The 71,155-nt window shown below is 45.8% G+C and overlaps 1 protein-coding gene and 2 long non-coding RNA genes across 9 annotated transcripts; 1 reads left to right on the forward strand and 2 right to left on the reverse strand.

The window, feature by feature from the left end:
- Positions 1-18,696: 18,696 nt before the first annotated feature.
- LOC136014901 (U6 snRNA-associated Sm-like protein LSm5) lies at positions 18,697-23,639 on the reverse strand. Of its 6 annotated transcripts, none has more exons than XM_065680048.1 (5): positions 23,396-23,639; positions 21,720-21,812; positions 21,473-21,500; positions 20,778-20,850; positions 18,697-18,990 (listed from the first exon to the last, which is right to left on the reverse strand). In XM_065680048.1, exons 1-5 carry the CDS (start codon positions 23,496-23,498, stop codon positions 18,958-18,960), a joined length of 330 nt encoding a protein of 109 aa, XP_065536120.1. In that variant the 5' UTR covers positions 23,499-23,639; the 3' UTR covers positions 18,697-18,957. The 6 variants fall into 6 exon arrangements, 1 of the variants encoding a protein (XP_065536120.1); XR_010612933.1 differs by lacking the exons at positions 21,473-21,500; positions 23,396-23,639 and adding exons at positions 21,937-21,977; positions 22,307-22,321 and having other exon boundaries at positions 18,884-18,990; positions 21,724-21,812; XR_010612929.1 differs by lacking the exons at positions 21,473-21,500; positions 23,396-23,639 and adding an exon at positions 22,435-22,584 and having other exon boundaries at positions 18,884-18,990; positions 21,724-21,812.
- A 2,345-nt stretch (positions 23,640-25,984) lies between these two features.
- LOC136014902 (uncharacterized) lies at positions 25,985-35,527 on the forward strand. 2 transcript variants are annotated; one of them, XR_010612934.1, is made up of 3 exons: positions 25,985-27,019; positions 32,010-32,105; positions 32,712-35,527. It is a non-coding gene; the product is annotated as an uncharacterized LOC136014902 (long non-coding RNA). The 2 variants fall into 2 exon arrangements; XR_010612935.1 differs by having other exon boundaries at positions 26,100-26,150.
- On the reverse strand, positions 35,268-36,953 carry LOC136014903 (uncharacterized). Its single transcript, XR_010612936.1, has 2 exons — positions 36,336-36,953; positions 35,268-35,495 (listed from the first exon to the last, which is right to left on the reverse strand). It is a non-coding gene; the product is annotated as an uncharacterized LOC136014903 (long non-coding RNA).
- Between the last annotated feature and the right edge of the window lie 34,202 nt (positions 36,954-71,155).

Genomic DNA, 71,155 nt, shown 5'->3' on the forward strand with positions numbered 1-71,155 from the left:
TACCCCAGTTGCAGACGGTCCTGGGGCAACAACAAGAGCAATGCAAGTAAGCATCTTGTGCTGTTTGAGGTGTTCTTTTGAAGACAGTGACTGCTCTGAATCATTGGCACTAAACATTTGGTGTGTTTTATTTTTGAACACAGCTCAGTGAAACAAAACAAACTGCTGAAGTAAAAAAAAACCAACCTAAAAGATAACAACAAAATCACATGCGCATTTCTTTCATATTGCTACCCATTGTTTCCAAATGTCAAGTGTAAACACCTCCAGTTTTGTTGTTAGGTGTATCTGGACAGCCAAAAAAGGTACTCCAATCTTTTAGATGCTGTCCGCACAATCTGAGCACAAGATGTATCTCAGTTACACACACAGACTTGGTTAATGTTGCTTCAGTCAGTATTTGTCCTTCTCCAGATCATCACAAGGTGGAAAGTTCTGTTTGTAATACAGTACCCATCACATTTAGAGTGCAGACATGTCAACACTTTAGACCTTTACCAAACTAGAAGCTACATAGCAAGGTGAGCAGGCTGGCAGACACTGCAGCAGTACAACATAACCCTGCTGGTAGTTTTGCCAGAATGATTGATTACTAACTCTTAAAAATACAAAACCCACCCCAAACCATAAAAAGCTGTGTATTTCATAGAGTCATCAAGCGGTTTGGATTGGAAGGGAACTTAAACCTCATCCAGCTCCAACCCTGCCACAGGCAGGGACACCTTCCACCAGGTGGTTCAAGCCCCTGTGTCCAACCCGGCCTTGAACACTGCCAGGGATGGGGCAGCCACAGCTTCCCTGGGCACCCTGTGCCAGCGCCTCAGTACCCTCACAAGGAAGAGCTTCTGCCTGAAGTCTGATGAAGACTGTAACTCACCACTGCCGTTGTTTCTGTGGTAACAAGATAAAACAGCATTAATAGTGTAATTTAATGGCTAAATTAAATCAGTACTCCAGCTAACAAGCCTGACATGTCCCCATTCGCCAGACATTGTGGTGTAACAAAGGTCTGTTCAAATTTGAGTTACCTCCTGACACACAGCCTTTCCCTGGAAAGGCTGGAGCTAAACCTGTGGATGCTGGTTGAGCTCTATCAGTATTTCTTTTAGGATACAGAGAAGGTGAAATATGGTCTTCTAAGAAAGCTGGCCATAAGCACCAGGAATTTCCACTGCAACTATAACTTTATTTTTCAAACCCTTCAAGGCATTTTGTTCTGAAATTTTGGCCAACAACTTTAATGCCCTACTTTAAAGATTAAAACAAGATATTTTAGTCTTTTACGATAACAGATTACACACCTGCAGATCAACAAAGAACTCTTACTAGCACTAACACAGAAAACCAAAGCAGTGCCATACGTCAGATTTATTGCTTATCTCGTACTGGCAATGCTTACGTGTTTCAAAGTATGCCTTGAATTCTATTACCCTTCACCACGTCAGTTCAAATGGGACAGATCCCTTGGCTCATGCAAAATGAGCATCTCAACAGCTTTGCTTCTCTTCTAGGTCACTGGAACAGCCCAAAAGGGAAACCAGGATCCAGATGATGCTTACATGAAAGACACAGGAGAACAACATATGCTGAAGCACACAATTGTATCCAGAAATTAGGAAAATCTTAGGAGGGCACCAAACTGAGAGAGGATTCAGCTGTAGGTTGCATTAACAATGATATAACAGCTGCAGTTGCTTGTTGCAGCTATATGTATTCATGCTTAAGAGTTAATAATAACTATCAAGTTCCCTTCAAGACCTGCCGCAATAAGACGAGCGCTTAATTATAGCTCAGAACAATAACCTTTAGTCATGCCTTGTGTTGTAAAAATCCCAGTGTCAGGCTTTCATGCAATTACGCCCTTGATAAGCAAATGTGAGTCACAACTGTTAGCAGCAGCTACAAAAAGGCAGGTTCCTCTCTGCGGTGGCAAGGGCATGCAGACCAAAAAGACCTCCAGAATGCAGGGGAAGAAACAGAAATGGACAAGAAAATGCAAACACAGAAGCGTGCCTGTAACTTCCCCCATAGAGTTTTACAAATCACACTTGGACACTTCAAGGAAACACGTGAATCCAAAGCAGAAAGAAAACCTTCATCCTCAACCTGCCACTTCCAAACACATAAGAAAAATTTCTTTTTTATAAGAAAGCCCACGCAGCACCAGGCGATGGTGGTGGCACGCAGTGCTCATGGCAGCCAGTCACCACCTTCCTCAGCAGCAAAAAGAGAGGTTTCTCTGAGCCACAACACAAGAGCTACTGTAGTAAGACAGCCCAAAGGTACCTTCAGCTTGGTACATCACCTGCAACAGTGGCCAAGCCCTCGCAAAACGGGTAATAGCAGCAGAGGTGTACAGCTATAATTTTCTCAGAATAGCTTCCCAACAAGGGCCTGCAGGAACAGGACAAGGGGAATGGCTTTAACCTGCCAGAGGGGAGACTGAGATGAGCTCTTAGGCAGAAGCTCTTCCCTGTGAGGGTGCTGAAGCGCTGGCACAGGGTGCCCAGAGAAGCTGTGGCTGCCCCATCCCTGGCAGTGCTCGAGGCTAGGTAGAATGGGGCTTGGAGCAACCTCCTCTAGTGGAAGGTGTCCCTGCCCGTGGCAGGGGTTGGAACCGGATGAGCTTTAAGGTCCCTTACAACCCAAACCAGCCTGTAAGTCTGACTTGTCACAAGCAGAAGGAGATGAGACTGGAAATAGAAAACCTTTCTTCTAGAACAACCCCACCTCCCCATTTGCCTCAGTTTTGGCGTGTGGCAAGGAAAAGCCTGGTTTATCTAAAGGTTAATTTTTAAAAGGACAAAACTTTAAACTGAAGAGGTATTAATGACATGCAGCAGTGCAGAATTATGCGATAAAGGCACAAAATTTTAACAAGGGAGAAAAAACTTGCTAGCTCAACATGAAGCCAAGTGGCACAAAGGCACTGCAATTCCATCTTGAAATGTACAGTCCTATGCATGGTTCTTTTCCCCCCTCATAGCCCCACCTTCAAGCTCCAAATACCCTATTTCCATGGAGTCTCTTCAGACAGCTACAGACACTTACAATGCAGGCCCCATACATGCAGCCTAGAGAATAATACAGATCGTTCGTGAGCTGAGGCCATGTCAGATTTTAAGGGGGTGCATGACACACACTCATGCTTGGTGAATCACCAGCTAAAATGCCAACGTGATGGCAGGAGCAGCTACTAGAGAGTTAAGGGTTGAGTCAATTATTTTTCTGAAATGCAAAATGCATGAAATTGGGGTCTGCCACAACACAAGACTCGAGTTCTTTTTCTTGATCTACCTGAAATTAACTATGTTCCCATATTTCAGCCTAGAGGAAAACAAGGCTTATAGGCTCTCCAACTTCTTCCTCATTTCTTAACTCCATCAGATATATCTGAATCTAAAGGGGTGAAAGTGGGCAAAGATGCAGAGCTAATGCAAGTTTTGTGAAGAGGTTTGGAGGAATAAGTAATGAAACCTCCTCTCCACCGTGGGAAGGATTGCAGCATTCACTTAGCAGCCATCAGCCTCTACATTCAAGTCCCAAACTGGCAGGAGATGAGAGCACACGGGTTCATAGAACAGCTCACATTAGGGATACCTGCCTCCCTCTGCTCAGCTGCCAGGGCTGCGCCCTGCCTGTGAGCCCACAGAGATGTGAGCTGGGTGCCCTTTGCCTCAGCCAGGTGACAAGCTTTGTGTCAGGAGCTGACATTTCATCCGTGCTGAAGGCCGACAGAGCAGGACCAGCAGATACATGACACCGAAGCCTGTCCCTGGTAGAAGGACAGGAAGAGTAGCAGTGCTCAGCAGCTGAAGAACAAGTGTGGGGGAGGAAGACTAACAGGGAGAGAAGAAAGTGAACTCTTTCTGCTCCACCAGCAGCCCACTTTAACTACAGATCTCTAGAGAAGCGCTAAAACACATGTAGTAGATACAGGCTTTCAAGCAGCAAAGCCAGGTCCACAATGCAGGGTGGATAGTCCTTCACATTCTTGCTCCATCTGTTGTTTTTCTCCCTCCTGAAGAGCATAAACCACATGTTCAACCCTCAGGCTAATCTTTTCACATACCACCCTTGAGGCTCAGCAGCAAACCTACAATTGTGCTATTCAGTAGAAAGAAATCCTCTTGACCACACCATTTCCCTGGACTGTAGATCTCTGTACCACTCACACCTCACAGGCAGCAGCTTTTAAACACTCACAAGCTGTGCAAAGGAAGCTGTTCACATGGATTAACTTCTCATTTACACTGAAGACTATTTAAGTCATGATTTCTAGCCTTTGGCCGTTTGAGAGGATTCCTTTGTCAGGTATGAATGATTTGGAAGACAACAAACACAGTGTCTCAGACCAAGCAGTTTAAACGCATTTATTTAAAACATTATTGCTGATAAAGCGGGGTTTTATTTCAGAAACACCTGATTTTTAGCTAGCTGTGAGCCTTCCCTCATCTACCATAGAACAAGTTTCAGAGTGAAAAGTTAATAAATTCCAACTTCGGAGATGGAATCAAAAGTGGTAAAACCCAGTCGAGATCAGTAAGTTTTTAGGCCTGGGTAGCTTATGGTGTCCTTTTTCAGAGCCATGAAGGTCGCACTCCAAGCCCCAGTTCCCCTTTCTAGACAACCATTCCTCATTTCCCATAGGCCCAGATACACTCACTGTGATGCCATGAGGAGGCAGGAGGACTCACTGAGGCAGTTCTCTGGTATTTAGTGGCACAACGGATACCCCATCTCTGGCAGCGTTCAAGGCCAGGCTGGACAGGGCTTGGAGCAACCTGGCTAGTGGAAGGCGTCCCTGCCTGTGGCAGGGTGTTGGAACAGGCTGAGTTTTAAGGTCCCAACGCAGTCTGTGATTTGATGATTTGATGATTTTTTAAAGTCACAAACCACTCACACAAACAAGTGGGACTAGATAACAAACAGGATTTTTAAAAAGGCATCTTCTGATACTTCAATCTGACTCAGTTTCTATAACAGCAGGTCCTAAACTATGATCTAGGTACGCTGCCTATTTGTTGTCCTGCAACTTCTCATCTCTGTCTGTGCTATTACTGTATTTCTCATGGCTGTTTTAAATTCAAGGTAACACTGATCTCAAATACTAAGAATGAACCATCATTTCCTCTAACAAAGAGCTGTGAGCTACTATCTAGATGCTTGTTATACTCATGAGATCAGAAACTCATAATCCCTAAGGCTGCTACACGGGTTAAATAAGAAATCTTGGCTGATAAACTGTCTATATTGCAGCTCCTTTATGCATTTATGTACATAAATATAAAGACAAAACAACTCTGTGTCCTGCACATCGTTTTAGACAGAGAAGACACAGATACACACAAGTAGGCAATTAAGATGCTTGGAAGATTTTGAAGAACTGACAGAAAGACAAATAACCAAAGAGGAGCGAAGATGTATCACAAAGATAGTTCTGCCATTGGATGTTTTCTTGCTGCTTTCCGACAGATGTTCATATCATAAAATAACACTGTTGTACTTTGTCTTCTGAGCTTCCCATTCTTTGTGAACTGTGACAAATCTGTGCAAAACTGAAATACCATCCTAATCTTATGTTGCAATATTAAAAGAAAATGCCATCATGTAACATTCCGATTCAACAACACTGGTAGTATTAGTCAATGTCTTTCCTTTAAAGGCAAGAAATATATCAACGTGGCAGCTCTCTTCTGCACGTTCAGAACTTCAGCGCATATTTCTCCAAATATTTACAGTATCCAAATTTGAGTAATATCAATTTCAGTACACACAGGCTAGAGAAATTCACTACCTAAGTATGTGAGTACTAACTATGCATGTACATCATATAATGTCTATGCAGTATGAGCAGAGCACAGGAATTCAGCTACTTCTTTACACTTTGTCGTGGTTTAAACAAAAGTCACACAGCCTGTCCACTCACTCCCCACCCTCCCCCGCCTTCTTTCCCTCCCGCTACTCCCAGAGGGATGGAGAGGAGAATCAAAAAGAATGCAACTCCCACGGGTTGACATAAGAACAGTTTAGTAACTAAGGTGTAACACAAATCACTACTGCTACCACCAATAATAATAATGATAAAGGAAATAACAAGGGAAGAGAATACAACACCTCAACACCAGCCGACCGATAACTCGCTCCACCCCACCCAACCGAGCACCGACCGATACCTCCTCCAACCCTGCAGTGCACTAGCCCTTAAGGGTAACTCTCCGTTACATCCCGGGCACGATGTGCGGTGGTATGGAATACCTCTTTGGTCAGTTTGGGTCAGGTGTCCTGTCTCTGCTTCCTCCCGGCTTCCCCTCCTCCCTGGCAGAGCATGAGGCTCACAAAGTCCTTGGTCAGACTAAAACATTTGAGCGGTAACTAAAAACATCGGCGTTATCAGTGCTGTTCCCAGGCCAAAAGTCAAAAACACAGCACTGCACCAGCTACCAAGAAGGAGAAAAACGACTGCTACCGCTGAACCCAGGACATTATCCACCCCTTATTCCATACCATTCACGTCATGCTCAAATCCCACATTTTCAATATACCATCACTCTTGTCTCAGTGCACTCTTGGTGCATGGACCAGTCCCTATAAAGCTGCTGAGTCCATCTGGTCCATGATGTCAGGCTCCATCTCTTGTAACAGTCGCTCAGAGCAGGAGAGGCTGTGTGCAGTGTTCACACTCGTCGATAACCTGGGTAATAGTGTCCATTGCTAAGTCCACCCCTTGATCATGAGTCCATCTCTGTGTTGCATCTCTGCCCTGATGGCCTGAGGTGTCATGGCCCACCAGGCTCAAAATAATTCAATGTCCCCTTCAGCAGTTTCTGCAGCTTGTCGCTGGGGACTCCATACAGCTGTCTTCCATCTCCGACGCTTCCAAAAGCACTGGAGGGCCCCAGTGGACTAGATACTCACTCATACTGTCCCACACACACTGCCACTCATGGCTGTCCAGCCTTGGGGAAAATCTCCTGGTCCTCCTATATCATCGTCTAACTCTAGACAAGACCCAAACCTGACTCTGCTTAACTTCTGAGATCAGACAAAATGGTCATGGGTAGTGTGTGCCAACACGCTGATCCCCATCACAATCAGCAGGCAGGTCCCAAGGGTACCCAGAGGCCATTCAAACCCTTCAGAACTCTCAAATGATGCTGCTATACTTGTCACTGGGGCTGGTGTAGCTGCTGTGCTTGCCAGCTCTCCCACTGCCAGCTTCTCTTTTCCTGGGTGCAGATCTTCCTCCTCTGCCTTGCTGGGAAATGCTGCCTGGGCTCCTGCATCCTCCTGGGGCTCGGCGGGCGGCTTCCGGGGGATGCTCTCGGCTGCTGCGGAGCTCGGCTCGGCCGAGGGACTCACCTCCTCGGCCGCCTCCCCCTGCTGCTCAGCAGCCGCCTCCTTCCCGGCCTCTGGCCCCGCTCCCGCCTGGTCCCCGGGGCCGCTCTCCCGGGCCGCTTCGGCTGCCGCCGGCTCCCGGGGCCGTTCCCCCTCGGCTCCCCGCAGCCTCACGAAGACGGAGGCGAGGACAAGGGCCAGGACGGTGAAGAGCAGCGGGACGGCCGGGTACAAGTCCACGGCCACGTCCATCTCTCCCTGCTGCTGGAGCCCACCCGTATTACAAGTCATTGCCATAGAGTGAAACAAGAACCTTAGCCCAAGCCCCACACTTGATAAGCACTATCACAGCAAATACCGGCTCTAAGTAATGTACTACATTCTGAAACTGTGAGATCAAGAGAAACAACTTTGAGAGCCAATAAATCAGCATTGTGACAACTATTAATCCGATCATCTCTGTCGTTATCTCAACCCTTCGTGCCCCATGTTGGGAGCCAAAAAGAACTGTCGTGGTTTAAACAAAAGTCACACAGCTCGTCCACTCATTCCCCCCGCCCCTTCTTTCCCTCCCGCTACTCCTGGAGGGACAGAGAGGAGAATCGAAAAGAATGCAACTCCCACGGGTTGACATAAGAACAGTTTAGTAACTAAGGTGTAACACAAATCACTACTGCTACCACCAATAATAATAATGATAAAGGAAATAACAAGGGAAGAGAATACAACACCTCAACACCAGCCGACTGATAACTCGCTCCACCCCACCCAACCGAGCACCGACCGATACCTCCTCCAACCCTGCAGTCCCAGCCCTTCCAGGTAACTCTCCGTTACATCCCGGGCATGACGTGCCGTGGTATGGAATACCTCTTTGGTCAGTTTGGGTCAGGTGTCCTGTCTCTGCTTCCTCCCGGCTTCCCCTCCTCCCTGGCAGAGCATGAGGCTCACAAAGTCCTTGGTCAGACTAAAACATTTGAGCGGTAACTAAAAACATCGGCGTTATCAGTGCTGTTCCCAGGCCAAAAGTCAAAAACACAGCACTGCACCAGCTACCAAGAAGGAGAAAAATGACTGCTACCGCTGAACTCAGGACACACTTGTACAGCCATAATGTACTTTTGGTTCATCCCTAATCATGACTACAACAACCAACACTCAGACTGACTGATTTAGCAACTGCTTGGCACAAACCTGTTTCATGGCACACTGGAGTGCAGACTGAGTAACAGTTCCCCTTGCCTTAAAACCCACTAACATTTCCACTTCAAGATTGCCTTGATACTTGATTTTGATATAATCTTCGTGGGGAATGAGGTGGGGAAAGCAGCAATGCAAGAGAGGGTTAATTAAACCAACACACTCATCCACTTGGTCAGTTGGGACTATTGCCATAATGAAATGCTTTTATATGCAGCAGCCTAAGAAACACATGCCAATTATTTGAACTAAAGTGGATAGACTCATGGCACCATCCCATCCTCTGGGATACTCCAGCATGTCAGAAAAGGAAAGAGAAAGATAAACAAAAATCAGCAGCAAGAAGAGTGCTGTTTCTTCTTTGTTCAGCAGATAAAGAAATAGAGAAGACTAAGAAATAGGTTTAAGTTAAAACAGCTCTTCCCCAAGAGCTTCACATGTACAGCTCTGATCTATAACAATATAGCTTTTATGCTCGACCCCACTCTTAAGTGCAGAGGACAACCAAAGTTTCTGAGAACAATAACTTGCTTTCAGCTAAATGTTTAACATGAGACAGAAAACATTGTTATGGGTAGAAGAAATGGCATTCTCGTAAAATTGCTTCTCCACATTTTGTTCTGTAGGGAAAATTCAATGAATTTGTTTTCTTTTCTTTAGGTTAGCATAGGTCCTACAGCTAGCACATAAGGGAGAGAAGCTTAAATTATATACTGCTATTATCTATAGGAGTAATTCCCTTTTAATCTCAATGGGAAGCAACTTCTCCCCAAGGTAGTTAAATCTTTGCAAGAGGAAACTATTAGCTTTGAATTTGATGTGTAAATTTTAACTCTTTATAAGCCTTAACCATATTGATGGCTTCAGCAGGAAACAGTAAAGGATTTCCCTTTTCAAGCTGCCCCCTGTTGTTTGCATAAATTGCTAATTTAACCTTGGAGCAAGTACATGTTCTGTCAGTACACACCTCAGAAAAGGTCTGTTGACTCAGTGTGACAAATCACTTCCCTTTTTACACAATCTGAAACTTCAGGAATAAGCACAGTGAATTTGTTATGTGAAAGCTCGACTTCAGTTTAATATTAATTCCTTTGTGTTCAATAATAGATTACTCCTCACATGTTTCATTTAGCTAAGTCTCATTGAAAATACACATCTTCACTTATGAAGAGAGCAGGTAATTTGGCAGTATCATGGACTACTGTTACAGGTACCTCCTGGCAAAATTCTCCTGTCATAGTTTCAGGGTAAATTATAAACCATGCCAGATGTCATTAGGTTCTTGTGTTGTTATGAAACACTAATTTCGATTTATTCAACATACTGCATTACGGCATACACACAGCTTAGCATTCACAAGAACTTTGAACAGAGGATAAAGAAACACACTGGTAAAAGCAGTTGGTTACAGCTAAGCTTGCACCTGTAAGGTAAACTCTGGCTTTGGTCCAACAAAGTGCGCAAGCTGTAGCTTAATTTGCATCGTACTTTGTGTTCAACATCCAGCTACTACTGGATCACCTAGAAGCTGAAATTTCCTTTTCACGAGGTGTAAGCACATTTCTTTTGACTGAGCCAGAACTTACAATCTTATGACAGTTTTAATGCTTTATGGGGGAGGAAACAGTACATGATCCACCACAGAATCTTCCAGGACAAATTGCTCATTCAATATTTATTCACAGAGCACCTTTCACTGCTTTGCATCGTAGTTGAGTGTTCTAAACTAGTGTTGAGTGTACTAAAACCAGATGTGCTGTTTCAAGAAAACATGATGCCACTTGAACTCAGTAGTTTTTTCTGCTCGTAAACATTAATTGTGCCCTTAAAAGCTTCAGCAGACCTACAAATTCAAACCTGTGACATGTTACTTAGTCCTATCATTTCTGATATCCAGGACAAATGAAAATAAAACTTTCAGCTCAATAGCTGTCAATGAGAAAGATCTGAGTTAATCTAGACCATTCATCTAGAGATGGAATAATACTACATTAAGTAAGTAGCCTTTATTAAGAGGTTAAAATTAACTTCTTGGCATCTTTTAAGTTTCTAAGCATGAAATCATTAGTGCAGCTTACAAGATGTGGAAGAGAAATATTTTGGTACCATAACCAAAGTAGTCTTTCCCTCTGTGAACTGGAACACAAGCTGTACTGTTACACTGACACTTCAAAACCCACTCTGTTTCTCCTCTTTTCTCATCCCACATTTCCTTTTAGCTATTTCAAGAAATTCTTTCATTGTCTATCTCATGAAAAAGAGAAATAGATTATTATGGAAGAGCTTATAACATAAAAAGTCAATGCACTAGATTGTGATACAAAAGTTATCTCAGATACACTTATATTTGAGCTTCTGATGAATTATTGAGTTGTTTATAATTTCTAGGATTTCCCTCAGTAGTAAAACATTGGCAATGTGCATAAGCATGTAAAACTATTCATGAGGTACATTCATCCTGTATGCAGTTAAATGAAGCTTTTAAGTCACAAAAAGATTTGGCTGTGAGACAGTATGTTTAAACTACATGAAATAGTAACCAAAACCACAAGACCACGTCTGTCATACTTTGTTCCACTTCAGAGCAATCTCAGCTTGCAAGGCAGATCAGTTTTCTAACAGAGAAAACTAGGGCTTAAACTTTTCATTTAGAAGGCCACAAAAAGAATCACAAAGAGACAAAGTATCTTTCGTACTTACTGACAGCTGTTTTAGCTCACAAAGTGCTATGAAAATTACTTTCTCTAAAACAGCGCTCCTTTCATTAATCTTTTATTTTTCTCCTGAAAACAATCTTATATCTTAATCCTTAAAATTATTTTTCAAGTTTTGGTTTTTTTTTTTTTTTTCTAATGAGTATCAACACGGGAACATTCTAAATTGCTTAAGCAAATTAAGTATTTGCTACAACCGCACTTGATCAACATCCCATTTTTTTCCCAACAAGTGAACAAGTACAACCAAGTTTCTTTCAAGAGTCATACAGAAGGAGAAAGTATAGAATCACAGAACTCCAGACTGGTTTGGGTTGTAAGGGACCTTAAAGCTCATCTGGTTCCAACCCCTGCCACGGGCAGGGACACCTTCCACTAGAGCAGGTTGCTCCAACCCCATTCTACGGGGCCTTGAACATTGCCAGGGATGGGGCAGCCACAGCTTCTCTGGGCACCCTGTGCCAGCGCCTTAGCACCCTCACAGGGAAGAGCTTCTGCCTAAGAGCTCATCTCAGTCTCTCCTCCGGCAGGTTAAAGCCATTCCCCTTGTCCTGTCCCTACAGGCCCTTGCCCAAAGCCCCTCTCCAGATTTCTTGTAGGTCCCCTTTATATATAGATTCTGCTCTGTATGGTAGCAAGTAAGCGAAGAATCTGCTACCGATTTGAAAACTATATAGGCTCTGCTGTGCCAATTTTGAAATGGAGAAGAAAAACATCCCTTATTGCTTTAATATTCATGTCCACATTTTCTAAGTGGACCCATTGCTTTGAGAGACCAACTAGAATTACCTGGAACAAACCTTATTTTAGTACAGTATCTGTTTGTTAGCTGATAAAAAAAGTCACTATGTCTTGATTAATGATACTAGATGATTCCATCAACATATTTCTGTCTCACGGGTTCCAACTCTATTTTCCAGTTACGCATTCCTATCCAATTCCTATCTCTGATTTAGAGGTGAGCAAGGCACAATTTCTCAATGTCTACTGATCACATGTGGAAGTCAATAAATCTCTTTTCCATAGGTACAAGCAGTTTGCAAAGATGAGACAGTTTGCTCTGGTCGTCAACTGATCCTGAACAAGGAGGAAAATACAAAAGGATCAATAGAGAAGACCTTTGGTATTAGGGAACCCAGACCAACTGGTGCAGCTTCCTTCCCTATTGATCCAAAAAGAATGCTGTTTGACTGTCACTCATAATCCACATATTATCTACTACTCTTTCTAGCCAAAGGGCTAAGACTGTGCCATCAGCAACTCTATAACATACCCCAAAACAAAAATCAGATACTACAGCTCGAAGTCTAAGGAAACAGCATCAAAGGCAACATGGAAGGCCTGGTAAATGACAGTTGTAAGTCATTAATAATTTATCATGGCTCTGTTTCAAATACTGGCATTTTGCATAACTTGGATCATGCCTATTTGAGATCATACATCACCTATCATACAAGTGTGACTTTGTTAACTTTGAAATAAAAACTGCTAGACAATGTGCAACTCTTAAGTCGCCCAAGCAAGGGAAGTACAGTATGATTCCACAGGCGGTCTGAAATTGGAAGCCTGACTGATTTCTGACTTTGAAAACCGCTCTCCAAATCACTTACCATGTGTCATTAAGATCCAGCAGCAGTTCTCTCTTCAGTCAACTGAAGCCCACAGAGCTGCACTGCAAGCTTAAAGACCAGTATGCCAGCTTCATGTCCCGTGTCTGTCACCTAGCTTTTACGTACCGTTTCTCACTAATTAAAAGGTACAGTGATTCCTCACCACGTCACACTTGAGTTAATACATCCACACATCTTCTTTTGCACCATTATATTTGCATGGATTGCTCTTGAGCTCTCCAGTTGACATACTGCCTTTCAAGAAGGGTATAGTATAACCCAGTGAGTGCCTACAGGAAGTCCCAAGTGGGTGCCCAATGATCTACAAAAGTCTGACTTCAAAGTATGAACTGAAAACCAGCTGCTTAAGCTGGAAAGAGACATGCTGAAGAGAAACAGTAATGTTTAAACATCTAAAAGGTAGCTATAAAGGAAAACTTCTGGGTACATCCACTGCACACAGGACATACAGCAATGGGGTTTAAACTACCATCTGAATCATTCAGGATTCCTAGCAATCTTTGCAACAGTAGCAACAGCTACAGGAAGTTTTAAAGAATAAATTAGACATGCATTTGTCAAGAAAGATACAGAAAGTTGATCATTCACCTTTAGAACGAGAACACTAGACTACCTTCAAAGGTTCTTCTTTTACCATTGCTGCCCTTCTGTGTACGTCTATGGCCAGCAAACACAAGCATCATCCTCAGCTGTACACCTACAATTATGCATGCATATGCACATCTACCTATGCAAATCTGTTTCTTTGTTACAGACAGTTAAAGGAGATTAGTCATAGGTAAGCCAATTTACATAGATAGCATCTGAAAGTTAAACACCTCAGTTCCTTGCAAAGCATTAGCCCAACAGATCACTGTTAGCAGTACGTAAACCCTTACTCCAAAACTGTATTCTCTTAAATCTTATGAAAATTTGTGCTAATATAAAGCCCAACTCATCTATTTGCTGACATTCTCCTCTTATTAAAGGTACTTATTAGACAGCAAAACAACTGATTTGGAGCACATACCATGACAAGTCAAATAGCCAACTTTGGTAGCAGTTACGTATTACTTCTCAATAAATGTTACCGTTTAGTAGGTATATAGGTAGATACATGCTTATAAATGCATAAGCACTGGAAGAAGTAATCTGTAACTGGTAGATTAAGGGCTCTGCAATAGCAAGCCACCTAGATCCATGTGCACAGTACAGAAACATTCTTCTGATTAAAACAATACAAGCAGCAGTACGAAAAGGTATTTGGAATGTCTTACTTGCAATCCACTGATATAATGTTTACAGCAGCAGTCAGAACACTGGCAAACTACCTTTTCTGTTCCACAGAGCCTTGAAACCAATATGCATCATCTGTTGACAGTTGCCATTAACAAAAAGCATTATGATCAACAAAAGTGTGTAGTGCACCAAAAGTGACATTTTTGAATGTATCACATACAAGATTCTCATTCTCAGTATCTATAAGGTTATACAATTGTGAAGTAACTGCTGAAAACACAAGTCCTGGAGTCTGTCTTGGATTGTATTAGGTTTTAAAGTGTGTTTTACTGCATTTTCCCCCAAACTGTTTCAGAAATAAAAGAATCTTGGTAAAGTAATTCTCACACACTGCAGGAACACAGTGTTTCTCCTACTGGGAGCGGAGTACAAAAACACTCTTATCTCTATGTCTGAGTGACCGAGGTCACAGGAGAATCTGTACTTTTCCACTGATTAAAAGGTGCTTTGTGCCTGTGCATACAGTTGCCTGGTAACTTGCTCTGAGCTACTGCATATTAATCACAGAGACATGCAGGAACACAAAGCTGGCCAATTTGGTTTATCACCCAGAATAGGTCACAGCAACACTAAGGTTTTTTGCAATTCAAGAAGTTTAACACTGAATTCACTGCAATTTAGGTATGTGCTTATATGGTTTGATGAACGGTACTTTTATGAATAAAAAGGAAGCAATAGAAGTAATTTGTACAATAAAAGTTATCTATATGTGATTTTAGAGCATACAAAAGGCATTGCCTACAAAGCAAATATCAATTATTACCAATATTTACCTTTTCATAGGACAACATGTAATGTCTCAGACTCCGCAAGCATAACCTGACAGACTTCCAATTTGGAAGTCTTACAGAGGCTCTAATAGTGCACCCAAACTGGAGGTGTTTCCGTATTTGGGACAGACTCGTTATCTTCCGTAAATACATCTCTTTTCAAACACAGGATAAAACTAATCTATAGATTTCCTCTTGTAAACAGCAAACTGCTACAATTACACAGTTCACTCATATTTAGAATATTAAATTGTGCAGATCAGAGAATCACAGAACCCCAAACTGGTCTGGGTTGGAACAGACCTTAAAGCTCATCCTGTATCATGCTGAAATGCAAACAGCTATTTTGATAACAACACGTATTTATTCACTAAATTTGTCATATACCCCATTGTACAGTTAGTAATGTCGAAGAGTAGCTGCCATGCAACACATGCAGCTTACAGCACTTTATGCTTTGAGACAACCATGACCCATCAGCTCATGGCCATGAAGTCAGACAACTTACACATTTCAACTGGACGCCAAAAAGTTCTGAGGTGGGCTGCTGACTGTGTTCAATAGTCACAACTGATGTAGGAGCAACCTGCCCTCATGGAAGGTGTCCCTGCCCATAGCAGAGGGTAGGAAATGGATGAACTTTAAGGTTCCTTCCAACCCAAACCAGTCTATGATGTGAGCATAGGTAGGAGCAAACTTCACTCATTTGCCTTTAACTGACACTCCAAGTATTTCAAAATAACTCTTAAATAGGTTGCTGGTTTGATTACCCTTCGTACAAAACCCTCCTTCAAATGCAGGTTTGTTCTCTTCAGATTTAATGCACGAGCAGAAGCCAAACCTGCATAATCACTGAAACCAGTGCAGAGTTTCAATAAACTTCAGCAGGGTCAGAAATTGGCCTCAAGGATCTTCCATACAGCAAATGCTTCCTTCTTCAAAACTTTCCTAAGCAAACGTTAGTGATGCTGCACCACAAACACTCACTCCCAGTCACACACGTTCCTCCCGAGACCGGTACACAGCTTAGGATTTTAACCATCACCATCCTGTGTCCTTGATACAGGTTCTCCCCTTTTCAAAGCCTGCTGATAGGGAAAAGCTGCAAGTGCTACACAACCGGGCAGACTCTGCTTCTTGCCAAAAAGATCAGGCTTTATTAAAAAATATGCCTATTGCTTATCTTTAGGGATCTGTAAATCTATGAACGGGTATGATGGCTTGTTAGCATCAATATTTAAACACAGGTATGAAAAATGTCCTTCAGCTGAATGCCAAAGTCAATTAATTAATTGCTGGGCAACTCCCAAGGATAAAACGCTTATTAAAAGCCAACAGCAAGCCAGAAATCTCTTTCCATTTCATGTGGTAAAAAACCCAATACATAATAAATCCTGAAAAAGGGTCTAGATACTGAACAGGGAAAGCCTATATTGTTACAGCGCAAGCATACAGCTTCACAACTTCAAACAGCTGTCAACTATGGCTGCAAGTAAGCTGAAGTAGTAGGCAGAGAGGAACCATGTCCATACTAAGCCAGTCAGCCATGTAGCAAAACTAAAGATCACTGCAACCAGTGCCATCTTAAAGAAGAAAAAAGCCCCAAACCATACAAAACGCAAAAACTGAGAGGAACCATCACTTTGCATGGCATAAGCAGGAAGCTATTTTAACGTGATGACTTTCCTGCTCTAAACTTTAAGCATAACTTTTACATCTTTTTAAAGCCTAGGGTTATTATGTTAAATGACCTACTTGTAGTGGCACCCTAAGTGGCCACCAGTGTCCACAACTTCTACAGGACAGTGCAATATGATTAAGCACTAGATTTCTAGGCAAGGGGAAAAAAAAACCACACCAGCAGTGACTCATTCCATTGAAAAGCTTATTACTTGCACTTCCAAAGCAACAGGCTACAGGGATACTGAATGCAAAGCAAGTCAGATCCACCTGGAATACTTTGTATTCTCAGCTGATAGTTTATAAACTCTCTCTTTTCATATTCTAAAGGATTAACAGCATTTGGATGCACAGAAACTGTCTCTAGAGTGATGTCTGCAGACGTCCGAGTCACAAATTAAAATGTCTTCCTAAAATGTAGCAGACTCAGCACTTCCTCTAAGTGGGAGAAAAAAGCCCCTAACCAGAAAAGGAGGGTGAGACAATACCCAGCTTTTTTCCTAGACATAACAAAATCCTGAGGGAACAAGATGCTCACACTATCAGAATAAAAACCCAGAGACACAGAATAGTTCACCTTTCTCCCTGTAAAGTTGGTTTTGAGTCAAGATCTGCTCTTTTCCCTGGCCAAGCATGAAACCCCTCTTCAGTTTAAGACTGTTTTCAAAATCCGGAATGAAGCCAAAATCAAGTGCACACACTGAACATGTATAGAATCTTACTGGTAACAGAAAAACAGCACAACACATACTATTACATCAGCTAGAACACTTCAAGTGTTCTGGCAAAAAGACTCAGCTTATTGCTAGGAAATAAAGCATTTGGAGCTCAACTCAACAGATGACATTCCAACCAAATGCAAGTTCAAAGAAAAAAAGAGTATTTTTTTAATTGTATTAAATAAAAAAAGCTGGAGAAGGAAATGGGGACAGAAATGAAAACCCATTCAGGGAGTCAATGGCATAGCTTGTCACCATGCAGTCTGAACATGACAATTGCAGATATTCAGAACAAGCGAGTCCAAATATCACATTCCCTGGGAGAGAGGAGGGAGTCTCTTTCCCTTTTCACAGGCTAAAGTAAGAAGTTTTCAATGTATTTCAAGGCAAGACCCAGCTAGCAGAAGGCAGATTTTCTGACAGCTAAAGCAAGGGAAAAGGATCTTCCTTGCAGTCTCTTGCTCCTGAGCCCCCTTCTTCAACTCCTCTTGCGGTGGCAGGAAGGCAAAGCATGTCCTGTCTCTGTGAGTCTGTGCCCTCCTTGTCTACAGTAACAGCAGGCACCTGTGATTCCTTCTCCAAAGACATTTATACATCGAGGTCAGTTGAATACTGCATTATGAAAGCATAAGCTGCAGTGGACATCATTTAGAATCCGTTATTTTTTTGCCCATCATGACAAAGCAGAAACGGCAATTCCTTACTTTATAGACATTCTCTTAAAGTAGCAGTTGCCCCAAACATCTGTCAAGTTTTTATATCCCAGGAGAACAGATGCAGCCAAAAGAATGTTCATTCTAAAATGACTACTCTGAACTTCACAAGCAGGCGGAGGTAGCTCCCAATTTAAACATACACACAGCAGCTCCCAGTTTAATTAAGGATACACAGCACCACTTAGTGGTGAAAGCAGTCACCACTGACATGGATGGCAAGTACCACCAGCTTTTTTCTTCACTCCCCCCAAAACATGAACCAAGTCTGCTCTGTCTCTCCTCACTAGCCAAATACTATTACAGTGTCTTTACTACAAGAAAGTGTATCTACCAAGCAAAAGATGTCCAAGAGGGCTGAACCTCAAGGCCAGTAGAGTGAAAGGCTGCTGAGTCTCAAACAGATGCATCCACTTTGAAGAGCTTTTCAGCATTCTCCAGCACTGTACCAGTTTCTGGTGACACAGCCTCAAGCAGCTTAGTACATGCCTGTACTCCAAAGAACAGCAATCTGTTGGCTAACACCTTGTGTTTTACATAGGCTTGGGTCTTAAACAAATGCAAGAGATGTAGAAAATCTGAACACCGATTTTCCACTCCATCAACCAGTTACAAAAACTAACTTGCGCACTTAAGTAACAAAACACAGTAACTAATAAAAAGAAAGCCTTTTAATCGGGACAGATTAGTGCATCTTTACAAAAAAGTAATGATTTCAACTTATGAAGTCAGTATCATCATTAGCAGTGCACCTTTCCTGAAAAGGAAATCCCTGTCTGTTATCAAATATCAACTGCAAGAGTGCATAAACAAAATAAATAACCAACAAACACACCCGTATCCCAAAAGCTCTATTTATATTATATTCGATATATATATATATATATGTCTTCATAGATGACAACTGTATCGATTTATACGTCGGGTCCTTCTCCTCCAGGAACCAGCTATAAAAGAATAAGACAATTGCATGTTAGTGCCATAGACTGAAGTTTTACAAAGTCATATGTGACAGTTCTTGCTTCAGAAGATTTTAGCAGATGGCGACTTCATGGTAGACCACAAAAGTGGTGTTTAGATTTTAAATTACCTTCTTCTGGCAACAGAAGTCAGTTACTACCAGAGAAGCACATGCCATAAAGAATCTCTAAAATACAAGGAAAGTTTAACAAGACACAAAGGAGTTCCTAGATAAGAAACGTTTTGTGTTTTGTCTTTGTTATTCACCTCAAGGAGATTTTTTTTGTCTAGAAACACTACAGCTTGTTTTCAGAAAGACATAGAACATGCTCCCTTTCACGTAGGATTTCTCCAATTGATCATTCTTCTGCAGACCATCGCTACACTGGGAAGTTGGTTTCCCCTTTCTGACCTCTTTTGCTAAGCACAGCCCAAAAACTAATAGAGCCTGAACCCTTCTACAGGCAGCAGGGTAAGTCAGCACAGCATTTTCCTGTGAAGAAAGTACCTTCTTTAAGTAAAGAACTGAACATCAGAAAAAGAAATGCAAAAGGAAAAATATGACTAAGGGGAAAATGAAGAGGATAATTTCTTTCGCTGACACATTCTTAATAGTTAGCTGACCACTTCTAAAGACAAAGAGCTCTGCTGCTTTTGGGACCAAAGTAAGAAAAAGTCTAAAGCATAGTTTTCCTGATGTGGGAAGATGTACCCCCAAAAGAGACACGAGATCTAATACAGAAACATATCCACGTCTTGCTGAACATCTACACTCTAAGAATCCCCCGCTTCTGTTTTGACGGCAGCATCCCACCAGCTGAACTGGATGGTAGTAGTTTTAGCCCATACAAGAAGTCAGAACACGCACTGTTCTTCAAGGATGCAGAACAATAACCAAAGCAGGAAAAGGCTTAGAAATGAAGTCAAGGTGGCAGTTGCCGAGACACACAGTGAGGAGGTGCAAGGCAGGTAGGACAGCAAAATGGAGATTATTCCTCATTCACACAGAGCCAACTTGAGTCTAAGTCAGTCTTCCTCTTCTCTCCCCACAAAATTAGGAATGCCCTTATGTAGCAATTCCAGACTTCAGTGCAGACAAGCAAAAAACTCTGGGTCTGCTTCTGTAGTATTTAGGAAGTTGCAGAATCCAGCTTAAGGATGCATAATCATAGTATCTAATTGTTTCAGTACTGATCGACATACATCAGCACATGATAAACAAAACCTGTAGTGCTTTCCATCTGGCATCACCCAACAGGCCTCCAGGTATTTTTTCAGAGCACATAAAGGTACATACAGCTCTTTGAGCATCAGGTGGACAATCACCAAATGACTCAACAAGCTTGTAAGCATCCAAAGTGCTGCAAACACATTTATATATACAATAATGGATAAAATCTATTCCACCTACATACTCAGGCAGGCAAACACTCACAGGAGTTTAAAGCCACTGTATGAACCAGCCTCCAGAGTGGGTAACAAAACCAGTGATTCCATTGCACATCTCAAGACTGGAAAAACAGTCACCTAAGTAAAAGCAGGGTCATGCTCTTTTTGTTATTATTCTTTTTAAGCTGTAACATGAGCCAAGTAAGGCAATAACACCACTTTTCCAGCACCACTCATAGATAAATATGCCCTGGAAGGTATCTGAAAGTACCTTATGCAATGGAATTCTCTGGAAAGCTCAGCTTAAAGTAATTTAACTTGATTGCTGACAGATTTACAGGTATAGAAAATAAATGCATGCAGCCTTTTAACCATAATGACTTACCATTGTTATGTTATTTCCATTTAACAAAATCTGGTCTAGTTTTGTGATTCTTCTGCCCTCAGGTGCAATCTCGCTGAAGCAGCATTAGAAAAAGAACATGAGAACATGTAACCAGGGACAATGATTCAAGCTTTGATTACAGAACTGACAAACATCTCTGCATTAAGATGACAATTGCTGGAACTAACAAAGACATCAGCCACACTGCAGTGTAACTGACCACCTGCATAAAGAAAGCTACCTGGCAACCATAAAGTTCCATTGTACTTTTCTGCTCAGTACATAAAGGCACGGATTCACCCTGTAAATCTTGGCAATTTCTTGAATAGCACCTACACTCAAAATAGGTTTCAAATACAAACACGGCACAGCAAAGTAATAAATACTCATCTCTGAGTCTGCAGCTTTTAAAATCTTTGCTTAGACCTTAAGGAAATGTAAAGGCAAACAAACTACTGGGAAGTTCTACACAAAACCCATGCAAAATTAAGGCTAAAAAAAGGAACCTGATTACAAGCATGTATCATGCAACACCTACTCTACGACACGGCTGTCCTGAATAGATCACCACCTATAGTTTAACTCCAAGATATAAACTACTCAGCTGGCAAGTATTCAAAAAATGTAAACCCGCTTTGCTTCTAGATTTTATACAATATTTTCCCCTCAGGAAACCAAATAGAAATAATGCTTACAATTCTGTAACATCTTCTAACACCATATCTAAATACCCGGATTCAAAGAAAATAAGGCCCAGAGTCTTAAAATCAAAACAAAGTTATTTTCATTTTTACTGAACTGTGATTCTATCTGTAAAACAAAAATACCAGAGTCATACAAGTGACCCATACGAAAAGTTTCTATCCCGTGAACTCAAACCTCTCCTCTCAAATACAATAAATCAATTGAGCTGAAGCATAAAACATTCCCATCAAAGGATACTGACAAAGTCATCAAATCCTAGAAGCGTTACAACTTCTTTGTCACTCTTCATCACAATACGAATGCAGGAGCCTATGCGTTTATCCACAAGCTCTGTAAATAAAAAAAACAAACAATAAAGTTGAAAGGTACAAGAGACTGTTTCATAGAACAGCGCATTCTTTTGAACAAAACGCCTGACATTGTGTGCAGTGGAAATGTATTTTTAAAGGTGCACCTGTACTGCTAGCACACGACCACGTTTCCGAGGCTGGAACTCTGCAGGAAGACGTTCCCTTCAGTGAGAACGCTTTAATGTCATTGAATCATAGCTTGGGTTGTAAGGGCTCTTAAAGCTCCCCCGGCTCCAACCCCCTGCCACGGGCAAGGACACCTTCCACTAAACCAGCCCCGTCCAGCCTGGCCTCAAGCACTGCCAGGGTGCGCAGTTCATTACCGCACGCCGGCCGAGCACCAGCACTCGCCCCAGCCGCTCTCTGCTCCGCACCCACAGACACCCACCGGGACCCTCGTTTACTGCAGGCGCCTCCCGGCCTCGTCCACCCCATTCAAGCTTCCCGCCAAGCGGCAGCGCCGCTCACACCAACCACAAGTGCCCGCAAATACGCTCTCCCTCTTCTCCCTCCCGTCCCGTCCCGTCCCGTCCCGTTCCATGCCATCCCTCCCCTCCCCTCCCCTCCCCTCCCCTCCCGTCCCGTCCCGTCCCGCTGCAGACCGGAATCACCGCCAAACACCGAGGGACAGCAGCTGAGACGGATCCCTGGTCGCGGTGGCCGCCATGTTGCACCCAGGCCTGACCAATCGCTGCCACCTCCCGCTTCAGATGGGACGGGCGGTGCGGCAGACCCGATGAGCGGATCGCAGAGCAGTCGCTGCGCCGTTTTCCCCTGAGTAAATACAGTAACCCACCCTTCAGATAGCTCTTCTTTTCGCGGGGAGTGGCAGGTAGAAGGGCTTTAATCGCTGTACGCCACAGCTATCTTTCTTTCCCCACCCAGATTTGCTCATTAATTCACAAGTGGGCTGCAGCAAGAAGGATTCTTGGAAGTCCTTTTGCATATAGACATGGCTTGGAGCAAAAATCACTGGCTGTTCAAACACAGTTGGCTTGCTTCATACTGCAGCACTGAGCAACCTGCTCTAGTGGAAGGTGCCCCTGCCCATGGCAGGGGATTGGAACTGGGTGACCTTCAAGGTCCCTTCGAGCCCAAACCAGTCTATAGTCAGATAAAGCTCTTATTTCAACATCTAGAGTCATTGCACATTTTGTGACGGGCTGCTTCTGGAAGAATCAAGCCCAAATAAATTCCATCCTCTGCCTTAGAGGGCATGAACCTTTGGAGGATGTAGAGCTGCTGGCTGCAGGGGGGCTAGCTCAGTTCTTGTGTGGCTAGTTCCCAGGTAACTCTGAACGTTCACAAAGTCAAATCCAACCTCTGGCATCAGCAGATGCCACATGGCTCCACACAGGATCACTTCACGGACCAGAGCAATGTGAGGACAGACTTGCCTCATAACGAGAGTGCAAGGCTGTGCCTCTCCCTGGAGCAAAGCGTGTAGAAAGTGCTAGCTGGGGTAGTTGTAATGACAACGTAAGTTGGCACAGTCAGAGTGTGGGGACAGGCACAGAACCACAGGAGAAATGCAAAGAGTGAGCTTAATTTCTTTTATCTCACCAAACAGAGGATCTCCTAGCAGAAGCCGGGCAGAGGCACAGGCATCATGGAGCTTGATCCATGCTGGAGGATCACCGACACTGCTGTTTTCCCGGTTAATCATGGATTCATGCAGGCTTCATTTACCACTGTGCTTTGATCTTCTCCATAACAGGGCAGGAATTTCAAGTGTATCCAGTCGGATGCCTCCATGTATATCACAGGCCTATGCTACCTAAACACAGATACTCTGCTTGTCAAGCACGCAAAGACAAACAACAATTAGTATGTGAAAAAAGGGCAGACTTCGCTGGACTGCGAACATCCAGATCCTGATACTAAGCCTAAGGTGCCAGGACAGAAAGCTGGTGCTGGGCATCAGCTATACATGGTGCCCTCCACAAGTGACACCAACATAGCAATCCCCCCTTGCTTAGCCATGTAAACCTCTATCTGCATACGACCTCGCAGGCAGCACTCTCAGATACTCCAAGAAGGTCCTAAGTGCAAATCCTCAGACCCTGCTCTTAAACCAAATGTATGAGGAAAAACCAAATAGCTGGGCATGTTCTACATTGGGTGCCCTCTGGACCAGTGCATCCAATATAGAATCATAGAATAGTTAGGGTTGGAAAGGACCTTAAGATCACTCAGTTCCAACCACATGACATGGGCCAGAATGCCTCACACTATACCGTGTCATTCAAGGCTCTGTCCAGCCTGGCCTTGAACACTGACAGTGTTGGAGCATTTACCACTTCTCTGGGCACCCTGTGCCAGGGCCTCACCACCCTCACAGTAAAGAACTTCTTCCTTATATCTAACCTGAACGTCCCCTGTTTAAGTTTAAACCCATTACTCTTTGTCCTATCACTACAGTCCCTGACGAAGAGTCCCTCTCCAGCATCATTGTAGGCCCCCTTCAGACACTGGAAGCTGCTCTTAGGTCTCCACACAGCTTCTCTTATCCAGGCTGAACAGCCCCAGCTTTCTCAGCCTGTCTTCAAACGGGAGGCGCTCCAATCCCTGACCCTCCTCTGGACTTGCTCCAACAGCTCCGTGTCCCTCTTATGTTGGTGACACCAGATCTGGACTTAACCACTTCTTGTTGCACAACTCTGCAAGAACAGTATTACTGCTGTACCCAAGTGCATTATAAATGCTATCAATGTTAGTCTCATCCCTTCTGTACCTTAGTACCGTGTTCTCCTTTTTGCTTTCATTGAGCAGGGAACTTCACTGAAGCATCCGTAACAACTCTGTTCCATTTCAGAGCTGCTGCACTTAACTGAGAATCCTCTTAAATCTTAAGGACCCTGAAAATTGTAGAAAATGGACTGTACGGACTGGACGGGATGGTCAGAAGTATCGGTTTCCTTGGTAACCACTGGATGCTTCTAACAGCGTGGCTCCTTACTTCAGCCTTAATTGTTACCGGAATAGTTGAAAAAAAAGAAAGCACAATTGGGGAAGGGGAATCATATAGAAGGAAAAATTACTTCAAAAATGCACAAAAGCACAAGCAAATCATTGTCTGTAGACCTTGTATCACTAAAACTGAGAGAAGGAAGGGGCGCTCCATGTGTCAGTCACCTTGCACAGAACCTGAACAGTGCAGCAGCAGAACAGTGGAAGCCAATAATAGAGAGCACACCAAAAAAAGTCATTCTTAGGGGAAAGGTGATCTTCTCCTAGGAACAACTTTTACACTCGCTGTGAAGTTGAAGAGGAGCGCACAGCAGAAAACGATACCTGACGGCAACCCCAACTCGGCTGCTAAGAAAACTGCTAACCAAGCACACAGGGTATTTGCTCTCGGAAATGTGCAACTTTCCATGACAACTTAAATCTGTGGGAAACTGTGTCTACTGAAATCCAGAGAAATGCTTACTCACTGCAACAGTGTTCTGTGTCCAAATGAGATGCCTTTCCTGAGGCAGTGCAGCATCACAAATACAGTACTTTTAGGTGCCCACTTTCAAGTTGACTTTTCCCTGCATTTGCAGTAACACCAACACTGCAGACCTCTACCATTAAACAAAACCCTAGTGTGTGAATATTGAAGTCCATTTTTAAGTTCATGTAATCAGTCACAACTGAGTACTGATGGACATCCTTTTGGTGACCATTCCTCCCTCGCAGCGGCTGTATCTTTAGGTAGACATCAGCAACAAATTGCAGAGGAGTGAAGTTTTTCCACATCTCACGTAATGAACCGGGTAAGATCTGGGTCTGTGGAGAATCCCAGAGAGTTTGCGAGATTCCTGGTACTCTGAGTAAATGTATTGTTCATGTGAAGGACAAGAAAGGCACACGGGAAAGGGTGACTTTCTTTCACATCCATCCCTCTCCCTTCTGATCCAGAACAACTTGCAAAGCCCTGACTTGCTTTGCAAGGCTGCTGGGCCATTAGGTGAGCCCCAATTACACAACCGACTCCTTGGGAACCCCCAAACTCGATGCTGAACTCTTCCAAGTCCTTCTACCCCTTCCAGCAAGGCTCTCCTGCCATGTCCCCTTGGTCACTTGCACCTGAGGCTGGCTGTGTTCCCACCAGCACCTCTGAGGACTCACTCCATCCATCAGCTGATCCCAGTTCAGTGTCCAGGTGATGCTGTTTAAATCAGGGCAGGCTCCAGCCTGTAAAACCTGGGGTGGGGAAAGGCAGTGTTCCTTTTCTCAGCCAGATCAGCTCTTATAGGAGTAGGTGTGGAGAGGACAGCTGTGTGTGTTTCCTTTCGGAAGGAAGAGCAGCAGCAACTCAGCCTGGAAAAGGGTATGGTCTTTGCTGTGGTTGTTACCTTGTGTTAGAGCCCCATGTTGTTGTTGTTGTTGACTGACTGGTGTGGGAAGGTTACTTGGGCAGCTTGTGGAATGACACAATGGTTTTGGCTGGAAGAGACCTTAAAGCTCCATCTCCCCTCTGGCAGGTTAAAGCTGTGAGAAACTATAGACTAGGGTATTGTTTATTAAGATTTATGTTAAGCCCAATGTAAAGGTTAGGCAAACAGCCACCAGACACAGCTTACACAAGATAAGATAACCACAATCGCTTACACCAACTAAACCAGAGACCGCTTATGCAAACATAAGATAACTGCAAGATGCTCCAGGAACTGGCAGAAATAAGACGAACAACTCCATATAAGGACATAGGAGTAGAGGGGTCAACTATGGGACAAAAGAGGAAGACTTCTTACTTCGGCCTCAACGACCATCAGGAGGCAGAAAACGACCCCCTAACAACAGCTGAAGCATGCGCAGAGTACCTCCACTACTTCATGAACACGGAAGTAAAGATGTATAAAAAGGGACTGTTTGAACTGCTCAGGGCGGCAGTTGGCGGAGCGCAGACTCCCCTGTCGTCCAGCGCTGTTTTGCTCATATTCTACTTGCTATAATTAATAAAATTTTAATTGGATTATGATCCGTTGTGGTCTCAATTTATAACAATTTTCTGGTGCCGTGACTCGGATAAGGCTTTGGTCCTCCGGGGAGGCGCCCCGCGACATTTCGCGGCCCCGCGACCAACGACTTACCCCAACCTTACTGACGAACCTAAATTCTAGAATAATGAGCAAAGGAGAAACCGGTAAAATCCCATAAAATTCTGTGCACGGGAGTCCGGACGAAGATGCAGGACGCGTAAGTATATTGCGAAATTATTCGCAGAGCGAAATTGTTCACGGCAAAATTGTTCGCGGGTTTGCCGTTCGGGCGGGATTGGGTTTCCTGGAATATAACGAGTGAGAGGTTCGATATACTGAACCAAGCGGGTGTGGACCCTTAAGTACTGTGTTTCCCATCTCCCGCGAGGGACTGGGCCAGGAACAAGGGGGAGCGAGTGAGTGTATGTTTGTGGATATTCCAGAAGATGGGGGCGAAGGGCAGCAAGCCTTCGACTCCCATGGGAAGGGTACCCATTGTACCTAAGAATACCCCTCTGGCATGTATCTTAGACAATTGGAGATATTTCCCTGGAACCCTAGGGAAAGATAAGCAAAAAATGATAGAATATTGTACTAAGATATGGGGAGGGAAGAAGATTTCTAAAAATGTCTTTTGGCCAGTCTATGGGTCAGAAGAAGATTGGGTAAGACAGCAATTAAACCTCTGGGTTAATAATAAAAAACCCCTTAACCCTGAGGAGAGTCAATATGCGGAAGTGTGGCTAGAAAGACCGGGAGCTAGACTTTACCCGCTGAATGAGATAAAAACTAAACAAAAGAAAAAGAAGGAAGAGTTAGATGAAACCCTTCTAACCCCCCCTCCTTACATTCCTCCTCCTGCTCCCACAGCCCCTCCAGAGGTCCCCAGAGCATCCACTCCCCCACCAGAGTCGGAACAAGAGTGTTCCCCTCCTCCTAGACGCGTAACTAGAAGTCAAAAAGGGGCAGCCCAGATGTACCCTCTAAGGGAAATACCCATGGGGGGACCTCAGCCTGTGATCGGATATATTTCCGTACCCTTAAATCCGGCTGATCTATGAGATTTTAAAAGAACCGAGATGGGAAACTTAATAGAGGACCCACTCGGGGTGGCAGAAAGATTAGATCAATTTTTGGGACCAAACCTTTATAGTTGGGATGAGATGCAATCTATCCTTGGTCAATTGTTTAATACTGAGGAAAGAGATATGATTAGACGAGCAGGAATGAGACTGTGGGATGCTCAACATGCCCAGGGACCTCAAGCAGATATTAAATGGCCACTCCAAAGACCTAATTGGGATAATCAGGATCCAGTGCACAGAACTCATATGCAGGACCTGAGAACTATAGTAATTCAGGGAATTAGAGAAGCAGTACCCCGTGGCCAGAATATCAATAAAGCATTTAATGAGATGCAAAAGAAAGACGAAAACCCTACTGAGTGGCTGGAACGACTGAGGAAAGCCCTTCAGCTGTACTCTGGAGTAAATCCAGACGACCCTTTAGGGCAAGCGCTCCTAAAAACCCAGTTTGTGGCAAAATCATGGGAAGATATCAGAAAGAAGATTGAAAAGTTAGAAGACTGGCAGAATAGAGGGTTGGATGAATTACTGAGAGAAGCTCAGAAAGTCTACGTAAGGCGGGAAGAAGAGAGCAGCAAGCGACAAGTAAAAATGATGGTAGCAGCGGTCAGAGAGGATCGCAGAGGGCGAACTAGTGAACATAAATCTGCTGGAGCGAAACAAGGGAATGTAGTAGTACAGAAGGAACAGAGATGTTGTTTTTACTGTGGAAAGAAGGGACATATAAAGAAGAATTGCAGAGAAAGGATCAGGGATGAGGAAATATTGAAGACGGAATAGGAGAGTCAGGGGCCCTATATCTTAGGGGACCGGAGTCATCATGAGCCCTTGATAAAATTAAAAATAGGTCCCTATAAACAAGAGTTCACCTTTTTAGTAGACACTGGGGCTGAGAAATCAACTATTAAGCAAATACCTGAGGGATGTAAAGTTTCCCCTGAAAAAGTACAAGTAATTGGGGCAAAAGGAGAACCCTTTAAAGTAAGCAAAATCAAAAATGTGGTATTCGAAACTGAAAATAAATTTGGAATGGGTGAACTCTTGCTCGTCCCTGAAGCAGAATTTAATTTGTTAGGATGAGATTTAATTGCTGAATTGCAATTAGAAATTAAGGTTAAAAAATCAAGAGATAACAGTGTCTGCTTATCCTTTGACCGTGGATGATCAAAAACAAATTAACCCCGATGTCTGGTACTCTCCGGACACAATTAGTAGACTGGAAATTCTACCGATTAAAATCCAAATTTCCGAACCCCACATACCTGTGAGAGTAAGGCAATATCCCATATCCCTAGAAGGACGGAGAGGATTAAAGCCAGAAACTGATCAATTGTTAGCACAAGGAATCTTAGAGCCTTGTATGTCACCCTTTAACACCCCCATTTTGCCTGTAAAGAAACCAAATGGGAAATATCGGCTCGTACATGATTTAAGGGAAATAAACAAAAGAACTATCACCCGGTTCCCTGTAGTAGCAAATCCATACACACTGCTAAGCAAACTAGGACCCCATAACTCCTGGTATAGTGTGGCTGATTTAAAGGATGCCTTTTGGGCCTGTCCACTGGCAGAAGAGTGCCGTGATTATTTTGCCTTTGAATGGGAAGACATAGAGACAGGCCGTAGACAGCAATTGAGATGGACCGTGCTTCCCCAAGGGTTCACTGAGTCCCCTAATCTGTTTGGACAGGCCCTGGAAGAGCTCTTAAAAGAATACCAGGTACAAACGGGAAACGTGCTGTTACAGTATGTAGATGATCTGCTCATAGCAGGGAATAATAAGGAGGATGTAAGAAAAGAAAGCATTTGACTTCTAAACTTTCTTGCACAAAAGGGCCTACGGGTATCACAAGAAAAGTTACAATTTGTGGAGGAAAAAGTGAAATATTTGGGACATTATTTGTTTAACGGCCAGAAGATATTGGATCCAGAGCGCATTAAAGGAATTTTGGAATTACCTATGCCTGTCACTAAGAGACAAATTCGGCAGGCATTAGGGCTATTTGGGTATTGTAGGCAATGGATAGAAAATTATAGCTTTAAAGTTAAATTCTTATATGAACAACTGTCTCAAGACAAAATACCCAAGTGGACCCCTCAGGATCAAGAGCAGTTTGTCAGTCTCAAAAGAGAGCTAAGTCAAGCACCGGTTTTAAGCCTACCAGATTTAAAGCGGCCATTCCATTTATTTGTTAACATACATGAAAGAACGGCATTCGGAGTATTAACTCAGGAATGGGCCGGACAGAAGAAACCGGTGGCATACCTATCAAAGCTGTTGGACCCTGTGAGCAGGGGTTGGCCGAGTTGTTTACAAATCATTGTTGCTGCTGCAGTATTACTTGAGGAAACGAATCGCCTTACCTTTAATGGAGAAGTTGTCTTATATGTGCCTCATAACATCAGGGGAGTGTTACAACAAAAAGCAGAAAAATGGCTTACAGATAGCCGATTATTAAAGTATGAGGGAATACTTATAGAATCCCCTAAACTATCTTTGAAAACTATTGGAGCAGTTAACCCTGCTGAATTTTTGTACCCAGGAGAAGGTAATGAACTATTGCACAATTGTTTTCAAACAATTGAACAACAAACACGGATTAGGCCAGACTTAGAAGAAGAACTACAATGTGGAGAAGTATTATTTATAGATGGGTCATCACGAATAGTGGAAGGTAAACGATTGTCCGGATATGCCATCGTTAAGTTGGAAAAAGGAGAACTTAAGACAATAGAATCAGGCCCCCTGAGTGCCAGCTGGTCGGCTCAAGCCTGTGAGCTGTATGCATTGTGGAAAGCATTAGTGTCACTGAAGGGAAAGGATGGAACTATATATACAGACTCACGCTATGCGTTCGGAGTAGAACACACCACTAGGAAAGAGGGTTTGTTAACTCACAGGGAAAAGAACTGATACACCCGGAATTAATTTGGCGAGTTCTGGGGGCATTGAAAATGCCGAATAAAATAGCAGTCGTACATATAAAGGGACACCAGCGAGGTACAAGTTATCAAGTTAGGGGAAATAATGCAGCTGATACAGAAGCAAAACGAGTGGCAGGCAATTATAGTATGATTTTGACTATGCAACAAGTACCTGTTAATAAAAGTTTGATTTTGAGTCTGCAGAAAAGGAAAAACTAGAACGAATGGGAGCTAAGGAACAAGATGGGAAGTACATATTGCCAGATGGGAGAGAAGTCTTGCCGAAGGGCATAGCACTCGAAATATTTTCAAAAATACACAGTAAAACACACTGGGGAACCCAGGCATTAGTTGATCATTTCAATCAACAATTTGCCTGTATAGGCGTATATAACATAGCAAAGACAGTCACGGCAGCCTGTGAGACCTGTCAAAAGGTTAATAGAAGCAACGTGAGACAAAAACCTCTTGGAGGACGTTCCCCAGCATACAGACCTTTCTCACACATACAAGTGGATTTTACTGAACTACCTAGGGTAGGGCGTTACAAATATTTATTAGTAATGGTGGATCATTTAACACATTATGTTGAGGCTTTTCCTACCTCCAGGGCAACTGCTAACCAAGTTACTAAAGTATTACTTGAACACATTATACCTCGATATGGAGTACCTGAAGTAATCGACTCGGACAGAGGAACACACTTTGTGTCAAAAATTGTTAGAGATTTAACAGAAAGCTTGGGTATTAAGTGGGAATACCATACACCATGGCATCCACAAAGTTCGGGAAAAGTTGAAAGAATGAATGGAGAAATTAAAACTATTTTGACTAAATTAATGATAGAAACCAAATTATCATGGATTAAGTGCCTACCCATGGCACTATTAATTCTCAGAACTAGACCCCGAGCAGATGTAGGAATATCAGCGTTTGAAATGGTGTATGGAATGTCTTATAGAATTGAAAGTCCACAAACAAATGTTTTAATTCGAGACCGTGTGATTAATGAATATGTTTCACAATTAGCAGAACACCGTAACAAGCTTTGGGAACATGGACTGATTGTGCAACGACCCCCGTTGGACTTAAAAATTCACAGAGTTAAACCTGGGGATTGGATATTGATTAAAGTGTGGAAGGAAGAAACCCTAAAAACCAACTGGGAGGGACCTTATCTTGTTTTGCTTACAACAGAAACAGCTGTCCGAACTGCTGAGTGTGGATGGACTCATGCCAGTCGCATTAAAGGCCCAGTGACGAGACCCCACTGGAAAGTAATCAGTACTCCAGGTGACACCAAGATAACCCTGAAAAGATAACGTAATGATAGAGACTTTATTTGATTATTTTGCTACATTACCTTTTGGTATAAAGTGTGTATTGCTGTTTATATTTGCTATAATAATTTCTTTTTCTATCTATTATATATGGAAGTGTACAAACTGTGTTAAAGGAAATTGCTAAACTTATGCAACCACACAATAGTGAATATAAGAAGATATGCTAATGTAAATAATATACGTACTCTAGATATACGAATTAGGTGTAATAATTTGAATTGCAATTGTTATCCATTTGCTTAGTTTAGGTGTAAGGTATGTCAGGATAAATGGTGGACACACTGTGAATGTGGATGCCCTCCAATAGGAGTTTGCACACAGTGTTGGAAAATCCAAAGAACTCTCACTGAGTGGAAATTAGAACAATTAGAGTCTGAACAAGAAGAAAAAAAAAAAAATTATACGGAATCCCATGAGTGGTGGGAAATTTTTGCCAAAGGAATAAACCCTCAATATTATTGTTACCACTCCAATGAACCAGTCCCCTTTATAGCCAAAATTTTGATTATAAAGTGTAGAAGGGAAGTACTAACTGTGTCTTGCTTTGCCCCATTAGTTAAGGCTGCAAAGTGGGAAGCCTATGTAAACAGGCATAAAGCCCGAAACAGCTGTTCTCCTGAAGAATTCCCTTGCTGCCGAGAAGATGGTACACCCCGTGGCTGGAAGCAACCGAGTCGACGGGCGAGGCAGAGGAGGAACAAACTGTGGAGAAAAGAACCAGAACAATGGGACGCAAAAGCAGCAATGGCCGAACTTCCCCAGGACTGGTAAAAATATACTTAAATTAGCAAAATTGACAGACACCCTTTTTCCTGGTATACCGTTAGTTTTGTTATTGATAATAACACAAGCAAATGGAAACCCTCATGAACCTATGGCCTGGAAATTATATAATTTACCAGGGTCAAAATTAATTCAAACTCAGATCGGTCCAGGGAAGTGGAATTTCTCCGTGCATCTATATTCCCTGATACCTATAGAACAGGACTCCCCTGTTTTTACCCCAGATCTAGCAAAGCTTCAGGCCCAATGCAAGGCATTTTATATATGTCCAGCAAGTAACCCTGGCAGAAGTTATTGTAATTATCCAGGTCATTTTTACTGTGGCTATTGGGGTTGTGAGACTATTGCTTCAAATTGGAAAACGCGGGGAGATAAACATATAGATGTAACTTGGGGACCCCCAGGCTGCACTCCCCCAAAGCATGATTTTGATGGACACCCTAAAATACCCTGTGGCAGCGTGTCCTGTACCAGAATTGAAATCAATATAAAAGAACCCCAAGATGACACATGGTTAGTTGGCCGTATCTGGGGAATTAGATATTGGGAATCAGGAGCGGATAGGGGAAGTTACTTTAGAATAGTTAAAGAAAAGCTTCCTTATGATCCCTTACCAATAGGACCAAATCTGGTCCTGAATCCACCCACTTCCTCTGAAGAAAAGGTTGCCCCCGCAAGTGTCGCACCCACTTCTCCAGACTCCCTTTCGGAAACAACTAATAACATTGTATCCAGGGATCTAAAGCTGGTTTTTCCCACTTCTCCAAACTCCCTTTCGGAAACAACTAATGACATTGTATCCAGGGATCTAAAGTTGTCAGAATCCAAAGACCCCTGATGGAGTCTAATGCAAGCCTCTTATCGTGCCCTTAATGAAAGCAAACCAAATTTAACTGAGGAATGTTGGTTATGTTATAATGTTAGGCCACCATATTTTGAGGCAATTGGAAAACAAGGTAGGATTCAATGGTCTAATGGTTCAAACCCATGAGAATGCCCATGGAATGACCAGAGAAACCATACGCAAGGAATTACTATTCAATCAGTAACAGGTCAAGGAAAATGTATAGGTACAGTGCCCAAAAAGTATCAGCCTTTGTGCAACCGAACAGTCACTATAGAAAAACGCACTATAGAGAAACACAAGAATAAAAATGACAAATGGGCTATTCCGACACCAGGAGCTAAATGGGTTTGTTCAGACATTGGAGTAACGCCTTGCCTATCCCTAAACGTGTTTGATCAATCTCAGTTTTGCGTACAGGTGATTATTGTTCCTCGTCTAATCTATCACACCTCTGAGGAGGTGTTACGCCACTTTGAAGGAGATCTGAATAGACAAAAACGAGAGCCAATTACAGTGGTAACCTTAGCTACACTGCTGATAGCGGGCGGAGTTGGAGCAGGTACAGGCATAGCCTCCCTAGTAAAAGGTCAAGAATTACAAAGTTTGCAGATGGCTGTAGATGCAGATTTAGCAAAAATAGAACAATCTATCCAAAATTTAGCCACTTCAGTAAAGTCTTTATCAGAAGTAGTACTACAAAATAGAAGAGGATTAGATCTATTGCTCTTAAAATAAGGAGGGTTATGTGTAGCTCTCAATGAAGAATGTTGCTCTTTGCTGACCATACGGGAGTAGTCCAGGACACCATGTCTGAACTCCGGAAAAGGTTAGATCAACGTAAGAAAGATCATGAGGCGGGCAGTTCATGGTATGAAAACTGGTTTAATATTTCACCTTGGCTAACCACTTTGTTGTCTGCTTTAGCAGGACCGCTTATTATATTGGTTTTGGGACTTATATTTGGGCCTTGTATATTACGCTATATTTTACACTTTATTAGAGAACGGTTCGACATAGCTAAACTGCTTATTTGAACTACGAGATCTGGGGCAAAATATAAGAGTGTATCCATTAATGAGGATGAAGATTATTGTGAATGCGTTATGCCACGTGAAAGTTATGCCTATTGTAATTGTGAGGTATTACCTTGTGAGTGTTATGGTAAATGTTGGGATTGTGGAAAAAGGTTTGCTTGCAGTACCGAGAATGAAAGCAGCGTCTAATAAACAATAATAGGATAAAAGAAAAAGGGGGGATTGTGAGAAACTATAGACTAGGGTATTGTTTATTAAGATTTATGTTAAGCCCAATGTAAAGGTTAGGCAAACAGCCACCAGACACAGCTTACACAAGATAAGATAACCACAATCGCTTACACCAACTAAACCAGAGACCGCTTATGCAAACATAAGATAACTGCAAGATGCTCCAGGAACTGGCAGAAATAAGACGAACAACTCCATATAAGGACATAGGAGTAGAGGGGTCAACTATGGGACAAAAGAGGAAGACTTCTTACTTCGGCCTCAACGACCATCAGGAGGCAGAAAACGACCCCCTAACAACAGCTGAAGCATGCGCAGAGTACCTCCACTACTTCATGAACACGGAAGTAAAGATGTAAAGGGACTGTTTGAACTGCTCAGGGCGGCAGTTGGCGGAGCGCAGACTCCCCTGTCGTCCAGCGCTGTTTTGCTCATATTCTACTTGCTATAATTAATAAAATTTTAATTGGATTATGATCCGTTGTGGTCTCAATTTATAACAAAGCCATTCCCCCTTGTCCAAAGCCCCTCTCCAGGTTCCCTGGAGCTGCTCTCAGGTCTCCCCTTAGGGAGCCTTCTTCCCCCAGGCTGACCCAGCCCAGCTCTCTCAGCCTGGCTGCAGGGCAGAGCTGCTCCAGCCCCTGCAGCGCCAGGGACGGGGCAGCCGCAGTTTCCCGGGGCAGCCCGTGCCAGTGCTTCACCGCCCCCCTGGTGAGGCGCTTTCCCCAGCAGCTGATCTCGGTCTCCCCTCTTTCCCCTTGGAGCCGCTCCCCTCGCCCTGCGGCCGCAGTCCCTCTCCCGGCACTGTCTCTCCCGGCAGGTGCGGGCCTGCCCCCGGCTGGCGCTGCCCGTTCCGGGAGCGAGCCCGGTGCCCGCCCTGCCCGCACGGGCCGCGTGGCACCGGCTCCCTGTGACCGCCCGAGCCCGCCCGCGCCCCGCAGGCCTCTCCGCCGCGCACGGCCATTGGCCGCCGGTTCCCGCCGCGTCGCCGAGGGACGCCTGCCATTGGCCGCGGCGGCCCGGGGTTGCCGGGGCAACGCTGACTGGCGCCTGCGCGCGCAGCGGGGCCGCCTGAGCCGCGCCGCCGCTGGGGAGGGAGCGGGGGGGCCGTGAGGGGAGCGCGGAAAGAGCGCGGAGGAAGCGCCTCGCTGCCAGCCCGGGCTTGTGCGTGCCGGGGCCGGGAGGTGCGGGGCAGGGGCTCGGCAGCGTGTGTCCTGCCCTGAGGGACGCTGCCGGGTGTGCGCGGCTGCCCGCGGTGCAGTCCCGTGACACTTTAATTCTGTACCTGGGATAAGCGACGCTCGCTCCCGCTGCCCGTGCGAGGCTTCAGCGAGGTGCCACAAGTGCTGCAGAGCAAGGCGCTGCCGTGTATCCCACAGGATAGCGCGGGGTTCTGGCCGGGTGGAGTTTCCTGTGGTGTTGATCTCGCACACGGATCCGCCTCCCGGGCTGTGGCTGTGCAGGGACCGGACCGGGTGGGTTTTTCCCCGTGGCAGTCGCTGTCAGCAAACTGGGAGCTATTTCTGCGAGGCAGGTTCGGAATAAAGCAGCTTGTGCCTTGCTCAGTGGGGTGGGTTAGACTGGGAGAAGTTTCTGTGCTCAAAGCAGGAGCAGCTTCAGAAGAGCTGGGCCGTGCAGCTGAGGGAGTGTGACTTTGTCCTTGGTGGGCAGCGAAGCACCACACGGCTGCTCCCTGGGTTCCCCTCGCTCCTGCTGCGGTAGGGGATGGAAGAATAAAGCAAGGAGGAGTGTGTGTGTGGAGGTGTGCGTCAAGATTAAAGAGAAAAATGGTCTGAGAAGTGCAAGAAGTGAAGAAAATGCCGCAAGTGAGGCAGAGGCGACCACTGCCACCTCCTGTGGGTAGGCTGATGCCAGTCTCTGAGCAGATGGATAATCCTCCTAAACCCTTTATTTTCTCTCGTTGCTGAGCATGATCCCTGTTCGGGTAGTTTGCGTCACCTGCCTGGGGGTGTCCCCTCCCAGCCTGCTGTTCCCCCTGCAGCATTCACTGCTGAGGCCTCAGTGCTGTGCAAATGGTGTTCAGCAAAAGCTGCATGGCCGTGTTGAGCTGTTCTGGTCAGAACTAAACCACAGCCCCTGTGAGCTGCTGTGAAGGAAAGGAATTCTGCCCTGGCCAGGGGAGCCCATTTGGGAGGAGGCAAATGTGCAGAGGTGGTGGTGCCCCTGTGAGCTGGTGCTGCCAGGGCCTGTGCATGCCCGCTGAGAGTGCGTGTGGGGAAACGGGGGGCAAGTGGGGAAGAAAGAATACAGGAAGAAAAACCCCCAACGAAACAACCCAATAAACAACAGAAAAAGGGGAAAACCAACCGGAAAAACCTTCTGGGGGAAAAGCCCAGCAAAAAAAAAAAAAAAAAGGGGGGGGTGGGAATAGGGAATAGCAAACCCACCTGCAGAAAAACCCAAACACGTCGTCTTCTCCCTTTCCACAAGCCTGAAAACAAAAACCTGTGTACACACACACAGCAAAAAACAAAAACGGGGTGGGAGTGGGGGGGCGGAAAGCCCTCATCCAGTCGGGAAAGGTTTTGGGGGGCAAAGGGACAGGGGAGAAAAGTGGGGCAGCGGTTTGGGGGAAAGGCAGTGTGGGAAACCCCACCAACCAGAAGGAAAATAAAGGGTAGGGGAAAAGTGGGAGGGGGAGCCAGAAATCTGGAGGGAGGGTAAGAGTCAAAAAAAGGGGGAGGTGTCAAAAAATCTCCGTGTTGGCAGCACGGTTCCGGAGGACTCCCTGTGTAGAGCATGTCCAGTTACTTGTTTCTGTTCTAACACATAGCCGTAGGAGCAGGATGTGCACATTTCCACTTAGGGAGCTTGGTTCGGTGGCGCTTGAGAGTGCACTCTGTAGGCAGCACAGATGCACTTCTATGTGGCTAAGCAAGGGTGGATTCCCATGCTGGTGGCTCTGTTCCCAAGCTATAGCTGTGTAGGTGATGTGCAGCATGAGCTTTCTGTCGTGGCACATCGAGTGACCTGGCATGATGGGAATGGTACGGAATAAGGGGTGGATACTGTCCTGGTTTTGGCTGGGCTAGAACCGATTCTCTTCGCTGTGGCTGGCGCAGTGCCGTGTTCCGGCTTGGTTCCGGGAATCACGCTGGCAGCGCACCGATGTTTTAGCTGTTGCTCAGTAGCACTTCGGCTGAGCAAGGGCTTTCCAGTCTCTCCTGCTCTGCCAGTGAGGGAGGGCACGGGAAGCCACGAGGAAGCAGAGTCAGGACACCTGGTACAGACACTGGGGGAGACACCCGGAAGGCGCAGATGGCCGCTCGGGTCCGGCTGGGGATCGCTGATGGGGTGCTGAGCACTTGCATTGTGCATCGCTGCTGGTTCGTGTTCCCCGTTCCCTGCCCAGCTCTAGAGGAGCAGTTTGCTGGAGAGCTGTTCGCAGCGACGAGGTTTGAGCTTTCCTCTCGTTGCTGCAGGTCGGGTTTTTAAGTTCTTGTCATGGTTCCGTTGTTGGGGCTGAGGGAGCGGGGAGCGGGCGAGGGCAGCGGCGGGGCTGGGGGAGCGGGGAGCCGCCGCGGGCCCGGCGGGCTCTGGCGGGGCTGCGGGTGCGGCCGTGCCGAGGCGAGGGGGTGGCGGGGCCGGCCCCGGCGGGCAGCGCGGGCTGAAGCCGGCCGCGGGCCGGTGTCGCTCCCCCAGCGCGGGCCGATGGGGCCGGGCGTTGCCCGGCGGCCGGTGGAGCGCGAGCGGCCGGGGCGTCCGTTGTCGGGGAGCGCCATGGAGGGCCAGCGGCTGCCCGGCGCTGTCAACCCCAGCCACTTCCCGGCCAAGCTCTGGCAGCTGGTGAACAGCCCGCGCTGCGGCTCCGTGCGCTGGGATGCCCGTGGCGAGGGGCTGCTCATCGACCGGCGGCTCTTCGAGCGAGAGCTGCTGGGCGCGGAGCCGGCCGGCGAGGGGGCGGCGCTGGGCGCCGACTTCTTCAAGACCAGGAACTTCGCCAGCTTCATCCGGCAGCTGAACCTGTACGGGTTCCGCAAGCTGGGGCCGGGGCCGGGGCCCGGGCCCCTGCAGGACCCGGCGGGGGGCGACGGCGGCAGCTCCGCCGGGCCCCTGCTGCACTTCCACAGCCCCCATTTCCGCCGCGACCGCCCCGAGCTCCTCGTGCGCCTCAAGCGCCTGACGAGGGCCAACAAGGCGAAGCTGGCGGCCGGCCCGGAGCTGCCCAGCCGCCCGCCCCAGCGCTCCCAGCGCCCGCCCTCGACGCTCGGCGAGGCTGCCAGGCCCGGTGAGCTGGGGTGGCCCCGGGCTGCGGGCCGAGAAGCACTGGGGGCTGGGGGCTTCGTAGAGCGCCACCCCCGCAGGGAGCAGGGCTGCCGGACCTTGCTGGCGGCCGCTCAGCGCCGCCGCTGCGGGAAAGCCGTTGCTGTTGGCGCAGGGAGATGTGCTGCCAGCAGGCACGGGGAGCGGGGTTCGCGTGTGCTTCAGTCTGCTGCGAGAGGGCCTCTGTCGGGGGCTGCAGTAAGAGCACCCTCACCCCGTCTCTGTGGAGCGGGCACGGCCCTGCCAGGTGAACGCTACTTCTCCTTGAGGGGTTGCTCCAAAAGCTGTCGTTAAATCTGCGTGAAGCGATGGGTAACGCTCTGAGGGCAGGTACCGCTTCGTGAAACAGTAACTGAACCGGGTGAGCTACCTGGAAAAAAGCTGGCTCTGGGTTTGTTTTCCTTGACAAACTGACAGACTTGTGATGAGGGGCTCTCAGAGTCTCGTTTAGGATTTGGACGTTGCCCTTGCCTTGGCTGCCCGTGTGCTGTCAGCGCTGGAGCTTGGTAGAGCCCTGCTTAACGATTCCCCTTTCATTTCAACTCGCTGCCTGCTGTAACGCACAGCACTTCCTAAATGACTCGTGCCCGTTTAGTCAGCTCCTGCCCGTTTTGATTTACAAGAGCACATTTCTAGGTAGCGATCCCTTGCTCCTGAGGGCTTCAGGAGACTGAATGCTCCAGAGATGACTGTGTGTTGGCACAGCACTGATGTTCCTGTGTGTTCAGGTGGTACTGCTACAGCAGTTACTGTATGTTTAGGTGTAAGAATAGAGTCTGTTGTTGGATTAAGAGCATTGGAGCAAAGGTGGTCTTCCCAGGGAACGTCGTGGAGCCTTGGCTCCTCATCCTGCCTTTCAGGGCTAGTGAAAACTCCTTCCCTTAGTCCTCGTTTCCCTTTGTTTTGCAGGACTGGTGACTGCAGGACAGGCTCCTCAACCTTGCCGTCCAGCCAGCTTCTTCCCTTACTCCAACAGAGCGGCCTCCTGCCTGTACCCCCCTGCTTTCCAGGCAACGACTTCCCAGCAGCGCCCAGTCCCTTCCAGACCGTGGCAGGGTTCTGTTGGGTCGCTGCCAGGGCACGGGGCTTCCGCAGTTTTCCCAGGCCCAGGGGCTCCCTTTCCCGTCCTCCACCGGTGTTCCACCGAGGTCACGTACACCCTCCACACCGTGTTCTCGCTTCTGCCGCTTCAGCGAGGGGCTCCAGCTGCTGCTTCCCTTCCAGAACCCGGCAGCTGCGCGTCTCCAGGGCAGTGCTTGCCAGGCCCGGATCCAACACGTACGGCAAAAGTTCTCCCCTTGCTGCTCGGGAAGTTACCGCAAAGTGATGCATGAAATGTTTTTCCCCAGTGCTCTGTCACTGTGTGTGTACCTGACGTGCGTGCTTGCAGTGAGATGTGTGCTCCCTGTCCGTTACTTGCTACCAGCCGGTGACAGAATGTGCTTTAGCTGCTCCTTTCTTCTGGCTCTGATGAGGTGAACTGTATCAGAGACAGAAGAGCTTAGAAACGCCTTCTCTGCAATGAGCAGGGAAGGACAACAGCGTGTGGGTGAAGCAGGTGTGTGTGGAATCCTGATTCGCCTGGAAGACTTGAAGTACTACAAATGAATTGGCCCCTTTCCCTTTGCCGGCTGAGCTCATCAGTGGGGTTTCCACAGGTGCAGTTTTTCTTGCTGTTAGATCAGGCACTGCTGCAGCTGGCAAAAAAAACCCAAGGAAAGGTGTTGTGAGTGCAAACCTTTCTTTCTGTGCACCATTCTGCACTTGAGACCCGTTCAGAACTGGTCACCAGTCTGGGCTGCTACACGGTTATGTTTGCTCTCCTCCCCTTGATGCACAGGCATTACAGCGCGTTTGATTCACGAGCTGCTTTCACTGTAAGCTCTACGAAGTGCAAGAGTTGTGCAATTTCTGCTTTACTTGTGGCTTCTTATAGCCTGTGATCTGGACATTCTGTTTTACACTTGCCTCCTGTTTCACAAGCACTTTTTCCCTTTGGGTTTTTCCTTTTCTTCTCTTAGAAACTAGGCTCTTTGTACTGCGTGTTTGTTTCCTTAGGATGACTCCAGCAGGTTACAGCCAATCTCTCCTTTGCTCTCTTGCACTGTTTTTACAGTAGCCCTTTAAGTTTCTTTGGTGGTTTTCTTGGGTTTGTCCACGTCCTTTGGCGTTCCCAGGGAGTGAAGCCCAGGTATCCTTAGATTTTTGGCACTGCACAGAACTGTAATATGTTTGCAGGCCACAGACTGTTCTTCTGAAAGATGTCCAGATTTCACCCTAAGGTTGCTGAACATGAGCTTTTGAAGTAACAGGAGTCAGACACGTGTCTCGCGCTGCTATGGAAGGATGTCCACTAGCTCGCTCCATGTTGTTTAGCTCTTGTGTATGTTGCTCCAAACTGGACAAAAGTTCACAGATTTCGTATGACAAAGGGCACTAGGTTTAGGTACTCAAATCCGTATCGGTTATCGTAGCAACTGTCTCGTGAGGAATCCCGCGGAGGTGTCAGGCATTGCAAAGAAACGGGTCTGATCACGTGGCCGTCTCAAGTCACACTCGTACCATTTAATTCCTGTGAACATGGGCCTAGATTTGATCTCATCAAGGATTTCTCTCTCGCCCGGAAGGACTGCAAATTTTAAAGATTGTCTGTCCTGCCAGCAGTGCCTTTCCTTGTACGTTCTCTCTGCGTGTCACCAAAACCTGAGACCCGCAGAAACTGCTTCATCTGCGGAGCTGCTTTTTGGAATAAGATCCCGTTTTCATTCCAGTGTGTGTGTGAACATGCAGGCCCTTCCTGTGTGAGTCCCCTTTCTGTGGTGTGGTGTGTTGAGACAGTCAAGCAGCCAAATCCAAAAGGTGATATTAAGATAGAGTGAATAGGAAGTTTCTGTGTGTGTGTGTGTTGGTTAATTCTACAAGACGTATGTTTGATCTGTGTCTACATACTTCAGAAGAAATATGTTTTAAGGTGGAGAGCTCAGTCTCTCAGTCAGTGGGGAGGTCATAATCCATTTCAGGGAGTTATCTTACGGAGTGGTTACTGCAGTGTTTAATGCAAGTAAGCAACAGAACTGTGCACACTGGGCACCGGTTCTGTCAGTCTGATCCCTGTGTTTGAATTTTGCAGCCACCCTGCAGTGTTTGCCCCCTGCCCAGGGAGGGTCTCTGACTGTCAGCACCAGTGCTGCGGCGTCCACCGACTGCGGCTTTGTGCAGGTGAGTGCAGCGCACAGAGAGCAGGGGGAAGGGAGGAGACCCCGTGCATGGACCGCAGGGTTCTGGGCTTGCGGCAGGAAGGAGAGGACTTTGGGACTGCTCTGCTTTGGAAAGGGAAAGTAACGTGGTTTGCCAATGCCCATTCCAAAGCACCGCTTTGAAACACGAAAGGGGCGGTGCTGTAATGCAGGTAAGGTTTCAGGGCAGCGGCATAGCGGGTGTCCTCATCGGCGGAGGGTTTTTTCCCGTAAAAGTGTTATGTTTGACTTCACCATAATTCGCTTTAGTTCCTGAGTCTCCGTTTGTCTTTGAAGAAAGCCCTTGCCTGCACAAAATGGGATTCTTTAATGTTATGATACTGGGAATCAGCTCCACTTCTGTGCCCCAGACAGCTTGTGGCAGTCCTGAGTTTCATTGGATGCATGAGAAGAACCAAGCTGACTTTTGGAATTGGCCCCAGCTCAGAGATACCCTATCTAGGAGAGCTCCAGTGCTTCCTGTCAAGGCTTTCTAGAATTCTGGTGGAAATTGCCCCTCACTGGGTGGCCTGCCTTATGCAATACCAAAAGAGCCTCAGTAAACATGCCAGGGCTTCCTTTCGCATTCCAGCAGCATGGAGTTACTTTTTTTCCTCACAGGGGATAAGCAAAGCAAGCTCTGCTGGTGTGTGCTGAAAAAGGGTTGACCTGTGCAAGCCTGATCGTCCAGTTTCTTGTCTTGCAAATACCGACCTTTTGTCCTTTTTGCGTGTTTTCCTGTTTTAATATGAGCTTACCCAAGCTGGGGAGGTTATGGCCAGGGTAACGTTGCTGTGAGGCTAGAAATAGCCAACAGCCAGTCGTGCCATCGATAGGCCGGTGTTTATTTTCCACGCGGTGCATCTTTGTCCTCTCTCTTCCATCGTGAGCTGCTTTTCCCTCCAGCACATGAGGATCAGTGTGAGTGATGGGAAGTCACAGTCACATCAGTTCCGATGTCAGAAGGCTGAGATCAGTGTCTGGGATAGCACATGGTCCCAAAGGAGTCGTCAGGGGGTGGCGGTGTGTCTAGATTGAAAGGTGATAGAAATACACGGTCGAAAGGGTCTTCCTTGGAGAAGCAAGTCCCACGGAGAGTCAGAAGAGATGGGCTGGTTACTTAACCAGTAAGTGGCCTGGTAGCTTCCTGGTTAACCACTTCCTGGTTAGCGGTTGCTTGGATTGTGCAGCCGCAAGCGGGGAACTGCCGGTCAAAAGGTGCTGGTGCATCTGGGCAGAGGTTGGTGGAAGGTCCCCTGCGTGTGAGCAGTCCAAAGGCAAGCAGGGGTGTAAGCCAGTGGTGCCAGGTCAGTGCCTGACTGCCTCTGAGCAGGACAACAGGAGCAGTGTGCAGAAGGGATCAAACGGGCTTGAGATTTCCGAGCCTTAGTGTAGCCTCGATCACTTCTCCGGGAGCAGGGTGGCAGGGGCTGTGCGGGTGGTACAGAAGACAGTGCTTTGGCTGTGGATCTCACTGAGCTCTGGCCAAGAATCAGTTTACCTCGTGTGTGCTCTGGGGCAGACACTTCCCCGAGGTCCTGCTGAGGGATGCAGCCAGCTACAGCCTTGATCATCCTGCCCTGCTTGTGTCCTCATCATCAGTAAGCACTTGCACGGTCCTCAGAAGTGGGAAAATCTGTCAGCCCTGACTGAAAATGGTTGTGATTTTTGGATCTAGCAATTCCCTGTATTTTGTTTCTCGCAGAGTCCTGACGTGCAGCCACCTTCTGCAGCTGAATGCCCGCCCTCTGATGGGGCACATCATGCATCTGAGGGCGAGGAGAAGTTGCCGGAATTCAGTTACCAAGATGTGTTTGAGATTTTCAATGAGATGTGTGCATCACGCAGCGCTGATGTGGTGACACCGGAGCCTGCGGAAAGCTGGGATGGAGAGCTGCTTGAAAGCTACCTCAATGCGGCCATAGAAAGCGCCGCTGCTGCTGAAACGGCGCAAGACTCTGTGACCACACAGGGAGCCCCTGAAGAACGGGGAGAAGGACTGGATCCCACCCCAGCTCACCAGTCCGAAATGGCTGTTGTGGAAGCACTGTTCAGTGCAGAGCACGTAAGTGCTAAATGGAGGTAAAACTCCCTGGGAAGCTATCGCGTGATCTTTGGGTTTATTTCGGTTTTGGTGTGTTTATTCAAAGGAGAATGCGAGTGTAGAATGCGGATCTCTGACGGAAGAGAGAGAGCTGCCATCAGGAACCGAGGCGGCGAAGAAAGCTGCAGAAGAGCCAGGATCCCCTGCAAAACGTCAGTGCAGGAAGAGAAGACAGAGCTCACAGCAGGGTAAGTCCCTGGTAAGAGATCCTGCGTTTGTTAGAGGTGGCCAAGACAGCTGCTCTGAAACTCTTCCAGGAAGGGGAGATCACAAGAGCTGAGTTACTGTCTGCAGTGTAAGTACCTCACCGGGCCTTCAGTTCAACCATTACACTCGTACGAGCTCTTAGCGTACCTCCCGACAGGCTTCTATAGATAAGCTGGTGCCGAGGACTCCTGGGGGGAGAAGGGAATAAATTCTATCAGTCAGTAAAAGCTGAAGCTGCGGGAGTTGTGTCAGAGCCCTGCACGGCACTGAGATGCAGGCTGCGGGTATGTTTGCTGGAGGGTGAGAGTGCCACAAAGGGAGCACTGACGAATGAGGTGACCGTTGAAGTAAGAGGGGAAAAGCCCCGCACGCTGCCAAAGTGAGTGCACGAGTCCAACCTTTCTGGCTCAGCTCACTAAAGACGTTTCAGAGCAGCCTGCTGGTACGTGTGCTGAAACACAGGAGAAAAGCACCCTCAGATTCCCAAGTGGCAGGCCGCCTTTGGCCAGGTCGGACTGTCCCCGATGGCAGCACAGTTGCTGCGCGTGCTGCCAGGTGAGCCGCAGGCAAGGCCTGATGCTTCCTGGGTGTCGTTTGCTTCCTAGACCCCCACGAGCCGGAAGGTGGAGCCTGTAAGCGGGGCTGCTTCTGGAGGAAGACACCAGAGTGAGGAGCGGTGAACACGTGGAGCAGCTGCCGGCTGGTTCCCTCCTGCGAGTGCGGCAGCAGTGCTGGGCACGGAACTGGGGCCTGGGTTCAGGGTCACGCCTCTTCTGTTTCCGGACTTTGAAGTTACTGGTAGCTTTAGTCATCAATTCGTGTGTTACTGATGGCTTTATTCATCAGTTTGTGTGTTGTTTATAGCTTTATTCATCAACTTGTGTGTTATTGATAGCTTTATTCCTAAATTCGTATACATTATTTATAGCTTTATTCATAAATTTATGTGTTATTTATAGCATTATTCATAAATCTGTATGTTATTTATAGCATTATTCATAATTTTTTATCTTATTGATAGCTTCATAAATTTGTATGTAATTTATAGCTTCATTCATAAATTTGTAATTTATAGCTTTATTAATTTTTTATGTTATTTATAGATTTGTTATCTTTAGCTTTATTTATACATTTATATGTTATTTATAGCTGCATTCATAAATTTGTTATAGCTTTATTCATAAATTTTTATGGTATTTCTGGCTTTACTCATAAATTTTTATGTTATTTATAGCATTATTCATAAATTTGTAGGTTATTCATAGCTTTATTCATATATGTGTATGGTATTTATGGCTTTATTAAAAAATGTGTTATTAATAGCTTTATTAATAAATTTATATTATTTATAGGGTTATTCATATATATTTTATTTTAAGCTTTATCAATAAATTTATACTTTATTTATAGCTTTATTAATAAATTTATAGTATAGGGTTATTCATAAATTTGTTATTTTAAGCTTTAGTAATAAATGTATACATTATTTATAGCTTTATTCATAAATTTATGTGTTATTTATAGCATTATTCATAAATCTGTATGTTATTTATAGCATTATTCATAATTTTTTATCTTATTGATAGCTTCATAAATTTGTATGTTATTTATAGCTTCATTCATAAATTTGTAATTTATAGCTTTATTATTTTTTATGTTATTTATCGATTTGTTATCTTTAGCTTTATTTATAAATTTCTATGTTATTTATAGCTGCATTCATAAATTTGTTATAGCTTTATTCATAAATTTTTATGGCATTTCTGGTTTTACTCATAATTTTTTATCATATTTATAGCATCATTCATAAATCTGTATGTTATTAATAGCTTCACTAATGTGTATGTTATTTATAGCTTCATTCATAAATTTGTTATTTATAGCTTTATTCATAAATTTATATGTTATTCATAGCATTATTCATAAATTTGTAGGTTATTTATAGCTTTATTCATATATGTGTATGGTATTTATGGCTTTATTAAAAAATGTGTTATTAATAGCTTTATTAATAAATTTATATTATTTATAGGGTTATTCATAAATATTTTATTTTAAGCTTTATTAATAAACTTAGACATTATTTATAGCTTTATTCATAAATTTGTATATTATTTACAGATTTGTTATTTTTAGCTTTATTTATAAATTTGTTATTTATAGCTTTATTCATACATTTGTATGTTATTTATGGCTTTATTAAAAAATTCATGTGTTGTTTATAGCTTTATTAATAAATTTATGTTATTTATAGTGTTATTCATAAATTTGCTATTTTTAGCTTTATTAATAAATTTATACGTTATTTATAACTTTATTCATAATTTTGTAAATTATATCTTTATATGTTATAGCTTTATTAATGTGTATTTTATTCATAGCTTTATTAATAGATTTCTGTGTTCTTTTTAGCTTTATTAATAAATTTATGTTATTTATAGTGTTATTCATAAATTTGCTATTTTTAGCTTTATTAATAAATTTATACATTATTTATAACTTTATTCATAATTTTGTAAATTATATCTTTATAAATTTATATGTTATTTATAGCTTTATTAATAAATGTGTATTTTAGTCATAGCTTTATTCATAAATTTCTGTGTTGTTTATAGCTTTATTAATAAATTTATGTTATTTATAGTGTTATTCATAAATTTGCTATTTTTAGCTTTATTAATAAGTTTATACGTTATTTATAAATTTATTCATAATTTTGTAAATTATATCTTTATATGTTACAGCTTTATTAATGTGTATTTTATTCATAGCTTTATTAATAGATTTCTGTGTTCTTTTTAGCTTTATTAATAAATTTATATTATTTATAGGGTTATTCATAAATATTTTATTTTAAGCTTTATCAATAAATTTATACATTATTTATCGCTTTATTAATAAATTTATATTATAGGGTTATTCATAAATTTGTTATTTTAAGCTTTATTAATAAACTTAGACATTATTTATAGCTTTATTCATAAATTTGTATATTATTTACAGATTTGTTATTTTTAGCTTTATTTATAAATTTGTTATTTATAGCTTTATTCATACATTTGTATGTTATTTATGGCTTTATTAAAAAATTCATGTGTTGTTTATAGCTTTATTAATAAATTTATGTTATTTATAGTGTTATTCATAAATTTGCTATTTTTAGCTTTATTAATAAATTTATAAGTTATTTATAACTTTATTCATAATTTTCTAAATTATATCTTTATAAATTTATATGTTACTTATAGCTTTATTAATGTGTATTTTATTCATAGCTTTATTAATAGATTTCTGTGTTCTTTTTAGCTTTATTAATAAATTTATGTTATTTATAGTGTTATTCATAAATTTGCTATGTTTAGCTTTATTAATAAATTTATACGTTATTTATAACTTTATTCATAATTTTGTAAATTATATCTTTATAAATTTGTGTTATTTATAGCTTTATTAATAAATGTGTATTTTATTCATAGCTTTATTAATAGATTTCTGTGGTCTTTATAGCTTTATTAATAAATTTATGTTATTTATAGTGTTATTCATAAATTTGCTATTTTTAGCTTCATTAATAAATTTATATGTTATTTATAACTTTATTCATAATTTTGTAAGTTATATTTTTATATGTTACAGCTTTATTAATGTGTATTTTATTCGTAGCTTTATTAATAGATTTCTGTGTTCTTTTTAGCTTTATTAATAAATTTATGTTATTTATAGTGTTATTCATAAATTTGCTATTTTTAGCTTTATAAATAAATTTATATGTTATTTATAACTTTATTCATATTTTTTTAAATTATATCCTTATTTATGTTATTTATAGCTTTATTAATGTGTATTTTATTCATAGCTTTATTAATAGATTTCTGTGTTCTTTATAGCTTTATTAATAAATTTATGTTATTTATAGCGTTATTCATAAATTTGTATGCTATTTTTAGCTTTATTAATAAATTTATACGTTATTTATAACTTTATTCATAATTTTGTAAATTATATCTTTATAAATTTGTGTTATTTATAGCTTTATTAATAAATGTGTATTTTATTCATAGCTTTATTGATAGATTTCTGTGGTCTTTATAGCTTTATTAATAAATTTATGTTATTTATAGTGTTATTCATAAATTTGCTATTTTTAGCTTCATTAATAAATTTATACGTTATTTATAACTTTATTCATAATTTTGTAAATTATATCTTTATATGTTACAGCGTTATTAATGTGTATTTTATTCATAGCTTTATTAATAGATTTCTGTGTTCTTTTTAGCTTTATTAATAAATTTATGTTATTTATAGTGTTATTCATAAATTGCTATTTTTAGCTTTATTAATAAATTTATATGTTATTTATAACTTTATTCATAATTTTGAAAATTATATCTTTATAAATTTATATGTTATTTATAGCTTTATTAATGTGTATTTTATTTATAGCTTTATTAATGGATTTCTGTGTTCTTTTTAGCTTTATTAATAAATTTATGTTATTTATAGTGTTATTCATAAATTTGTATGCTATTTTTAGCTTTATTAATAAATTTATACGTTATTTATAACTTTATTCATAATTTTGTAAATTATATCTTTATAAATTTGTTATTTATAGCTTTATTAATAAATGTGTATTTTACTCATCGCTTTATTAATAGATTTCTGTGGTCTTTATAGCTTTATTAATAAATTTATGTTATTTATAGTGTTATTCATAAATTTGCTATTTTTAGCTTCATTAATAAATTTATACGTTATTTATAACTTTATTCAGAATTTTGTAAATTATATCTTTATAAATTTATGTTATTTATAGCTTTATTAATAAATGTGTATTTTATTCATAGCTTTATTCATAAATTTCTGTGTTGTTTATAGCTTTATTAATAAATTTATTGTTATTTATACCTCTGTCCATAAATTTTAATGTTTCTTATAGCTTTATTAATAAATGTTATTTACAGCTTTCTTCACAAATTTGTATGTTATTTATGGATTCATTAATGAATTTATCATTATAGCTTTCTTCACAAATTTATATGTTTTTTATGGCTCTATTAATAAATTTGTATTTTATAGCTTTAATAAATTTATTGTTATTTATAGCTCGATTCATAAATCTGTATGTTATTCATAGCTTTATTAATAAATTGTTATTTATAGCACGATTCATAAATTTATATGTTATTTATAGCTTTATTAATAAATTTATTGTTATTTATAGCTCGATTCATAAATTTGTATGTTATTTATAGCTTTATTAAATTTATTGTTATTTATATCTTTCTTCACAAATTTGTATGTTTTTTATAGCTTTCTTAATAAATTTATTGTTCTTTATAGCACTATTCATAAATTAGTATGTTATTTATAGCTTTTTTAATAAATTTCTTGTTATTTAAAGCTCTTCATAAATTCGTATGTTATTTATATCTTAATAAATTTATGTTATTTATAGCTTTATTAGTAAATGTATTGTTGCTTATAGCTGTGTTCATAAATTTGTATGTTATAGCTTTATTAATAAATTTATTGTTATATATAGCTCTATTCAAAAATTTGTTATTTATATCTTTATTAATAAATTTATTGTTATTTATAGTTTTCTTCACAAATCTGTATGTTATTTATAGTTTCTTAATAAATTTATTGTTATTTACAGCTCTATTCATAAATTTGTTTTTATAGCTTTCTTAATAAATTATTGTTATAGCTATATTCATAAATTTGGATGTTATGTATAGCTTTATTAATAAATTTATGGGTTATTTATAGTTTTATTAGTAAATTTATTGTTACTTATAGCTCTGTTCATAAATTTGTTATTGCTTTATTAATAAATTTATTGTTATTTACAGCTCTATTCATAAATTTGTATGTTATTTATAGCTTCCTTAATAAATTTATTGTTATTTACAGCTCTATTCATAAATTTGTATGTTATTTATATCTTCACAAATTTGTATGTTTTTTATTGCTTTCTTAATAAATTTATTGTTATTTGTATCTTTCTTTGCAAATTTGTATGTTTTTTATAGCTTTCTTAATAAATTTATTGTTATTTATATCTTTCTTCACAAATTCGTAGGGTTTTTATAGCTTTCTTAATAAAATTGTTCTTTATAGCTCTATTCATAAATTTGTATGTTATTTATAGCTTTATTAATAAATTTATTGTTATTTATAACATTCTCGATGTTTATAGTGATAATAAATCTTATGGTTTAAAGAGCCGTGTTTGTGTCTTGATATTAAGAATAGTGCTGGCATCTTTGTACTAGACACTGTCAATCTGGTCTGTGCTCTCAGCATTGTCATCCCCCCTGGACTTTGCAATCCACGTTGTGGGAACTATTAATAACTGTACCTCCTGCTTTTTCTCCTCGGAGGACCAACCTATGGGGGAGACGTCCCCCCACATCTTCCACCTCCCCACCAGGCTCTTTACGGTAGCATTTCAGAATTTCAGACACTTCAAAACTATGCAAACTGGACATCTGTAAATCGATGGGTCTGGATGGAATGCACCCACGGGTGCTGAGGGAGCTGGCGGAGGTCATTGCTAGGCCACTTTCCATCATCTTTGGTAAGTCGTGGGAAACGGGCGAGGTGCCTGAGGATTGGCGGATGGCAAAGGTCACACCAATCTATAAGAAGGGCAAGAAGGAGGACCCGGGTAATTATAGACCGGTCAGCCTTACCTCCATCCCTGGAAAGATGATGGAACAACTTATTCTTGACTCCATCACTAGGCATATCAAGGATGAGGGGGTCATTAAGAACAGCCAACATGGTTTTATGAGGGGGAAGTCATGTATGACCAACCTTATAGCCTTCTATGAGGAAGTGACTAGGTGGAGGGATGATGGTAGAGCGGTAGATGTAGTTTTTCTTGATTTCAGTAAGGCATTTGATACTGTCTCCCACAGCATCCTCATAGATAAGCTGAGGAAGTGTGGGCTTGACGATCAAGTAGTGAGGTGGATCGAGAACTGGTTGAAAGGAAGAAGGCAGAGAGTTGTGGTCAATGGCGCAGAATCTAGCTGGAGGTCTGTGACTAGTGGAGTTCCTCAGGGGTCGGTGCTGGGACCGGTGCTGTTTAATATTTTCATCAATGACCTGGATGAGGGAACTGAGTGCACCCTCAGCAAGTTTGCTGATGACACAAAACTGGGAGGAGTGGCTGACACACCAGAGGACTGTGCTGCCATTCAGCGAGACCTGGACAGGCTGGAGAGTTGGGCGGGGAGAAACTTGATGAAATTTAACAAGGGCAAGTGTAGAGTCTTGCATCTGGGGAAGAACAACCCCATGTACCAGTACAGGTTGGGGGGTGACCTGCTGGAAAATAGTGAAGGGGAAAGGGACCTGGGGGTCCTGGTGGATAGGAGGATGACCATGAGCCAGCAATGTGCTCTTGTGGCCAAGAAGGCAAATGGCATCTTAGGGTGCATTAGAAAGGGAGTGGTTAGTAGGTCAAGAGAGGTTCTCCTCCCCCTCTACTCAGCCTTGGTGAGGCCGCATCTGGAATATTGCGTCCAGTTCTGGGCCCCTCTGTTCAAGAAGGACAGGGAATTGCTTGAAGGAGTCCAGCGCAGAGCCACAAAGATGATTAAGGGAGTGGAACATCTCCCTTATGAGGAGAGGCTGAGGGAGCTGGGTCTCTTTAGCTTGCAAAAGAGGAGACTGAGGGGTGACCTCATCAATGTTTACAAATATGTGAAGGGTAGGTGTCAGGATGATGGAGCTAGGCTTTTTTCAGTGATATCCAGTGATAGGACAAGGGGCAATGGGTGTAAACTGGAGCATAGGAAGTTCCACGTTAACATCAGGAAGAACTTCTTTACTGTAAGAGTGACAGAGCACTGGAACAGGCTGCCCAGGGGGGTTGTGGAGTCTCCTACACTGGAGATATTCAAGGCCCGCCTGGACAAGTTCCTGTGTGATGTACTGTAGGTTACCCTGCTCTTGCAGAGGGGTTGGACTAGATGATCTTTTTAGGTCCCTTCCAACCCTTGGGATTCTGTGATTCTGTGAAATGTCCTTTGAATACCCATGAAACCAACCTGCTCCTCTGCTGGGAACCAGCGTGTTGCTGCGTATGGTTCAGGTCTTGCTTAAGGGTAAACAACGATGTGAGCATACCCCCAGACATCTTTCCCCGAGGCTGTACAGTTACGGGAGCAGGGTGTGTGGGATCGTATGGGCAGGTACCTAGGCCAGGGGCCCCTGCAACGCTGTGGAACTTCACCCCTGAACAAGTGCAAAATCCAGGAGAACTACTCCATTGGCTGGGAAAAGCATCGTCCTGGCAATACCAGAGAGGCAAAATCAGCACAACGTGCTGGGGCCTGCCCCTTGCCCACCGAGCCCTGCTCAGCACTATCCAGTACCCTCAAGGAGAAAAGGTCCCTGGATCTCATGGCAAAGCAGCAGGCAGTGCTTCTACCCCAGCCCCAGCAACCAGCACTGCGGCTACTGCAGCCTCAGCAACAGCACTCCAGCCATTCCAGCCGTGGTGACAGACACTGCTGCTGCTCCAGCCCTGACAGCAGACGCTGGCGGCCACTCCAGCCCTGGTAGCAGGCACTTGGGCTGAACCAAAGAACCAATCTGTGCCGTGATCCGTTGCCCCTGTACAGAGAAGAACTGGACACGAAAGTCAGCTCGTGTAGAGACAGAGGACGGCGCAGGGCCAGCGCTAGAAAGAGAGGAGGAGGCAGAACCAGAGGGAAGCTCTCGCTCCCTGTCCTGGCTGCTCCGATGCTGGGATAATGGAGCTGGCAGCCTGGAATTAGAGGGTAGGGAAGCCAAGCATCTGGGCTCTCTTTGTAGGTAAGCAGGTGTTGACCACGCAATTGGAAAAGGGACCCAAACCCTCAGGCTCTTAAGCCCCATTCGAAATCATTCTTCTTGCGGGTCGCATGATAGAGAAAGCTCACAACCGGACTGTAATTTGGGATGTGCATTCTCCAGACCCCACAACACCTGAGAAAGCTCGTGTTTGTTTCTTACTGGTTGGTGGAGGCATTGCTGTTCCCTTGCTGATCACGTCTGTGCGGATCTGCTGACGTCCGTCTTGCCGCTTTATTCCCCAAACCTGAATCTCCTGGTCAGGTCCCTTGACCTTGCTCCATCCTATGGCAAAAGCGGTCTTGGGAAGGCTTTGGATTATTTTCCTCCCTGTCTAAAAAGCTTCTGCTGCTGCTGAACGGTGTCACACCGTGTCGGTGTAAGGTACTGCAGGTGTTGTGGGGCTTCACCCTGTTGCAGTACTTTCTGGATCAGCTCATGGCAGACGGTAGGGCTGCCTTTCCAGCCCTGCGGCACTCGATTCCAAGTGTATTGGACGGCCCTCCGAGTATCAGCAAACTGGCCTGCACTCTGCTGCCAAAGGGATTGAGACAATGCATCGGCAACGTCAATTGTGCCATCCCACTTGGCTGCCTTTGACTCTCCTACCCCAAAGCAGGCTGGGATTCCCCGATTCCCTGACGTGCGAACGTCGGTCACTCTCCGCTACTCGTAGGTGGCCGTGATGCCCTGTTCCGTTGCCCAGGCTGAGCTGTGACCCCTCGCACGCTCCAGCTCCGGACGAAAGGCGCAGAGGAAGAGCAGCCCGTGAGGGACCTCCCCGAGCCGGCTGGGCAGAGGCTGGTCCCCGTGCGGCGACTGCCGGAGCATCCCTGGGTGCCCAATGGCCACGGGCACGATGCTGCCGCCAGCACAAAGCCGTTGTGGTTGCAGTGGAGAAGCCCATCGTGACCGGGCCACCACGGTGACCGTGGGGTATTCCAGGAGCGAGAGCCCTGGAGTGACCAGTGCGGAGGAGACCTCTCCCTCGGGAAGCTGCATCTCCCCTGGGTGCCGAGCGTTGAGCCGGCGGGGTTTGTGTTAATAGTGCGCAGTGTGGGGAAGGCGGGCATCTCGCTTGTTTTCCATGCGGACTGAAATAAAAGGAAGCACTTGATGTGACGAAGCCATCCCTTTATTACGGAACTGCGGGATGAAGGATGCTGCGAGCGTGCTGCGGAGCACAAGGGCGGCTGCTGCGGGGCCCAGAGGTTTGCCTCCCAGCGAGACTGACGCTGCAGGTTCCCCAAGGGCTCTCCGAGCCGCGGTGCCCAGGAGCAGCCCCCGAGAGCAGCACGGGGGAGGCTGGATCCAGCCCTACGAGACGGGGGGGACGACACGAGCCTGCGGTTTGCCCGCGAGGAGCAAGGGCGGCGCTCACCGGGGGGAGCGGGCGGGACGGGGCCCGGGGGACGCCGGGCAGAGGCGAGGCCGCAGGGAAAAGGGCTCAAGGGAGGAGCAGGCTCCTCGCGGGGGGCTCGGCCGCGGTTCGGCCGCGGGGATGCTGCGGCCGGGCGGGGGGGGCATGATCCCGCTGGCTCTCGCCGGCTCGGAGCCCTCCCTCCGCCGCTCCCCGAGTCCGTGCCCCCCGCTTCTCCCCAGCCCCCGGGGCCTCCCGCCGGGGCTCTCCGCGCCGCTCCGCTCCGCTCCGCTCCGCTCGGCTCTGCCGCTCCCGGCCGTGGCGGCGCTGGCCGAGCCGCTGCCGCTGGGTCTGGCGAGGCAGCACCGCCCCCTGCCTCTCCCCGGCCCGCCCCCAGGCCCCGCTCCGCCCGGCCCCGGTCGCTCGGCGTCGGGACCCCCGAGCCGCCGGTGCGCGGTGCGGCTGCGGGGGTGCCCGCGGCGGCACCGGGAGAGCGGTCGGGCAAGGTGCCCGTGGTGCTGCTGCGGGGGTGGAGCCGCTGGCCGGGGCACCGGCGGGGAGTGCACGCCCGGAGCCGCGGCCGGGTAAGGGAGGGGACGGCTCCGCTCGGCCCGGAGCGGAGCGGGCGGTGGGGGCCGGCGGGGGCCCCGCTCGCAGCGGTAGCGGCCGCGTGTGGCGCACAGGGAAGGAGAAGGAGCCCCTGGAGCGGCTGCACCGCCTGGGAGCGCTGCTGGGGAGCGGCGGCTCCGGGTCCGTGCCCTCGGGGTGCGCCCGTCCGACAGCGCCCCGGTAAGTGGCGGGGAGGCGGCGGGGGTGCCCGGTCCCGGTGTGTCCGCGAGGGGGTCACCGGAGCATCCCCCAAAGCATCTCAGTGGAGAGTGGTGTCCTGTGAGAATTTAGAGATGGGCTTTTAGGTGTGTGTGTGAGTGAGTGAGTGAGTGAGTGAGGATATCCGTGTTGGAGGGGCTGTTCTGGAATGCACCATCTGCGGGACATGCCCAGGTCCTGGTTTCTGTCTTAGCACATTAGTCTTAGGAACAGGGTCTGGACATTGGCACATAGACTGCTGAAGACTCGGTCACCAGAGAGTGGTGTCCAGTGAGGCTTTATTTACACAGATGGAGTTTCACACAGGTGGAGTTTTAGGTGGGTACATAAGTGAGTTTATCCCTGTTGGTGGCACTGTTCCTGAGGGCTCCCTCGATGGAACACGTCCAGATTTTTGTTTCGTTCCTAACACATTAGGCTTAGGAGCAGGGTCTGGACATTTGTATTTAGGCAGCAGGTATAGCAGAAAAACCTTTTTGTTCCATTCAAAAGATTGCTTTTCAGCTCTTCCTTTTTCTTACACAGACACCAAGCTGGATGGGTTCCCCTTAAGGCAGGAGTGAGGCCAACAGCAGGTAGCCATTAACGTGGATGTGGATCGTGATGGGCAATATGCAAATAAACCTGATCTTGAAGAGATGGTGAGGAAGAACTGACTGTCTTCTGAGACTCCTATGTGTTATATTATAAAGTATGCTGTAATGCCTGGACAGAAAGTCAACCCCTGCCCATGACCAGAGGGGGCACTGCGCAGGCGCAAAGGACCTTCTAGCTCATCATAATACGAAGCGGGGACAGAATACGAAGGGGGATATGTATAGGCGTTAGGGAATAAATGTAAAGGAAAAACGACCCTGGGTGTGCATGCTTTGGAGGAACGATCCCCATGCACCTCAGCGCTGAATAAAGCATACCTACTTTACAACTTGAACGAGTTGTGGAGTCAATCCGCGTATCATTGTGATAAAGGACCAAGCAGAAGCCATGAATCCAGGCTCCTGCATTGTATTGGCATCTTCACCTGCATCTTCTCCACTGTCTCCATCAATCCCATCATCCGTAAGTCGTTCCTTTAAAAACAGAAATTGAAGCAATTCAGCTGCTTCTTTTCAGAGTTCTAACACAAGGTCACCAGCAGACTCTGCTTATTTCTTCCATATTATGATGGATGCCTGTTTGGACCCCTCTTATCAGGTCTGGATTTTATCAGTTGGTGGGATATAACTGGTGCTGAATATGCAAAGTCACACGCAGTGATCTTAGTAAAATTATAAAAACAAAATTAGAATGATCCTTAACAGTCATGATTTCATTATCATTATCCTCACAACAGCACAAGCAGTTCTTAAGCATACACATACACAATATATACAAGTACAATATACAAGTACAGTCCTTTGAGTAATGTCTGGATGGATTTCAAAATGATAAGTACCTCATTCTGTATCAAGGCATATGTTCTTAGTATCAATTGCGTTTCTTCTCAGGCCTTCACAGTTCTAGTTGGAAAGGCTTCTGGCCAATCTGAAAAGATATCCGTTAGTGCCAACAAATATCTATATCCTCCTTTTCTTGGCAGTTCTGTAAAGTTGATCTGCCTCTGTTGTCCTGGTTTGTTGTCCCTCCCAATTTGACCCATTTTGGGTTTAGGATTACTTTTGGGGTTTGTTTGGAGGCAGTGATCACACTGGTGAGTTACCTGTTGAATAATAGCATAATTTTGCTTATCAAATATTTATATCGACTCCCCAGTGTGTTTTGATGTGCATTCTTTACTAAGGACCAAACGAAGATGAGGGAACAATTATCTTTCCCTGTGGTGTACTAGCCCACCCTTCATCTTGACCTACAATTAATTTCTGATCTTCTTTATTATAGTTTGGCTTACCTTTTAGAGAAATTTTCCCATCAGGAATTAAAGCTCCTTCAATTGTTATCTCACCTTTTGCAGCTTCTTTTGCCTCTCTGTCTGCCAGCTCATTTCCCTCCTCCAATTCTGAGCTCACCTTCTGGTGTGCCTTGATGTGCATAATTGCCATATTCTCAGGTAGTTGGACCTCTTCCAACAGTCTCAGTATTTCTTGTGCATGTTTAATGTTTTTTTTCCTCGTGAATTCAACAGTCCTCTCCTTCCAAACGGCACCATGTGCATGCACAACTCCGAACACATATCTTGAGTCTGTATATGTGGGAACCGCTGGGAGACGAGCTCATCAGATGATGACCAACAAGTCTCAGTTTATTGCTAAGCAGATGGATCCTTATATACCTTGCATACAGAGATCATTGGCTTATAGCTTTTACATGTTACAAGATCATTGGTTTATAGCTTCTACATTTTTGCAGCTACACCGTGCACCCCCCCCCCCCCCATTCTCCTTCTCATGCACTTATCACTTAGTGGCCTTGGCTGTGATTGGTCATAGTATGTTGGTGTTTGCCGGTGTCCTTCATTTCCTCATTATCTGGCATGAGAGGTTTGCACCATGTTCTACACAGATGTCTTGTTTCAGCTTGTTGATGGGAGCGTGACCTTTTGACCTTTTTCGACAAGCCAATCCTCCACATGTATAGACATTTATGTTTTTTCCTTTTGCCAGCTCCAGAGCTCTAGTCAGAGCAATCAATTTCACCTTCTGTGCAGAGGTGTTTATGGGTAACGGTCTGGATTCTATTACTTCAGCATGTCGTTTTCCACTGATGACATAGCTGTTCCCAGTAAACCAGGTTTCTGCGTCGTCTAAAGGGGTATCTTTCAGATCCGGACGACTGGAATATGTGGCCTCAGTAGTCTCTGCTGAGGCTTGCTCCACCATGATGGCTTGATATTTCAGAAACCTTTGTGGGGAAAGCCAGTGCCCGCCTTTCACTTTCAGCACTGCAGACACTGTATGGGACACCAGCACATTTTCTGGCCCAAGGTAGTACAACTGCTGCAACGGCCCTGAGGCATCCAGGCCATCCTTCAGCTGCAGAGTCCAATTGCTTACAGGCCCAAGTCCTGTGCTAGTATTCCTAAGGCAATTTCTTGTTTCTTATTGGGAGAAAAGAAAGAATGGTTTACTCACATCTGGGAGTCCTAAGGCTGGTGCCGACCTCAAGGCGTTTTTAATTGGTGGAAGGCTTAAGTCGCTTCTCTTGTCACTGAAGATTCTTGTTGTAGTGCATATAGAGGCTTAACAATTAGTCCATGATGGTAGATCCACAATCTACACCATCCTGTCATACTGTCCAGGCCACACAGGCCTCTTCTGTCTGGGTAGCTATTAGGATGTCATCTATGTACTGCAGTAACTTCTCTTCTTCCGGTGGGGCTTCCCAGGGTAAGTCTTTTGAAAGTTGTTCTCCAAACAGGGTGGGACTGTTCTTAAATCCCTGAGGCAACACCATCCACATGAGCTGGATTTTGCACCTACTCTTAGGGCTTTTCCATTCAAATGCAAAGATTTTCTGGCTGGCTTTGTGGAGAGGGAGGCAAAAGAAAGCATCCTTCAAATCTAGAACAGTAAATCAAGTTAGCTCTGATGTTAAGTATGTTAGCAAAGTGTATGAATTTACTATTACCACCCGGTATTACCCATAAGGTTTACAAACAGGTAAAATAGGGGTGTTAAAATCAGATTGGCACTCTTTTAGCAGTCCTAGCTGTAGGAAATTCTCAGTCATTTGGAAAAAATTCCTTCCCTATCTTCCCTCTTCAGGGGGTATTGTTTAATCCTGACTGACTGTTTTCTCTCCTTGAGCTTATCTGCATAAAATTAAGCTTTTAACATCTCTATATACTGTTGGTCCTTTACTTTTAAGGTGATCTCGCCTCCTTTGAAAGTAATGGTCGCTCCCAAGTGTTCTAACAAATCTCTCCCCAAAAGAGCTTTTGGGGAGTTAGGCATATACAAAAACTTATGGATGCCCCATTGTTTTCCCAATTGATATTTTAGTAGTTTACAAAAATAAGCCTTTTCACCTTGGCCAGTCGCCCCTTTTAGCATCATATAATCGTCCCCAAAGGCATTAAAGCTTTGTTTAAAACTGAATACGTTGCACCCGTATCAACCAAAAATTCCGTTTCCCCCTTCTTTTTTTTTTTTTTTTTTGAGGGAAAGCCCTCATCCAGTCGGGAAAGGTTTTGGGGGGCGAAGGGACAGGGGAGAAAAGTGGGGCAGCGGTTTGGGGGAAAGGCAGTGTGGGAAACCCCACCAACCAGAAGGAAAATAAAGGGTAGGGGAAAAGTGGGAGGGGGAGGTGTGTGTGTGTGGAAAAAAGTGGAACAAAAAATATGGATGAAATCCAGCAAAATTTAAATAAAATATTAATAAACTAGAAAATAAGAATAAAGCAAAACCCAAAAAAATCTTTGGGGGAAAAGTCACAAAGCCTTAAAAACCTTAAAACCAACGAAAACCGCACCACCCCCAGCCCCTCACCAAAGGAAAAAAGGAAAACAAAGCCACTAACCTGTGGAAACAAAAAGGGGAAACCAAACCAGGCAAAAACCCCAATCCGGGGGGGGGGGGGGGTTGGGGGGGGTGCGGTGTGTGGAGGAGAGGGGAAAAAAGGGGAGGAAGGAAACGGGGAAAAAAGAAAGCCCCCAGCAGCCGGTGGAGATAAAAAAGCGGGGGTGGAAAGGGGAAAAAACTGGGGGGGGGGGGGGGGGTGGTAAAAAATGTGGAGCAAAAAAACGTGTGTGTGTGTGGGGAAATCCAGGAATAAAGAAACCAGAAAAAAGAAGAAAAAAAAAAGGGGAAAACCCCACCAAAACCCAAACAAACAGAAACTCCACCCAAAATTCCACACCAACTTGGAGCAAAATCCCAGCCAAAATAAAAAGGGGGAGGGGGGGCGCGCAAAAAAACCCCAACACCGTGGGGAAGAAATCAACCAACCAGGGAGGAAAAAAAAAAGGTGGGGAGGGGGAGATTTGGTGGGGAGAAGGGAGAGGGGGGAAAAGCGCCGGGGGCGGTGTGGGGGGATAGGGACGGACTGTGCGGAAAAACAGCACCAGCCAGAACGGGGGAAAAAAAGTGCGAGGGGGAAGGGGGGGAAGTGGATAAAATGCATTGATAAAAACCATGGATAAACTCCAGCAAAATATAAATAAAATAATTTTAACTTTTAAAAAATGGAAAAAGGGAATAAAGAAAAAACAAATCCCAAAAAATCTTTGTGGGAGGGGGAAACAGAAAGAAAACGCAAAACGTCACAATCCCAGAAACCCCACAAAAACCACACCACCCCCCACAAAAACCCCCAAACAAACAAAAAGCACGAACCTGGGGGAAACCCAGCAAATGAAAAGGAAGGGGAAGGGAGAAAGCCCCAAGAACAAGAAAAACCAACCAAAAAACCCAACCCCGTGGGGGAGGGAAAGGGGGGGCCGGGGGGGGGAAGTGTGGAGGGGAGGAGAAAAAGGCAGGGGGACTCCCCCCCCCCCTTCCAACCGGTGGAGAGAAAAAAATGGTGGGGGGGAAACTCGGGGGGGTTAAAAAATGTTGAACAAAAAAAGGTGGGGAAAAAAAAAATCCAGGAAAGGAAAAGGAACATGGAAAAAACAGAAAACCAGACCCAAGCAAACAAAACCTGCACCCAAGCCGCACACCACCTTGGGAAGAAAAGGGCCAGTAAAGAAAAGGGGGGGGGAATGGCAGAAAAATTCCTCACTCAAAGCCATCACTAAAAACAAACTCCCCCCAAAATCAAATGAAACCCCGGGGGGGTGGGGAGGGAGGGTAAGAGGAAAAAAAAGGGGGAGGTGTCAAAAAATCCCCATCCTTGTGGGGAAACCCCAACCAATGGGGGGAAAATGGGGGGGGGGGGGGGAATGGGGAGAAAAAGTGGAGGGGGAAAACTGTGGGGAAAGCACCAACCAGAAGGGAAAATGATAGGGAAAAGCTGCAAGTGCTACACAACCGGGCAGACTCGATGCTTCTTGCCAAAAAGATTAGGCTTTATTAAAAAATATGCCTATTGCTTATCTTTAGGGATCTGTAAATCTATGAACGGGTATGATGGCTTGTTAGCATCAATATTTAAACACAGGTATGAAAAATGTCCTTCAGCTGAATGCCAAAGTCAATTAATTAATTGCTGGGCAACTCCCAAGGATAAAACACCTATTAAAAGCCAACAGCAAGCCAGAAATCTGGAGGGAGAGTAAGAGTCAAAAAAAGGGGGAGGTGTCAAAAAATCCCCATCCTTGTGGGGAAACCCCAACCAATGGGGGGAAAATGGGGGGGGGATGGGGAAAAAAAGTGGAGGGGGAAAACTGTGGGGAAAGCACCAACCAGAAGGGAAAATGGGGGTGGGGAAACAAGTGGGAAGGGAATGGTGCGTGTGGGAATCCTTGGGATAAAAACCTACGAACCTGGGGGAAAAAGCGTGGAACATAAAACACATGGAAAAAACTCCAGCAGAAGTAAGAAAACCTTCGAAATAAACAAAAACCGACAAATAACCCCCCCACCCCCCCAAAAAAAAACCCCAAGAGCCACCTCCGAAAAAAACACGAGGGGGCAGGGGGGAGAAAAAAAATCCCCGAAGAACTCTGGAGGGAGAGAAAAAAAAGAAACCGGTGGGGAAAAATCATTAAAAAGTGGGGGGTGTGTGGGGGGTGTGTGTGTGTGTGAAAATGGGAGCAGGAGGGGAACTGGAAGGGGGAAAACGCGGGCATAAAATAACCGTGGGGTTAAAAAGAGTGGAACAAAAACACATGGGAAAAAATCTGGGGAGAGAAAAGAAAGGGAAAAAAGAAACCAAAACAGGAGCGGGGGCTGACACCCCAGTGGGTTGCACTGGTGGTGGCACTGTTGCAGGGAGCGCCGTTTGTAGCTGATGCCCAGCACTATCTCTCTGTCCTGGCACCTTAGGCTTAGCATCAGGGTCACATTCAGGGAGCTGGTGTCTCGGTCACTGAATAGTGGTGTCCCGTGAGGCTTTAGGGATGGAGTTCTGTGTGGGATAAGTAAGAGAGGATATCCATGTTGGTGGCACCCTTCCAGAGGGCTCTCCGTGTAGAACATGTCCAGCTATTTGTTTCTGTCCTAAGACGTGAGGCTTAGGAGCAGGGCATGGATATTCACACATAGGGACCTGGTTTCTGGGGTGTCTGAGAGTGCTGCCCTGTGCGGTCAGACACAGGTGTACGTTTAGGTGGCTAAGCAGAGGTGGATTGCCATGTTGGTGTCCTTGTTGCGGAAGGCACCATGTTTACGTGATGACCAGCACCAGCTTTCTGTTTCTTACTGTATTGTTAGCATCAGAATTTGGACGTTCACACTTTGGGAGCTGTTTTGAGGATCATCAGAGAGTGCTGTTCAGTGAGGCTTTACAGGGATGGAGTTTGACGTGTGTAAGCAAGTGACGATATCCATGTTGGCAGCACGGTTCCGGAGGACTCCCTGTGTAGAACATGTCCAGTTACTTGTTTCTGTTCTAACACATAGCCATAGGAGCAGGATGTGCACATTTCCACTTAGGGAGCTTGGTTCGGTGGCGCTTGAGAGTGCACTCTGTAGGCAGCACAGATGCACTTCTATGTGGCTAAGCAAGGGTGGATTCCCATGCTGGTGGCTCTGTTCCCAAGCTATAGCTGTGTAGGTGATGTGCAGCATGAGCTTTCTGTCGTGGCACATCGAGTGACCTGGCATGATGGGAATGGTACGGAATAAGGGGTGGATACTGTCCTGGTTTTGGCTGGGCTAGAACCGATTCTCTTCGCTGTGGCTGGCGCAGTGCCGTGTTCCGGCTTGGTTCCGGGAATCACGCTGGCAGCGCACCGATGTTTTAGCTGTTGCTCAGTAGCACTTCGGCTGAGCAAGGGCTTTCCAGTCTCTCCTGCTCTGCCAGTGAGGGAGGGCACGGGAAGCCACGAGGAAGCAGAGCCAGGACACCTGGTACAGACACTGGGGGGAGACACCCGGAAGGCGCAGATGGCCGCTCGGGTCCGGCTGGGGATCGCTGATGGGGTGCTGAGCACTTGCATTGTGCATCGCTGCTGGTTCGTGTTCCCCGTTCCCTGCCCAGCTCTAGAGGAGCAGTTTGCTGGAGAGCTGTTCGCAGCGACGAGGTTTGAGCTTTCCTCTCGTTGCTGCAGGTCGGGTTTTTAAGTTCTTGTCATGGTTCCGTTGTTGGGGCTGAGGGAGCGGGGAGCGGGCGAGGGCAGCGGCGGGGCTGGGGGAGCGGGGAGCCGCCGCGGGCCCGGCGGGCTCTGGCGGGGCTGCGGGTGCGGCCGTGCCGAGGCGAGGGGGTGGCGGGGCCGGCCCCGGCGGGCAGCGCGGGCTGAAGCCGGCCGCGGGCCGGTGTCGCTCCCCCAGCGCGGGCCGATGGGGCCGGGCGTTGCCCGGCGGCCGGTGGAGCGCGAGCGGCCGGGGCGTCCGTTGTCGGGGAGCGCCATGGAGGGCCAGCGGCTGCCCGGCGCTGTCAACCCCAGCCACTTCCCGGCCAAGCTCTGGCAGCTGGTGAACAGCCCGCGCTGCGGCTCCGTGCGCTGGGATGCCCGTGGCGAGGGGCTGCTCATCGACCGGCGGCTCTTCGAGCGAGAGCTGCTGGGCGCGGAGCCGGCCGGCGAGGGGGCGGCGCTGGGCGCCGACTTCTTCAAGACCAGGAACTTCGCCAGCTTCATCCGGCAGCTGAACCTGTACGGGTTCCGCAAGCTGGGGCCGGGGCCGGGGCCCGGGCCCCTGCAGGACCCGGCGGGGGGCGACGGCGGCAGCTCCGCCGGGCCCCTGCTGCACTTCCACAGCCCCCATTTCCGCCGCGACCGCCCCGAGCTCCTCGTGCGCCTCAAGCGCCTGACGAGGGCCAACAAGGCGAAGCTGGCGGCCGGCCCGGAGCTGCCCAGCCGCCCGCCCCAGCGCTCCCAGCGCCCGCCCTCGACGCTCGGCGAGGCTGCCAGGCCCGGTGAGCTGGGGTGGCCCCGGGCTGCGGGCCGAGAAGCACTGGGGGCTGGGGGCTTCGTAGAGCGCCACCCCCGCAGGGAGCAGGGCTGCCGGACCTTGCTGGCGGCCGCTCAGCGCCGCCGCTGCGGGAAAGCCGTTGCTGTTGGCGCAGGGAGATGTGCTGCCAGCAGGCACGGGGAGCGGGGTTCGCGTGTGCTTCAGTCTGCTGCGAGAGGGCCTCTGTCGGGGGCTGCAGTAAGAGCACCCTCACCCCGTCTCTGTGGAGCGGGCACGGCCCTGCCAGGTGAACGCTACTTCTCCTTGAGGGGTTGCTCCAAAAGCTGTCGTTAAATCTGCGTGAAGCGATGGGTAACGCTCTGAGGGCAGGTACCGCTTCGTGAAACAGTAACTGAACCGGGTGAGCTACCTGGAAAAAAGCTGGCTCTGGGTTTGTTTTCCTTGACAAACTGACAGACTTGTGATGAGGGGCTCTCAGAGTCTCGTTTAGGATTTGGACGTTGCCCTTGCCTTGGCTGCCCGTGTGCTGTCAGCGCTGGAGCTTGGTAGAGCCCTGCTTAACGATTCCCCTTTCATTTCAACTCGCTGCCTGCTGTAACGCACAGCACTTCCTAAATGACTCGTGCCCGTTTAGTCAGCTCCTGCCCGTTTTGATTTACAAGAGCACATTTCTAGGTAGCGATCCCTTGCTCCTGAGGGCTTCAGGAGACTGAATGCTCCAGAGATGACTGTGTGTTGGCACAGCACTGATGTTCCTGTGTGTTCAGGTGGTACTGCTACAGCAGTTACTGTATGTTTAGGTGTAAGAATAGAGTCTGTTGTTGGATTAAGAGCATTGGAGCAAAGGTGGTCTTCCCAGGGAACGTCGTGGAGCCTTGGCTCCTCATCCTGCCTTTCAGGGCTAGTGAAAACTCCTTCCCTTAGTCCTCGTTTCCCTTTGTTTTGCAGGACTGGTGACTGCAGGACAGGCTCCTCAACCTTGCCGTCCAGCCAGCTTCTTCCCTTACTCCAACAGAGCGGCCTCCTGCCTGTACCCCCCTGCTTTCCAGGCAACGACTTCCCAGCAGCGCCCAGTCCCTTCCAGACCGTGGCAGGGTTCTGTTGGGTCGCTGCCAGGGCACGGGGCTTCCGCAGTTTTCCCAGGCCCAGGGGCTCCCTTTCCCGTCCTCCACCGGTGTTCCACCGAGGTCACGTACACCCTCCACACCGTGTTCTCGCTTCTGCCGCTTCAGCGAGGGGCTCCAGCTGCTGCTTCCCTTCCAGAACCCGGCAGCTGCGCGTCTCCAGGGCAGTGCTTGCCAGGCCCGGATCCAACACGTACGGCAAAAGTTCTCCCCTTGCTGCTCGGGAAGTTACCGCAAAGTGATGCATGAAATGTTTTTCCCCAGTGCTCTGTCACTGTGTGTGTACCTGACGTGCGTGCTTGCAGTGAGATGTGTGCTCCCTGTCCGTTACTTGCTACCAGCCGGTGACAGAATGTGCTTTAGCTGCTCCTTTCTTCTGGCTCTGATGAGGTGAACTGTATCAGAGACAGAAGAGCTTAGAAACGCCTTCTCTGCAATGAGCAGGGAAGGACAACAGCGTGTGGGTGAAGCAGGTGTGTGTGGAATCCTGATTCGCCTGGAAGACTTGAAGTACTACAAATGAATTGGCCCCTTTCCCTTTGCCGGCTGAGCTCATCAGTGGGGTTTCCACAGGTGCAGTTTTTCTTGCTGTTAGATCAGGCACTGCTGCAGCTGGCAAAAAAAACCCAAGGAAAGGTGTTGTGAGTGCAAACCTTTCTTTCTGTGCACCATTCTGCACTTGAGACCCGTTCAGAACTGGTCACCAGTCTGGGCTGCTACACGGTTATGTTTGCTCTCCTCCCCTTGATGCACAGGCATTACAGCGCGTTTGATTCACGAGCTGCTTTCACTGTAAGCTCTACGAAGTGCAAGAGTTGTGCAATTTCTACTTTACTTGTGGCTTCTTATAGCCTGTGATCTGGACATTCTGTTTTACACTTGCCTCCTGTTTCACAAGCACTTTTTCCCTTTGGGTTTTTCCTTTTCTTCTCTTAGAAACTAGGCTCTTTGTACTGCGTGTTTGTTTCCTTAGGATGACTCCAGCAGGTTACAGCCAATCTCTCCTTTGCTCTCTTGCACTGTTTTTACAGTAGCCCTTTAAGTTTCTTTGGTGGTTTTCTTGGGTTTGTCCACGTCCTTTGGCGTTCCCAGGGAGTGAAGCCCAGGTATCCTTAGATTTTTGGCACTGCACAGAACTGTAATATGTTTGCAGGCCACAGACTGTTCTTCTGAAAGATGTCCAGATTTCACCCTAAGGTTGCTGAACATGAGCTTTTGAAGTAACAGGAGTCAGACACGTGTCTCGCGCTGCTATGGAAGGATGTCCACTAGCTCGCTCCATGTTGTTTAGCTCTTGTGTATGTTGCTCCAAACTGGACAAAAGTTCACAGATTTCGTATGACAAAGGGCACTAGGTTTAGGTACTCAAATCCGTATCGGTTATCGTAGCAACTGTCTCGTGAGGAATCCCGCGGAGGTGTCAGGCATTGCAAAGAAACGGGTCTGATCACGTGGCCGTCTCAAGTCACACTCGTACCATTTAATTCCTGTGAACATGGGCCTAGATTTGATCTCATCAAGGATTTCTCTCTCGCCCGGAAGGACTGCAAATTTTAAAGATTGTCTGTCCTGCCAGCAGTGCCTTTCCTTGTACGTTCTCTCTGCGTGTCACCAAAACCTGAGACCCGCAGAAACTGCTTCATCTGCGGAGCTGCTTTTTGGAATAAGATCCCGTTTTCATTCCAGTGTGTGTGTGAACATGCAGGCCCTTCCTGTGTGAGTCCCCTTTCTGTGGTGTGGTGTGTTGAGACAGTCAAGCAGCCAAATCCAAAAGGTGATATTAAGATAGAGTGAATAGGAAGTTTCTGTGTGTGTGTGTGTTGGTTAATTCTACAAGACGTATGTTTGATCTGTGTCTACATACTTCAGAAGAAATATGTTTTAAGGTGGAGAGCTCAGTCTCTCAGTCAGTGGGGAGGTCATAATCCATTTCAGGGAGTTATCTTACGGAGTGGTTACTGCAGTGTTTAATGCAAGTAAGCAACAGAACTGTGCACACTGGGCACCGGTTCTGTCAGTCTGATCCCTGTGTTTGAATTTTGCAGCCACCCTGCAGTGTTTGCCCCCTGCCCAGGGAGGGTCTCTGACTGTCAGCACCAGTGCTGCGGCGTCCACCGACTGCGGCTTTGTGCAGGTGAGTGCAGCGCACAGAGAGCAGGGGGAAGGGAGGAGACCCCGTGCATGGACCGCAGGGTTCTGGGCTTGCGGCAGGAAGGAGAGGACTTTGGGACTGCTCTGCTTTGGAAAGGGAAAGTAACGTGGTTTGCCAATGCCCATTCCAAAGCACCGCTTTGAAACACGAAAGGGGCGGTGCTGTAATGCAGGTAAGGTTTCAGGGCAGCGGCATAGCGGGTGTCCTCATCGGCGGAGGGTTTTTTCCCGTAAAAGTGTTATGTTTGACTTCACCATAATTCGCTTTAGTTCCTGAGTCTCCGTTTGTCTTTGAAGAAAGCCCTTGCCTGCACAAAATGGGATTCTTTAATGTTATGATACTGGGAATCAGCTCCACTTCTGTGCCCCAGACAGCTTGTGGCAGTCCTGAGTTTCATTGGATGCATGAGAAGAACCAAGCTGACTTTTGGAATTGGCCCCAGCTCAGAGATACCCTATCTAGGAGAGCTCCAGTGCTTCCTGTCAAGGCTTTCTAGAATTCTGGTGGAAATTGCCCCTCACAGAATCACAGAATCACAGAATCCCAAGGGTTGGAAGGGACCTAAAAAGATCATCTAGTCCAACCCCCCTGCAAGAGCAGGGTAACCTACAGTACATCACACAGGAACTTGTCCAGGCGGGCCTTGAATATCTCCAGTGTAGGAGACTCCACAACCCCCCTGGGCAGCCTGTTCCAGTGCTCTGTCACTCTTACAGTAAAGAAGTTCTTCCTGATGTTAACGTGGAACTTCCTATGTTCCAGTTTACACCCATTGCCCCTTGTCCTATCACTGGATATCACTGAAAAAAGCCTAGCTCCATCATCCTGACACCTACCCTTCACATATTTGTAAACATTGATGAGGTCACCCCTCAGTCTCCTCTTTTGCAAGCTAACCAGAGGACTGTGCTGCCATTCAGCGAGACCTGGACAGGCTGGAGAGTTGGGCGGGGAGAAACTTGATGAAATTTAACAAGGGCAAGTGTAGAGTCTTGCATCTGGGGAAGAACAACCCCATGTACCAGTACAGGTTGGGGGTTGACCTGCTGGAAAGTAGTGAAGGGGAAAGGGACCTGGGGGTCCTGGTGGATAGGAGGATGACCATGAGCCAGCAATGTGCTCTTGTGGCCAAGAAGGCAAATGGCATCTTAGGGTGCATTAGAAAGGGAGTGGTTAGTAGGTCAAGAGAGGTTCTCCTCCCCCTCTACTCAGCCTTGGTGAGGCCGCATCTGGAATATTGCGTCCACTGGGTGGCCTGCCTTATGCAATACCAAAAGAGCCTCAGTAAACATGCCAGGGCTTCCTTTCGCATTCCAGCAGCATGGAGTTACTTTTTTTCCTCACAGGGGATAAGCAAAGCAAGCTCTGCTGGTGTGTGCTGAAAAAGGGTTGACCTGTGCAAGCCTGATCGTCCAGTTTCTTGTCTTGCAAATACCGACCTTTTGTCCTTTTTGCGTGTTTTCCTGTTTTAATATGAGCTTACCCAAGCTGGGGAGGTTATGGCCAGGGTAACGTTGCTGTGAGGCTAGAAATAGCCAACAGCCAGTCGTGCCATCGATAGGCCGGTGTTTATTTTCCACGCGGTGCATCTTTGTCCTCTCTCTTCCATCGTGAGCTGCTTTTCCCTCCAGCACATGAGGATCAGTGTGAGTGATGGGAAGTCACAGTCACATCAGTTCCGATGTCAGAAGGCTGAGATCAGTGTCTGGGATAGCACATGGTCCCAAAGGAGTCGTCAGGGGGTGGCGGTGTGTCTAGATTGAAAGGTGATAGAAATACACGGTCGAAAGGGTCTTCCTTGGAGAAGCAAGTCCCACGGAGAGTCAGAAGAGATGGGCTGGTTACTTAACCAGTAAGTGGCCTGGTAGCTTCCTGGTTAACCACTTCCTGGTTAGCGGTTGCTTGGATTGTGCAGCCGCAAGCGGGGAACTGCCGGTCAAAAGGTGCTGGTGCATCTGGGCAGAGGTTGGTGGAAGGTCCCCTGCGTGTGAGCAGTCCAAAGGCAAGCAGGGGTGTAAGCCAGTGGTGCCAGGTCAGTGCCTGACTGCCTCTGAGCAGGACAACAGGAGCAGTGTGCAGAAGGGATCAAACGGGCTTGAGATTTCCGAGCCTTAGTGTAGCCTCGATCACTTCTCCGGGAGCAGGGTGGCAGGGGCTGTGCGGGTGGTACAGAAGACAGTGCTTTGGCTGTGGATCTCACTGAGCTCTGGCCAAGAATCAGTTTACCTCGTGTGTGCTCTGGGGCAGACACTTCCCCGAGGTCCTGCTGAGGGATGCAGCCAGCTACAGCCTTGATCATCCTGCCCTGCTTGTGTCCTCATCATCAGTAAGCACTTGCACGGTCCTCAGAAGTGGGAAAATCTGTCAGCCCTGACTGAAAATGGTTGTGATTTTTGGATCTAGCAATTCCCTGTATTTTGTTTCTCGCAGAGTCCTGACGTGCAGCCACCTTCTGCAGCTGAATGCCCGCCCTCTGATGGGGCACATCATGCATCTGAGGGCGAGGAGAAGTTGCCGGAATTCAGTTACCAAGATGTGTTTGAGATTTTCAATGAGATGTGTGCATCACGCAGCGCTGATGTGGTGACACCGGAGCCTGCGGAAAGCTGGGATGGAGAGCTGCTTGAAAGCTACCTCAATGCGGCCATAGAAAGCGCCGCTGCTGCTGAAACGGCGCAAGACTCTGTGACCACACAGGGAGCCCCTGAAGAACGGGGAGAAGGACTGGATCCCACCCCAGCTCACCAGTCCGAAATGGCTGTTGTGGAAGCACTGTTCAGTGCAGAGCACGTAAGTGCTAAATGGAGGTAAAACTCCCTGGGAAGCTATCGCGTGATCTTTGGGTTTATTTCGGTTTTGGTGTGTTTATTCAAAGGAGAATGCGAGTGTAGAATGCGGATCTCTGACGGAAGAGAGAGAGCTGCCATCAGGAACCGAGGCGGCGAAGAAAGCTGCAGAAGAGCCAGGATCCCCTGCAAAACGTCAGTGCAGGAAGAGAAGACAGAGCTCACAGCAGGGTAAGTCCCTGGTAAGAGATCCTGCGTTTGTTAGAGGTGGCCAAGA

The sequence above is a fragment of the Lathamus discolor genome, chromosome 5 (assembly GCF_037157495.1).
Source record: "Lathamus discolor isolate bLatDis1 chromosome 5, bLatDis1.hap1, whole genome shotgun sequence".
Taxonomy (NCBI): Eukaryota; Metazoa; Chordata; class Aves; order Psittaciformes; family Psittacidae; genus Lathamus; species Lathamus discolor.

Bases quoted from the DNA above. Each gene is read 5' to 3' on its own strand.
- LOC136014901 (XM_065680048.1), bottom strand. From the start codon at position 23,498: ATGATTAACCGGGAAAACAGCAGTGTCGGTGATCCTCCAGCATGGATC. The intron at 21,813-23,395 runs GTGAGATAAAAG...TTTTATTTACAG, and splicing joins GCTAGGAGATCCTCTGTTTG to AGCTTGTGGATAAACGCATA. The intron at 18,991-20,777 runs GTAAGTCATTAT...ATTCTTTTATAG, and splicing joins ATGGAAATAACATAACAATG to CTGGTTCCTGGAGGAGAAGG.